General features: G+C 42.7%; 2 protein-coding genes across 2 annotated transcripts; both read right to left on the bottom strand.

The window, feature by feature from the left end:
* Positions 1–28,849: 28,849 nt before the first annotated feature.
* On the bottom strand, positions 28,850–30,053 carry LOC311136619 (transcription factor Sox-19a-like; the record flags this gene model as incomplete). The annotated part of the gene is made up of 2 exons (XM_084170809.1): positions 28,850–29,129; positions 29,398–30,053. The coding sequence occupies 2 exons, from the start codon at positions 30,051–30,053 to the stop codon at positions 28,850–28,852; spliced, it is 936 nt and encodes a 311-aa protein (XP_084026935.1).
* A 6,689-nt stretch (positions 30,054–36,742) lies between these two features.
* LOC311136665 (eukaryotic initiation factor 4A-I-like) lies at positions 36,743–62,252 on the bottom strand. Its single transcript, XM_084170879.1, has 11 exons — positions 62,186–62,252; positions 60,740–60,797; positions 60,351–60,483; positions 59,638–59,777; positions 55,197–55,365; positions 54,913–55,022; positions 43,809–43,952; positions 42,778–42,915; positions 38,629–38,718; positions 38,145–38,224; positions 36,743–37,803 (listed from the first exon to the last, which is right to left on the bottom strand). Exons 1-11 carry the CDS (start codon positions 62,206–62,208, stop codon positions 37,659–37,661), a joined length of 1,230 nt encoding a protein of 409 aa, XP_084027005.1. The 5' UTR covers positions 62,209–62,252; the 3' UTR covers positions 36,743–37,658.
* Between the last annotated feature and the right edge of the window lie 9,837 nt (positions 62,253–72,089).

Below are 72,089 nucleotides of genomic sequence, written 5' to 3'. Positions count from 1 at the left end.
ACCAAAAGGAAAGTTTTTGCTTCTGGTAAGAATTAGCTTTTTTCCACCTTTTCTTCTCCTGTGGTAGCTAGCTTCACTGCTTATCGGTCGAGAGACACACTTTTGTTCGTCGCAAGACTAACAAAGCACTAGCTTCCAACTGTGAACGTTGAAAGAAGGAGGGCGAAGCCTTCAACTTCTGCCTGCCCCATAGACCCGGGTACAATGGCTACCAGGCCAAGGCTCCTGCGCGAACCCCCCAGCAACGCAGCAGACACAATTTGGGGCCGACAGTGGGGAAAACGGTCCATCGCTGTCGCAGCATCTAGGTCCCGGCCAGCTGATTTCCCTACAGGAAAGAAGGGGTACGCCCCCTGCGGCAGAGCAGGGCAGCCAACAGTTGATCCAGTGTTCTGGCCTGCCACCTCTAAGGTGAAGAACAGACTTTTCCCCACCCCATCACAATGGGGAAGAAGCACATCTGTACTCCTAGAACCTTTCCGTTTGTTCAGCGACCCATTCCCATGTGTTCACACTCAAGGAAGACTGAGGGAATCCACTCTATCCCAGAGTGCCCTCTGTGCCACAGCTCTCCTCCCTGCTCTTGTTCAAGCAGTTGGGGTAGGAAGACAAATTGTCAGTCACCACCAAGCACTGTCCTCATGTTCCAGTGTGCCAACACTGCCCTTTTCAATAAAAACGTCTCTGCTGTATCCAGGCGAAATGCCAAGGACAGAGCAAAAATACAATGAAAGCGCAACTCGCTCCATCACCACCAGAGGATGCTCTGGCACCACTGGTGAGCGAGTCTAACGACCTGTGGGCTACTCAGCACAAGCGCAGGGAACAGGCGCACATGAGCAGTCAAGCCCTAGGTCTGGTCCACAGTCACAAAGGGGTACATACTGCAGTTCACTCTGATACCACCCGTTTTGGAGTCAGCAGCAACTGGTGACTCGGTATGCATACTAGAGCAGGAAATCTCCTCTATTAAGCAAGGGGGCTATCAGGACAATACCAGCGGTAGAGAGCCACCTCGGCTTCTACTCCCGGTACTTCCTGGTTCCCTAAAAAGGGGTAGGGGTACGCCCCATTCTGGACCTACCAGTCCTCAGCGGCTATCTGAAAAAGTTCACGTTCCGTATGCTTTTCAACGTCCTGTCTCGATCTATTCGTCAAAGCGACTGGTTCACATCAGTCGACCTACAGGATGCTAATTTTCACATAAGCATCCTGCCAGCACACAGGAGGTGTCTAAGGTTTGCTTTTCAAGGCACAGCCTATGAATAACTCACTGTCCCATTCGGGCTAGCACTAGCTCCCCGAACGTTCATCAAATATGTAGAGGCAGCTCTCACACCCCTGAAAAACAAAGGGCGTAATGCTGGATTCTCTCTCTTATCAGGCAACACTCTCGGACACCCGCATTGTGTCGTTCCGACAGTGCCTCTCCCTGTTCCACAGGGGGACCTCAGTCACATTCAGAACGTGTCTCCGAGTGCTGGGGTTGATGGTGTCCACCAACTCAGTAGTACCTCTTGGCCTACTGAGGATGAGAGACGTCTGCCCAACATCTGTGTACACGGCATCACCTCAATCATCAGATAAAGCTGACCTCCGCATGTCTCTTGGCTCTCCGTCACTGGAAGAGTCCCTCAATCTTTGTTCCTGTTACTCCCATAGGGGTAGTGGCAACGAGGAAGGTGGTGACGACAGACGTGTCACTCACGGGCTGTGGTTCACAAGGGTAAAGCAATAAACGGAGTGTGGACCCTACAACTTTGCATTGAGCACATAAATTACCTCGAATTGCTGATAGTGTTTCTTTCACTGAAACATTTTCTACCCTCCATTCGGAATTGTCACATCTTGATCAGAATGGACAATACAACTACGGTGGCATACATCAACTGCCAGGGTGGCACTCGCTCCCTGCACTTACACAGACTATACATCAGGATTATTCTGTTGAGCAGAGCACACCTACTTTCACTATGCGTAATTCATGTCCCGGGCGTACTAAATGTAGTAGCAGACTTATTGAATGGAGACTCCATCTCCAAGTGGTGAAACAGATCTGAGAGAGATATGGTCAAGCATCCATAGATCTCTTCACATGGCACGAAAACCTGCACTGCCTGTGGTTCTTCACACTAGCAGGAGACACACCGTTGGGGGTGGCTGAGGGTGCTGCTTTACGCTTTTCCTCCTCTAAGCCTCATACTCTCCACTCTAGTCAGATTGAGGGAAGGAGGCTCATCCCTCATCTTGGTAGCCCTCGATGGCCAGGCAAGCTCTGGGTAGCGGAGATCATTTTGCTGCTGTACAACGAGCCCTGTCAACTCCCGTTACGCAGGGATCTTCTGACCCAAACGAACAGAGAGATGTTCCATCTTCACCCGAACACCATGGCCCTCTGGGACTGGCCCTGAGAGGTTACATTTGGATGTAACAGGCTTGCCTCTCGGAGTCATTGAAACTATCCAGAGTGCCAGGGTCCCTTCTACACGCCCACTGTATGGAAAGAAGTGATGCGTTTTTGAGAAGTGGTGTGACCAAAAACAGATAATTCCTTACCAATGCTCTGTATTTGTGGTTTTATGTTTTTTTGCAGGACCTTATGGACAGAGGGAAGGTGTTCTCCACTGTTGTCTATCTATCCATTATCTCAGATCAAATCAAATCAAGTGTCTTTTGTCACATGCACAGAATACAACAGGTGTAGACCTTACCGTGAAATGCTTACTTACAAGCCCTTAACCAACAATGCAGTTCAAGAAATAGAGTTAAGAAAATATTTACTAAATAAACTAAAGTAAAAAATAACACAATAAAATGACATAACAGTAATGAGGCTATATACAGGAGGTACCGGTACCGAGTCAACGTGCGGGGGTACAGGTTAGTTGTGGTAATTTGTACACAGCAACTTTAGTTTTTCTTAAAAGGATTCTTTGGTATTTTGAAAATAAGGCCCTTTCTCTACTTCCCCGGAGTCAGCTGAACTTGTGGATACCATTTTTATGTCTCTATGTCCAGTGTGAAGGTAGTTTTGCGAGCCAATGCTATCTACTGTTAGTGCATACTGGACACAGAGACATAAAAATGGTTGTGGTCAGTAGTTGTGGTCAGTAGTTCGTGGTTGTGGTCAGTAATTGTGGTCAGTAGTTTTGTGGTCAGTACCAATGTTCCCACTAATATATTTAGTCACTGAGCAAATTTCAGGTCTGCCGAGCGCAAACTTGAAATTCTGAGCTACTTCTGGCGCGTGTTTACTGTGAACACCCTGTACCCGCTTTAAGTTACAGTTTTTACAGTGGCCAAGTAGCCTACTGTGGCTATTTGATCATAATGTAGGCCTACCGGAGTGGCCTACCATCAAAAACAATGGAGAAAAAATCATCCCATAACATTTTAACATGGAAATAGCTGTTCTATCATTCAGTCTACAGTAGCAGCAAATGTGTGGTGTTCAATGTAGGCCTACATTCCATGAGGCTATTTTAAAAAACATGCAGGGCTTGACATTAACCTGTTTATCCACTTGTCCTTTAGACAAGGAGGTGACTGAAAATGTTGTGTTCTTTGATGCAAGAAACCACTTTACAAAATAAAATGCATTATTATTCCCATACCATTATTACAGATTATTAGACAAATTATGCTACCCTCTGCCTATTGGCTACTCTTTACCTGACTCGCTTTTCAAAGATGGCTAGAAATTCACACATTTTGTGCTCTTGTAGGAAGTAACCACTCCCCAATTGTTGACAAGAAATTTGCTATAACTGTGCTAATAACTCACTAAGTAGCAAAGAATATGAACAAATGTACACACGTCTACATGCAGCTCTCACTTTGATCTCAAAACAAGTGCATCTACTCATGACCGCTCATGCTGTAAACACAGTCCAGTTCAAAGTGAATGGCACAGATCCATATATGGCAATGGCTATTTGCATATAGGCCTACTGCAGCTCTGATTGGTTATGCTGCACCGGTCTGTGTAGAGTACAGGTCTGTGTCGTGCCTCTCAATGCAATAGAATCCTACTCCAATGTGCTCTGCCTACAAGAAAATCTCTTGCACAGTTAGTTTTGCATAGTTAGTTAAAAGAGGAGAGAGAGTTAGCTTTAGCAGTGCAGAGAGCCTCCGTGACACAGAGAAGAGCAGTCTCAGTTGAATGACCAGTCTTGAAACCTGACTGGTTTGGATCAAGAAGGTCATTCTGAGAGAGATAGCAGGAGAGTTGGCTATAGACGGCACGCTCAAGAGTTTTGGAGAGAAAAGAAAGAAGGGATACTGGTCTGTAGTTGTTGACATCGGAGGGATCGAGTGTAGGTTTTTTTAGGAGGGGGTGCAACTCTCGCTTTCTTGAAGATGGAAGGGACATAGCCAGCGGACAAGGATGAGTTGATGAGCGAGGTGAGGTAAGGGAGAAGGTCTCCGGAAATGGTCTGGAGAAGAGAGGAGGGGATAGGGTCAAGTGGGCAGGTTGTTGGGCGGGCGGCCGTTTCAGTAGTTGTGTGGTCAGTAGTTGTGGTCAGTAGTTGTGTGGTTGTGGTCAGTAGTTGTGGTCAGTAGTTGTGTGGTTGTGTTGCTGGTTCTTTGGGCCCTACATTATGGACGTGGTGAGTAGTTGTGGTCAGTATTTGTGGTCAGTAGTTGAGGTCAATAATTGTGTGGCTGTGGTCAGTAGTTATGGTCAGTAGTTGTGTGGAAACCTTGTGAAGACTTACAGAAAACGTTTGACCTGTGTCATTGCCAACAAAGGGTATATAACAAATATTGAGAAACTTGTGTTATTGACCAAATACTTATTTTCCACCATAATTTGCAAATTAATTAATTAAAAATCCTACAATGTGATTTTCTGGAAAAAAAATCTCAATTTGTCTGTCATAGTTGACGTGTACCTATGATGAAAATTACAGGCCTCTCTCATCTTTTTAAGTGGGAGAACTTGCACAATTGGTGGCTGACTAAATACTTTTTTCCCCCACTGTACCTAGGGACACAAATTGATAGCAAGCTGAGTTTTACAGAGAATGCAGACTGTATTTTTTTAAAGCATGCCAGCACCTCTTTTTAATCAGGAAACTGAAGGGTTTGGGGTCAGCCAGGATGTTCTGGAGAGGGTGTACAGCAGTCTGGTAGAGAGCATCCTCACGTTCAATTTGACAGTCTGGTATGGCAATCTGAGCGTCAGCAGCAAAAGCAAACTGACCAGAATAGTAAACACTGCCAGCAAAGTAATTGGTCAACAACAGGCACAGTTGAACAGTCTGTTCCACAAGGCAACCAAAAATAAGTCACTGGCTGTCGTTGGCCACCCCTCCCACCCTTTACACCCTCAGTTCAAGAGGCTTCCCTCTGGCCGGCGCTTCAGAATGCCCATGGCCAAGAAAAAAGTGTGCAAACATTAATTTGTTCCTTGTGCTGTTGGACTACTAAATCCAACGTAAATTGTATCGGTATATGTACTTACAGTTGAAGTCGGAAGTTTACATAAACCTTAGCCAAATACATTTAAACTCAGTTTTTCACAATACCTCACATTTAATGCTAGTAAAAATTCCCTGTTTTAGGTCAGTTAGGATCACCACTTTATTTTAAGAATGTGAAATGTCAGAATAATAGTAGAGAGAATGATTTATTTCAGCTTTTATTTATTTCATCACATTCCCAGTGGGTCAGAAGTTTACATACACTCAATTAGTATTTGGTAACATTGCCTTTAAATTGTTTAACTTGGGTCAAACGTTTCGGGTAGCCTTCTGCAAGCTTCCCACAATAAGTTGGGTGAATTTTGGCCCATTCCTCCTGACAAAGCTGGTGTAACTGAGTCAGGTTTGTAAGCCTCCTTGCTCGCACACGCTTTTTCAGTTCTTCCCACAAATGTTCTATAGGATTGAGGTCAGGGCTTTGTGATGGCCACTCCAATACCTTGACTTTGTTGTCCTTAAGCCATTTTGCCACAACTTTGGAAGTATGCTTGGGGTCATTGTCCATTTGGAAGACCCATTTGTGACCAAGCTTTAACTTCCTGACTGATGTCTTGAGATGTTGCTTCAATATATCCAAATACTTTTCCTTCCTCATGATGCCATCTATTTTCTGCAGCAAAGCACCCCCACAGCTTGATGCTGCCAAACCCGTGCTTCACGGTTGGGATGGTGTTCTTCAGCGTGCAAGGACCCCGTTTTTCCTCCAAACGTAACGATGGTCATCATGGCCAAACAGTTATATTTTTGTTTCATCAGACCAGAGGACATTTGTGGTCCTCTGTAGCTCAGCTGGTAGAGCACGGCGCTTGTAACGCCAAGGTAGTGGGTTCGATCCCCGGGACCACCCATACACACAAATGTATGCACGCATGACTGTAAATCGCTTTGGATAAAAGCGTCTGCTAAATGGCATATTATTTCTCCAAAAAGTACGAACTTTGTGTCCATGTGCAAGTGCAAACCGTAGTCTGGCTTTTTCATGGTGGTTTTGGAGCAGTGGCTTCTTCCTTGCTGAGCGGCCTTTCAGGTTATGTCAATATAGAACTCGTTTTACTGTGGATATAGATACTTTTGTACCTGTTTCCTCCAGCATCTTCACAAGGTCCTTTGCTGTTGTTCTGGGATAGATTTGCACATTTCACACCAAAGTACATTAATCTCTAGGAGACAGAGCGCATCTCCCTCCTGAGCGGTATGGTCCCATGGTGTTTATACTTGCGCACTATTGTTTGTACAGATGAACGTGGTACCTTCAGGTGTTTGGAAATTGCTCCCAAGGATGAACCAGACTTGTGGAGGTCTAAAAAAAAAATTCTGAGGTCTTGGCTGATTTCTTTTGATTTTCCCTTGATGTCAAGCAGAGGCACTTAGTTTGAAGGTAGGCCTTGAAATACATCCACAGGTACACCTCCAATTGACTCAAATGATGTCAATTAGCCTATCAGAAGCTTCTAAAGCCATGACATAATTTTCTTGAATTTTCCAAGCTGTTTAAAGGCACATTCAACTTAGTGTATGTGAACTTCTGACCCACTGGAATTGTGATTCAGTGAATTATAAGTGAAATAATCTATCTGTAAACAATTGTTGGAAAAAGTACTTGTGTCATGCATAATGTAGATGTCCTAACCGACTTGCCAAAACGATAGTTTGTTAACAAGACATTTGTGGAGTGGTTGAAAAACGAGTTTTAATGACTCCAACCTAAGTGTATGTAAACTTCCGACTTCAACTGTATCTATCCAGTGCAGTTGGGACTACAGTCAGTTGTGAGTGAACGTATCAATGTCCTCTATGTTTTAAGTTTATGCAATATGATGGACTGACAAGTTTAAATGTGTATGATGTGAGAATGTATGTGTAGGTGATGCCAAAGAAAATTTTCAATCCTGGATGGATTTATTTAAATATTCTATTCTATTCTTTGGACCCTACAGTATGGATATGGTCAGTAGTTGTGGTCAGTATTTGTGGTTAGTAGTTGTGTGGTTGTGGTCAGTAGTTTTATGGTTCAGTAATTGTGTGGTCAGTAGTTGTGTGGTAGTGGTCAGTGGTTGTGGTCAATAGTTGTGGCCAGAAGATTTGGTCAGTAGTTGTGTGGTTGTGGTCAGTAGTTGTGGTCAGTACTTGTGGTCAGTAGTTATGTGGTTGTGGTCAGTAGTTGTGTGGTTAAGCAGTTGTTTGGTCAGTAGTAGTAGTCAGTAGTTGTGATGAGTACTTATAGTCGTTAGTAGTTGTGGGGTTGTGGTCAATAGTTGTGGTTAGTCATTGTAGTCAGTAGTGGTCAGTAGTTGTTGTCAGTAGTTGTGTGGTTCTGGTCTGTAGTTGTGGTCAGTAGATGTGGTCAATAGTTGTGTGGTCAGTAATTGTGTGGCTATGGTCAGTAGTTGTTGTCAGCAGTTGTGGTCAGTAGATGTGTGGTTGTGGTCAGTAGTTGAGTGGTTCAGTAGTTGTGGTCAGAACTTGTGTGGTTGTGGTCAGTAGTTGTGGTCAGTAGTTGTGTGGTTCTGTTGCTGGTTCTTTGGGCCTTTTAGTATGGACGTGGTCAGTAGTTGTTGTCAGTAGTTGTGGTCAGTAGTTGTAATCAATAGTTGTGTGGTCAGCAGTTGTGTGGCTGTGGTCAGTAGGTGTGTGGTTCAGCAGTTGTGTGGTTCAGCAGCTGTGTGGTCAGTAGTTGTGTGGTTCTGGTCAGCAGTTGTGGTCAATAGTTGTAATCAGTGGTGGTGATCAGTACTTATGGTCAATAGTAGTGGTCAGTAGTTCTGGTCAGTATTGGTCAGTAGTTGTGTGGTTGTGGTCAGTAGTTATGTGGTCAGTAATTATGGTCAGTCATTATCAGTAGTTGTGGTCAGTAGTTGCAGTCAACAGTTGTGTGGTTCAGCAGTTGTGTGATCAGTAGTTGTGGTCAGAAGTTGTGCTCAGTAGATGTGTGGTTGTGTTGCTTGTTCTTTAAGCCCTATAGTATGGATGTGGTCTGTAGTTGTGGTCAGCAGTTGTGGTCAGTAGTTGTGTTGTTATGGTGAATAGTTGTGGTCAGTAACTAAGCAGTTTTGGTCAGTAGTTGTGTTGTTCAGTGGATGTGTGGTCAATAGTTTTGGTCAGTAGTTTTGTGGTTGTGGTCAGTCATTCTTTTCAGGAGTTGTGGTCAGTACATGTGTGTTGAGTTGCTGGTTATTTGGGCTCTACAGCATGGATTGGTCAGCAGTTGTGATCAGTAGTTGTGTGGTTATTGTCAGTAGTTGTGTGGTTCAGAAGTTGTGTGGACAGTAGTTGTTGTCAGTAGCTGTGTGTTTGGGGTCAGAAATTGTGTGGTTCAGTAGTTGTGGTCAGTAGTTATGGTCAGCAGTTTAGTGGTTTTGGTTAGAAGTTGTGGTCAGTTATTGTGGTCATTAGTTGTGGTCAGTAGTTGTGTGGTTGTGTTTCTGGTTCTTTGTGCCCTACAGTATGGACGTGGTCAGTAGTTGTGTGGTTGTAGTCAGACATTGTGATTAGTAGTTGTGGTCAGTAGTTGTGTGATTGTGGCAAATAGTTGTGATCAGTACATGTGGTCAGTAGCTGTGTGGTTTTGGTCAGTTGTTGTGGTCAGCAGTTTTCTGGTTTTGGTCAGCAGTTGTGGCCAGTTATTGTGGTCATTAGTTGTTTGGTCAGTAGTTCTGTGATTAGTAGTTGTGTGGTTGTGCTCAGTAGTTGTGTGGTTGTTTTCATTAACTTTGGTCAGTATGTGTTTGTTTACAGTCAGTAGTCATGCTGTTAAGTAGTTGTGTGGTCAATAGTTGTGGTCAGTAGTGGTGGTCAGTACTTATGGTCAGTACTTATGAGGTTGTGTTGCTGTTCTTTGGGCCCTAAAGTATTGACGTGGTCAGGAGTTGTTGTCAGTAGTTAAGGTCAGTGGTTTTGTGGTTGTGATCAGTAGTTGGATGGTTCAGTAGTTGTGTGGTCAGTAGTTGTAGTCAGTAATTGTGGTCAATAGGGGTCAGAAATTGTGATCAGTAGCTGTGTGGTTATGCAGTTTTGTGGTCAATAGTTGTGTGGTCAGTCGTTTTGTGGTTGTGGTCAGTCGTGGTAAGCTATTGTGGTCAGTTGTTGTGTTGTTGTGGTCAGAAGTTGTGTGGTTCAGTAGTTGTGTGGTTGTGGTGAGTCGTTGTGGTCAGTAGTTGTGTGGTTGTGTTGCTGGTTCTTTGGGCCTTGCAATCTGGACGTGGTCAGTAGATTTGGAGAATTGTTGTGTTAATGTGGCCAGTTTGTGTGGTGAGTAGTTGTGGTCAGTAGTTGTGTGGTTGGGGTCAGTATTTGTTTGGTTCTGTAGATTTATGGTCAGCTGTTATGGTCAGTGGTTGTGTGGTTGTGGTCAGTAGCTGTGATGTGTATTTGTGTTCAGTAGTTGTGGTCAGTAGTTATGGTCAGCAGTTTAGTGGTTTTGGTTAGAAGTTGTGGTCAGTTATTGTGGTCATTAGTTGTGTGGTCAGCAGTTGTGTGGCTGTGGTCAGTAGGTGTGTGGTTCAGCAGTTGTGTGGTTCAGCAGCTGTGTGGTCAGTAGTTGTGTGGTTCTGGTCAGCAGTTGTGGTCAATAGTTGTAATCAGTGGTGGTGATCAGTACTTATGGTCAATAGTAGTGGTCAGTAGTTCTGGTCAGTATTGGTCAGTAGTTGTGTGGTTGTGGTCAGTAGTTATGTGGTCAGTAATTATGGTCAGTCATTATCAGTAGTTGTGGTCAGTAGTTGCAGTCAACAGTTGTGTGGTTCAGCAGTTGTGTGATCAGTAGTTGTGGTCAGAAGTTGTGCTCAGTAGATGTGTGGTTGTGTTGCTTGTTCTTTAAGCCCTATAGTATGGATGTGGTCTGTAGTTGTGGTCAGCAGTTGTGGTCAGTAGTTGTGTTGTTATGGTGAATAGTTGTGGTCAGTAACTAAGCAGTTTTGGTCAGTAGTTGTGTTGTTCAGTGGATGTGTGGTCAATAGTTTTGGTCAGTAGTTTTGTGGTTGTGGTCAGTCATTCTTTTCAGGAGTTGTGGTCAGTACATGTGTGTTGAGTTGCTGGTTATTTGGGCTCTACAGCATGGATTGGTCAGCAGTTGTGATCAGTAGTTGTGTGGTTATTGTCAGTAGTTGTGTGGTTCAGAAGTTGTGTGGACAGTAGTTGTTGTCAGTAGCTGTGTGTTTGGGGTCAGAAATTGTGTGGTTCAGTAGTTGTGGTCAGTAGTTATGGTCAGCAGTTTAGTGGTTTTGGTTAGAAGTTGTGGTCAGTTATTGTGGTCATTAGTTGTGGTCAGTAGTTGTGTGGTTGTGTTTCTGGTTCTTTGTGCCCTACAGTATGGACGTGGTCAGTAGTTGTGTGGTTGTAGTCAGACATTGTGATTAGTAGTTGTGGTCAGTAGTTGTGTGATTGTGGCAAATAGTTGTGATCAGTACATGTGGTCAGTAGCTGTGTGGTTTTGGTCAGTTGTTGTGGTCAGCAGTTTTCTGGTTTTGGTCAGCAGTTGTGGCCAGTTATTGTGGTCATTAGTTGTTTGGTCAGTAGTTCTGTGATTAGTAGTTGTGTGGTTGTGCTCAGTAGTTGTGTGGTTGTTTTCATTAACTTTGGTCAGTATGTGTTTGTTTACAGTCAGTAGTCATGCTGTTAAGTAGTTGTGTGGTCAATAGTTGTGGTCAGTAGTGGTGGTCAGTACTTATGGTCAGTACTTATGAGGTTGTGTTGCTGTTCTTTGGGCCCTAAAGTATTGACGTGGTCAGGAGTTGTTGTCAGTAGTTAAGGTCAGTGGTTTTGTGGTTGTGATCAGTAGTTGGATGGTTCAGTAGTTGTGTGGTCAGTAGTTGTAGTCAGTAATTGTGGTCAATAGGGGTCAGAAGTTGTGATCAGTAGCTGTGTGGTTATGCAGTTTTGTGGTCAATAGTTGTGTGGTCAGTCGTTTTGTGGTTGTGGTCAGTCGTGGTAAGCTATTGTGGTCAGTTGTTGTGTTGTTGTGGTCAGAAGTTGTGTGGTTCAGTAGTTGTGTGGTTGTGGTGAGTCGTTGTGGTCAGTAGTTGTGTGGTTGTGTTGCTGGTTCTTTGGGCCTTGCAATCTGGACGTGGTCAGTAGATTTGGAGAATTGTTGTGTTAATGTGGCCAGTTTGTGTGGTGAGTAGTTGTGGTCAGTAGTTGTGTGGTTGGGGTCAGTATTTGTTTGGTTCTGTAGATTTATGGTCAGCTGTTATGGTCAGTGGTTGTGTGGTTGTGGTCAGTAGCTGTGATGTGTATTTGTGTTCAGTAGTTGTGGTCAGTAGTTATGGTCAGCAGTTTAGTGGTTTTGGTTAGAAGTTGTGGTCAGTTATTGTGGTCATTAGTTGTGGTCAGTAGTTGTGTGGTTGTGTTTCTGGTTCTTTGTGCCCTACAGTATGGACGTGGTCAGTAGTTGTGTGGTTGTAGTCAGACATTGTGATTAGTAGTTGTGGTCAGTAGTTGTGTGATTGTGGCAAATAGTTGTGATCAGTACATGTGGTCAGTAGTTTTGTGGTTTTGGTCAGTTGTTGTGGTCAGTTGTTGTGGTCAGCAGTTTTCTGGTTTTGGTCGGCAGTTGTGGCCAGTTATTGTGGTCATTAGTTGTTTGGTCAGTAGTTGTGTGGTTGTGCTCAGTAGTTGTGTGGTTGTTTTCATTAACTTTGATCAGTACGTGTTTGTTTACGGTCAGTAGTCACGCTGTTAAGTAGTTGTGTGGTCAATAGTTGTGGTCAGTAGTGGTGGTCAGTACTTATGGTCAGTAGTTGTGTTGCTGTTCTTTGGGCCCTAAAGTATTGACGTGGTCAGGAGTTGTTGTCAGTAGTTAAGGTCAGTGGTTTTGTGGTTGTGATCAGTAGTTGGATGGTTCAGTAGTTGTGTGATCAGTAGTTGTAGTCAGTAATTGACATAATGACTGAATACAACGACACAACTACTCAACACACAACTACTGACCACACAACTACTGACCACAATCACTGAACACAACTCCTGACCAATACCACACAAATGCTGACTACAACTACTGACCAATACTATTGGCAACAACTACACAACTACTGACAACAACTACTGACCATACAAGAACTGAACCACACAGCTACTAACCACAACTACTGACCACAATGTCTGACCACAACAACACAACTATTGACCACGTCCATATGTTAGGGCCCAAATAACCAGCAACACAACCACAAAACTGCTGACTACAACTACTGACCATGACTGCTGACCACAACTACTGACCACAACTACTGACCACGTCCATACTGTAGGGCCCAAAGAACCAGCAACACAACCACAACACTACTGACCACAACTACTGACTACAACTTCTCACCAAAACCACTCAACTAATGACCATAACAATTGACCACAACCACACAAGTACTGAACCACACAACTTCTGGTCAGTAGTTGTGTGGTTCAGTAGGTTTGTGGTCAATTGTTATGGTCAGTAGTTGAGTGGTTTTGGTGAGAAGTTGTAGTCAGTAGTTGTGGTCAGTAGTGTTGTGGTTGTGTTGCTGGTTCTTTGGGCCCTACAGTATGGACGTGGTCAGTAGTTGTGGTCAGTAATTGGGATCAGTAGTTGAGATCAGTAGTTGTGTGGTTTTGGTAAGTAGTTGTGTGGTTCAGTATTTGTGTAGTCAGTAGTTGTGGGCAGTAGTTGTGTGGTTGTGGTCAGTAGTTGTGGTCAGTTGTTGGTTGGTTCTGTTGCTGGTTCTTTGGGTCTTTTAGTACGGACGTGGTAGGTAGTTGTTGTCGGTAGTTGAGGTCAGTAGTGATGTGGTTATGGTCAGTAGTTGCGGTGAGTTGTTGCGGTCAGTAGTTGTGTAGTTGAGGTCAGTAGTTAGGTGGTTCAGTGGTTGTGTGGTCAGTAGTTGTGATCAGTAGTTTTGTGGGTGTGGTCAATAGTTGTGGTCAGTAGTTCTGGCCAGTAGTTGTGGTCAGTATTGTGTGGTTGTGTTGCTGGTTCTCTGGGCACTACAGTATGGACTTGGTCAATAGTAATGGTCAGTAGTTTGGGTCCATAGTTGGTGGGTTGGTGTCAGTAGTTTTGTGGTTCAGTAGTTGTGGTCAGTCGTTTTGTGGTTGTGGTCAGTCATTTTGGTCAGTAGTTGTGGGGAGAAGTTGTGGTCAGTGGTTGTGTGGTTGTGGTCAGTAGTTATGTGGTTCAGTAGGTTTATGGACAATGGTTATGGTCAGTAGTTGAATGGTTTTGGTGAGAAGTTGTGGACAGAAATCATGGTCAGTAGTTGTGGTCAACAGTTTTGTGGTTATGTTGCTGGTTCTTTGGGCCCTACAGTATGGATGTGGTCAGTAGTTGTTGCCAGTAGTTGTGGTCACTAGTTGGTTGGTTCTGTTGCTGGTTCTTTGGGTATTTTAGTACGGATGTGGTCAGTAGTAGTTATGTGGTCAGTAGTGGGTACGCCCTCCCATCTCCATGAACTTTGAGGTGCCATTTGTTCCGTCCGGGCTCAAGGTGCGCTACCTGAAGGTGTTCGAGCCCAAGCTGAACTACAGTGACCACGACGTCATCTAATGGGTGCGCTACATCGGTCGCAGCGGCATCTACGAGACGCGCTGCTAACTGCCCCCTCGTGATCGGGTGGAAAGAGGGGCGCAACAGGGAGGAGGCTGGAACAAGGGAGGGAGCTAAAGACAACAACATGGGATCGCTACCTTCCCATCCCTTCTGTTTTTTCAGTCTTTTTTTCCAATGGGCTGACAAATGAAAACAAAACAAAAAACAGGACCATGCTTTCAAAAGTATTGAAAATTATGAAATGATTAAACGCATGTATGTATAAATAATGCAAACGTCCTGTGTACAAAAAATACCATCTGCATCTAAAGGGTCTTTTCCCTCTTTTAATCTAAACAAAAACGACATTCCACCCCCATGACATGTAGTTTCTTCATGTAGTCCTACTGAGCAGAGCCACATAGGGCTCTGGTCAAATTAAAGCCACAAGTTACATTACCATAGTAGTCTACTATTCCTCTACCCCATCTATTCCTCATGGCACTGAATTAGTGGACGACTGTCCCCCTTGCCCATAACCACAGATCTAGGATCAGATTGCGCACCATACCCTCAATCCTAATGTATTAGGAGGATAGAAAAAGTATCTGACCATGTGTCATTGGCTTAGGGGTAACTGCTACCCTCCCTCTCTTGATGCTGGCGTAGTAGTGTGTGTGTTGCTCTTCTGTTCTCCTGTTGCAACTAACACATCTCCTGTCCCACCTCTCTCTCCCCAGCCCTGCCCCTGTATCTGTATATTTAGCCTAGTGAGTAGTTTGCAGCAGTATGCAGTGTAGATGCATCCATTAAGTGTCATGCCATTTTATACGTTTTGATTTTATAACACCCCGCCTTCCCTGAGTATATTAGTCATGAATCGTCATGTTTTTGTATTTAGTGCTTTGTTGTGCTGCTCTAAAGCTCTCTGGCCCCCATTCCACCCAACAACCTGCCCGCTTGACCCTATCCACTCCTCTCTTCTCCAGACCATTTCCGGAGACCTTCTCCCTTACCTCACCTCGCTCATTAACTCATCCTTGACCGCTGGCCATGTCCCTTCCATCTTCAAGAGAGCGAGAGTTGCACCCCTCCTCAAAAAACCTACACTCGATCCCTCCGATGTCAACAACTACAGACCAGTATCCCTTCTTTCTTTTCTCTCCAAAACCCTTGAGTGTGCTGTCTCTAGCCAACTCTCCTGCTATCTCTCTCAGAATGACATTCTTGATCCAAACCAGTCTCAACTGAGACTGCTATTCTCTGTGTCACGGAGGCTCTACGCACTGCTAAAGCTAACTCTCTCTCCTCTGCTCTTATCCTTCTAGACCTATCCGCTGCCTTTGATACTGTGAACCATCAGATCCTCCTCTCCACCCTCTCCGAGTTGGGCATCTCCAGCGCTTCTCACTCTTGGATTGCGTCCTACCTGACAGGTCGCTCCTACCAGGTAGCGTGGCGAGAATCTGTCTCCGCACCACGTGCTCTCACCACTGCTGTCCCCCAGGGCTCAGTTCTAGGCCCTCTCCTATTCTCTCTATACACCAAGTCACTTGGCTCTGTCATATCCTCACATGGTCTCTCCTATCATTGCTACGCAGACGACACACAATTAATTTTCTCCTTTCCCCCTTCTGATAACCAGGTGGCGAATCGCATCTCTGCATGTCTGGCAGACATATCAGTGTGGATGTCGGATCACCACCTCAAGCTGAACCTCGGCAAGACGGAGCTGCTCTTCCTCCCGGGGAAGGACTGCCCGCTCCATGATCTCGCCATCACGGTTGACAACTCCATTGTGTCCACCTCCCAGAGTGCAAAGAACCTTGGCGTGACTCTGGACCCTGTCGTTCTCCGCTAACATCAAAGCGTTGACCCGATCCTGCAGGTTCATGCTCTACAACATTCGCAGAGTACGACCCTACCTTACACAGAAAGCGGCACAGATCCTAATCCAGGCACTTGTCATCTCCCGTCTGGATTACTGCAACTTGCTGTTGGCTGGGCTCCCTGCCTGTGCCATTAAACCCCTACAACTTATCCAGAACGCCGCAGCCCGTCTGGTGTTCGACCTTCCCAAGTTCTCTCATGTCACTCCGCTCCTCCGCACACTCCACTGGCTTCCAGTTGAGGCTCGCATCTACTACAAGACCATGGTGCTTGCCTACGGAGCTGTGAGGGGAACGGCACCTCCTTATCTTCAGGCTCTGATCAGACCCTACACCCAAACGAGGGCACTACGTTCATCCACCTCTGGCCTGCTGGCTCCCCTACCTCTACGGAAGCACAGTTCCCGCTCAGCCCAGTCAAAGCTATTTGCTGCTCTGGCACCCCAATGGTGGAACAAGCTCCCCCACGACACCAGGGCAGCGGAGTCACTGACCACCTTCCGGAGACACTTGAAACCCTACCTCTTTAAGGAATACCTGGAATAGTATAAAGTAATCATTCTACAGTAGTGTTGGTCAGTACTTATGGTCAGTAGTTGTGGACAAATGTTATGTGGTTGTGTTGCTGTTTCTTTGGGCCTTGCAATCTGGACATGGTCAGTAGATTTGGACAATTGTTTTGGACAGTACTTGTGTTGATGTGGTCAGTAGGTGTGGTGAGTAGTTGTGGTCAGTAGTTGTGTGGTTGTGGTCAGTAGTGGTGTGGTTGTGATCAATAGTTGTGTGGTTGTGATCAATAGTTGTGTGGTTCAGTAGTTGTGTGGTCAGTAGTTGTAGTCAGTAGTTGTGGTCAGTAGGGGTCAGAAGGTGTGGTCAGAAGTTGTGGTCAGTAGTTGTGTGGTTAAGCAGTTTTGTGGACAGTAGATGTGTGGTTGTGTTGCTAGTTCTTTGGGCCTTGCAATCTGGACATGGTCAGTAGAATTGGACAATTGTTTTGGACAGTACTTGTGTTGATGTGGTCAGTAGGTGTGGTGAGTAGTTGTGGTCAGTAGTTGTGTGGTTGTGGTCAGTAGTGGTGTGGTTGTGATCAATAGTTGTGTGGTTGTGGTCAATAGTTGTGTGGTTCAGTAGTTGTATGGTCAGTAATTAAGGTCAGTAGTTGAGTGGTTTTGACCAGAAGTTGTGGTCAGTATTTATGGTCAGTAGACATGGTCAGTAGTTGTGGTCAGTAGTTTTGTGGTTGTGGTCAGTTGTGGTCAGTTTTTGTGGTCAGTGGTTGTGTTGTTGTGGTGAGTAGTTGTGGTCAGCAGTTGTGTGGTTGTTGTCAGTAGCTGTGTGGTTGGGGTCAGAATTTGTTTGGTTCAGTAGTTGTGTGGTCAGTAGTTGTGGTTATGGTGAGTAGTTGTGGTCAGTACTTATGTGGTTGAGTTTCTGGTTCTTTGGGGCCTACAGTATGGATGTGGTCAGTAGTTTTGGTTCAGCAGTTGTGTGTCAGTTGTTGTGGTCAGTAGTGGTGTGGTTGTGATCAATAGTTTTGTGGTTCAGTAGTTGTGTGGTCAGTAGTTAAGGTCAGTAGTTGAGTGGTTTTGGTCAGAAGTTGTTGTCAGTAGTTATGGTCAGTAGACATGGTCAGTAGTTGTGGTCAGTAGTGGTGTGGTTGTGGTCAGTTGTTGTGTGGTTCAGTGGTTGTGTGGTCAGTAGTTCTGGTCAGTAGTTGTGATCAGTGCTTGTGTGGATGTGTTGCTGGTTCTTTTGGCACTACAGTATAGACGTGGTCATGAGTTGTTGTCAGTAGTTGTGGGCAGTATTTGTGGGCAGCAGGCTTTGAGGTTTGGCCAATAGTTGTTGTCATTACTTGTGGTTAGTAGTTGTGTGGATTTGGTCATTACTTGTGGTCAGTAGCTGTGTGGTTGTGGTCAGTAGTTGTGGTCAGTATTTGTGGTCAATAATTGTCAGTAGTTGTGTTCAGTAGTTGTAGTCAATAGTTGTGTGGTCAGTAGTTGTGTTGTTGTGGTCAGCAGTTGTGTTCAGTAGATTTGTGGTTGTGGCCAGTAGTTGTGGTCAGTAGTTATGTGTTTGTGGTCAGTTCTTGTGGTCAATTCTTGTGGTCAGTAGTTGTGTGGTAGTGGTCAGAAGTTGTGTGGTTCAGTAGTTGTGTGGTCAGTAGTTGTGGTTATGATGAGTAGTTGTGGTCAGTAGTTGAGTGGTTTTGGTCAGAGGTTGTTGTCGGTAGTTATGGTCAGTAGATATGGTCAGTAGTTGTGGTCAGTAGTGGTGTGGTTGTGGTCAGTTGTTGTGTGGTTCAGTGGTTGTGTGGTCAGTAGTTCTGGTCAGTAGTTGTGATCAGTGCTTGTGTGGATGTGTTGCTGGTTCTTTTGGCACTACATTATAGACGTGGTCATGAGTTGTTGTCAGTAGTTGTGGGCAGTAGTTGTGGGCAGCAGGCTTTGAGGTTTGGCCAATAGGGGTTGTCATTACTTGTGGTTAGTAGTTGTGTGGATTTGGTCATTACTTGTGGTCAATAGCTGTGTGGTTGTGGTCAGTAGTTGTGGTCAGTATTTGTGGTCAATAATTGTCAATAATTGTCAGTAGTTGTGTTCAGTAGTTGTAGTCAATAGTTGTGTGGTCAGTAGTTGTGTTGTTGTGGTCAGCAGTTGTGTTCAGTAGATTTGTGGTTGTGGCCAGTAGTTGTGGTCAGTAGTTATTTGGTTGTGTTTCTGTTTCTTTGGTTCCTACAATGTGGACGTGGTCAGTAGTTGTGGCCAGTAGTTGTGGTCAATAGTTATTTGGTTGTGTTTCTGTTTCTTTGGGCCCTACATTGTGGACGTAGTCAATAGTTGTGGTCAGTAGTTGTGTAGTTATGCGATTTTGTGGTCAGTAGTTATGTGTTTGTGGTCAGTTCTTGTGGTTCAGCAGTTGTGTGTCAGTAGTTGTGGTCAGTAGTGGTGTGGTTGTGATCAATAGTTTTGTGGTTCAGTAGTTGTGTGGTCAGTAGTTAAGGTCAGTCGTTGAGTGGTTTTGGTCTGAAGTTGTTGTCAGTAGTTATGGTCAGTAGACATGGTCAGTAGTTGTGGTCAGTAGTTTCGTGGTTGTGGTCAGTCATGGTCAGTTATTGCTGTCAGTTGTTGTGTGGTTGTTGTTAGAAGTTGTGTGGTTCAGTAGTTGTGTGGTTGTGGTGAGTAGTTATGGTCAGTAGTTGTGTGGTTGTTGTCAGTAGCTTTGTGGTGGGGTTAGAGGTCGGGCGGCAGGTAGCTTAGTGGTTAAGAGCGTTGTGCCAGTAACCGAAAGGTCGCTGGTTCTAATCCCCGAGCCAACTAGGTGAAAAATCTGTCTGTGCCCTTGAGTAAGGCACTTAACCCTAATTGCTCATGTAAGTCGCTCTGGATAAGAGCATCTGCTAAATGACTAAAATGTAAATGTTAGAATTATATTATTTCAGTAGTTGTGTGGTCAGTAGTAACTGTCAGTGGTTGTGATCAGTAGCTCTGTGGTTCAGTGTTTGTGTTTTCAGTACTTGGTTGTGGCCAATAGTTTTGGTCACTTGCGATCAGTAGTTGTGTTGTTTTTGGTCAGAAGTTGTGGTCAGTTGTGGTCAGAAGTTGTGGTCAGTAGTTGTGTGGTTGTGGTCACTAGTTGTGGTCAGTGATTGTGGTCAGTAATTGTGTGGTTAATAGTTGTCTGTTGAGTAGTTGTGTGGTTGTTTTCAGTACTGACGACTTTCATATTACAACTACTAACGACATCCATACCAAAAGGCCAGAAGAACCAGCAACAGAACCACACAACTACTAGTTGTGATCAGTACGTATGGTCAGTAGTTGTGGTCAGTAATTGTGGTCAGTAGTTGTGTGGTTCTTTTGCTGATTCTTTGGGCCTTTTAGTATTGAAGTCGTCAGTACTTGTTAACAGTAGTTGTGGTCAGTAGTAATATGGTTATGGTCAGTTGTTGCGGTGAGTAGTTGTGCTCAGTAGTTGTGTGGTTGTGGTCAGCAGTTGCATGGCCATTGGTTGTATGATCATGTTGTGTTTCTGTTTCTTTGGGCCCTAATGTATGGACGTGGTCAGTAGTTAAGGTCAGTAGTTGTATGGTTGTGATCAGTAGTTGTGTGGTTCAGTGGTTGTGTGGTCAGTGGTTGCAGTCAGTAGTTGTGGTCAGTAGGGGTCAGAAGTTGTGGTCAGTAGTTGTGGTCAGTAGTTGTGGTCAGTAGTTGTGTGGTTAAGCAGTTTTGTGGTCAGTATTTTTGTGGTTGTGGTGAGTAGTTGTGGTCAGTAGTTGTGTTGCTGTTTTTTTGGGCCCTGCAATCTGGACGTGGTCAGTAGATTTGGATAAGTGTTGTGGTCAGTAGTTATGTTGATGTGGTCAGTAGGTGTGTGGTTGTGGTCAGTAGCTGTGTGGTTGTGGTCGGTAGTTCTGTGGTTCAGTAGTTGTGTGGTGGGGTTAGAATTTGTTTGGTTCAGTAGATATGTGGTCAGTAGTTATGGTCAGTGGTTGTGGTCAGTATCTGTGAGGTTCAGTTCATGTGTGGTCAGTTCTTGTCTGGTTTGGTCAGTAGTTGTGGTAAGTATTTGTGTGGTTTTGGTAATCAGTTATGGTCAGAAGGTTTGGTCAGTATTTGTCAGTAGTTTTGGTCAGTAGTTTTAGTCAATCGCTAAGTGGTCAATAGTTGTGTGGTTGTTTTCAGTAACTTTGGTCAGTAATTGTGTGGTTATGGTCAGTAGTTGCGCTGTTAAGTAGTTGTGTGGTCAGTAGATTTGGTCAGTACTTATGGGCAGTAGTTGTGGGCAGTAGGCTGTGAGGTTGTGCTGCTGTTGCAGTGGGCCCTACAGTATCGACGTGTTCAGTAGTTGAGATCAGTGGTTGTATGGTTTTGGTCAGTAGTTGTCGTTTTGGTAAGTTGTTGTGGTCAGTGGTTGTGGTCAGTAGTTTCATGGTTGGAGTCAGTAATTGTGTGGTTCAGTAGTTGTGTTATCAGTAGTTTTGGTCAATAGTTGTGGTAAGTAGTTGTGGTTAGTAGTTTTGTGGATGTGGTCAGTAGTTGTGTTGTGTAGTAGTTGTGTGATCAATAGTTATTGTCAGTATTTGAGTGGTTTTGGTCAGAAAATGTGGTCAGTAGCTGTGGTCAGTATTTGTGGTCAGCAGATGTGTTTTTGTGTTGTTGGTTCTTTGGGCCCTACAGTAAGGACATGGTCAGTAGTTGTGTGGTTGTGGTCAGACATTGTAATCAGAAGTTGTGGTCAGTAGTTGTGTGATTGGTAGTTGTGTGGTTGTGCTCAGTAGTTGTGTGGCTGTTTTCAGTAACTTTGGACAGTACTTGTGTGGTTATGGTCAGGAGTTGCGTGGATATGTAGTTGTGTGGTCAGTAGTTGTGGTCAGTAGTGGTTGTCAGTACTTATGGTCAGCGGTTGTGGTCAATAGTTATGTGGTTGTGTTGCTGTTTCTTTGGGACCTAAAGTATGGACTTGGTCAGTAGTTGTGGTCCGTTGTTAAGGGCAGTAGTTGTACGGTTGTGATCAGTAGTTGTGTGGTTCAGTAGTTGTGTGGTCAGTAGTTGTGGTCAGTAGGGGTCAGAAGTTGTGGTCAGTAGTTGTATGGTTAAGCAGTTTTGTGGTAAGTAGTTGTGTGGTCAGTAGTTTTGTGGTTGTGGTCAGAAGTTATGTGGTTCATTAGATTTGTGGTTGTTGTGAGTAGTTGTGATCAGTAGTTGTGTGGTTGTCTTGCTGGTTCTTTGGGCCCTGTAATTTGGAAGTGGTCAGTAGATTTGGACAATTGTTGTGGTCAGTAGTTGTGTTGATGTGGTCAGTAGGTGTGGTGAGTAGCTGTGGTCAGTAGCTGTGTGGTTGTGGTCAGTAGCTTTGTTGTTGTGGTCAGTAGTTGTGTGGTTCAGTAGTTGTGTGGTCAGTAGTTTTGGTCAGTAGTTGTGTGGTGGGGTTAGTATTTGTTTGGTTCAGTATATGTGTGGTCAATAGTTATGGTCAGTGGTTGTGTGGTTGTGGTCGGAAGATGTTTGGTTCAGTTAATGTGTGGTCAGTTGTTGTCTGGTTTTGGTCAGTAGTTGTTGTCAGTAGTTGTGTGGTTGTGGTCATCAGTTGTTGTCAGAAGGTGTTGTCAATATTTGTCAGTAGTTGTGGTCAGTAGATTTAGTCAATAGCTATGTGGTCAATAGTTGTGTGGTCTTGGTCAGTAGTTGTGGTCAGCAGTTGTGGTCAGTAGATGTGTGGTCAGTAGTTGTGTGGTTGTGGTCAGTAGTTGGGGTCAGTGCTTGTGTGGATGTGTTGCTGGTTCTTTGGGCAATACAGTATGGACGTGGTCATTAGTTGTCTTTAGTTGTGTGGTTCAGTAGTTGTGTGGTCAGTAGTTTTGTGTTTGTGTTGCTGCTTCTTTAGGCCATATAGTTTGGACGTGGTGTGTAGTTGTTGTCAGTAGTTGTGGTCAGTAGTTGTGTTGTTGATGTCCGTACTTGTGGTCAGTGGTTGTGGTCAGTAGTTGTGCGTTTGTGGTCAGTCATTTTGGTCAGTAGTTGTTGTCAGTACTTGTGGTCAGTACTTGTGTGGTTGAGTTGCTGGTTCTTTGGGCCTTACAGTATGGACGTGGTCATTAGTTGTTGTCAGTAGTTGTGTGGTTCAGTAGTTGTCACTAGTTTTGGTCAGGATTTATGTTTTTGAGGTCAGTAATTGTGTGGTTCAGTAGTTGTGTGGTCAGTAATTGTGGTCAGTTGTTGTGTGGTTGTGGTCAGTAGTTGTGGTCAGCAGTGGTCTGTACTTGTGGTCAGAAGTTGTGTGGTTGTGGTCAGTATTTGTGTGGTTCAATAGATGTGTGGTTAGTAGTTATGGTCAGTATCTGAGTGGTTTTGGTCAGAAGTTGTGGTCAGAAGTTGTGGTCAGTACTCATGTTCAGTAGTTGTTGCCAGTAGTTGTGTGGTTGTGTTGCTGGTACTTTGGGCACTACAGTATGGGCGTGGTCAGTAGTTGTGTCCCCTGTAGCTCAGTTGGTAGAGCATGGCGCTTGCAATGCCAGGGTTGTGGGTTCGTTTCCCACGGGGGGCCAGTATGAAATGTATGCACTCACTAACTGTAAGTCGCTCTGGATAAGAGCGTCTGCTAAATGACTAAAATGTAAATGTTGTGTGGTTGTGGTCCGATGTTGTGGTCAGTAGTTGTGTGGGTGTGGTCAATAGTTGGGTGGTCATTAGTTGTGGTCAGTGGTGTGATCAGTATCAATCAAATGAATTTATAAAGCCCTTTTTACATTAGCAGATGTCACAAAGTGCTATACAGAAACCCAGCCTAAAACCCCAAACAGCAAGCAATGCAGATGTAGAAGCATGGTGGCTATGAAAAACTCCCTAGAAAGGCAGGAACCTAGGAAGAAACCTAGAGAGGAACCAGGCTCTGAGGGCTGGCCATTCCTCTTCTGGCTGTGCCAGGTGGAGATTATAAGAGTACATGGCCATTAAGGCCAGATTGTTCTTCAAAATGTTCAAACGTTCATAGATGACCAGCGGGGTCAAATAATAATCACAGTGGATGTAGAGGGTGCGACATGTCAGTACCTCAGGTGTAAATGTCAGATGGCTTTTCATAGACGAGCATTCAGAGGTGAGACAGCAGATGAGAGAGAGAGAGAGAGAGAGAGAGAGAGAGAGAGAGAGAGAGAGAGAGAGAGAGAGAGAGAGAGAGAGAGAGAGAGAGAGAGAGAGAGAAAGGGCAGCACGTCCGGTGAACTGGTCAGGGTTCCATAGCCGCAGGCAGAACAGTTGAAACTGGAGCAGCAGCACGACCAGGTGGACTGGGGACAGCCAGGAGTCATCAGGCCAGGTAGTCCTTAGGCATAATCCTAGTGCTCAGGTCCTCCGGGAGGGGAGGGAGAGAGAGAACATTACAGGGAGCATACTTAAATTTACACAGGACACCAGATAAGACAGGATAATTACACCAGATATAACAGACTGACCCTAGCCTTCCAGCACATAGACTATTGCAGCATAGATGCTGGAGGCTGAGACAGGGGTGGGTCGGGGGACACTGTGGCCACGTCCGACAATACCCCCGGACAGGGCCAACCAGGCAGGACTTATCGTCATTAGTTGTGGTCAGTAATTGTGGTCTGTAGTGGTCAGTAGTTGTTGTCAGTAGTTGCGTGGTTGTGGTCAGTCGTTGTGGTCAGTAGTTGTGGTCAGTAGATGTGTGGTTGTGTTGCTGGTTCTTTAAGCCCTATAGTATAGACGTGGTCTGTAGTTGTTGTAAGTAGTTATGACAGTAGTTGTGTTGTTGTGGTCAGTAGTTGTCGTAAAATGTTGTGGTCAGTAATTAAGTGGTTGTGGTCAGTATTGTGTTGTTCAGTGGTTATGTGGTCAGTACTTGTGTCTTCAGTGGTTTTGTGGTTGTGGTCAGTAGTTTTGTGGTTGTGGTCAGTAGTTGAGTTGTTCAGTAGTTATGGTCAGTAGTAATGGTCAGTAGTTGTGTGGTTGTGGTCAGTAGTTGTGGCCAGTAGTTGTGGTCAGTTGTGTAGTTTTAAGTAGTTGTGTGGTCAGTAGTTGTGGTCACTAGTTTTGTGGTTGTGGTCAGTAGTTGTGTGGTTCAGTAGTTGTGTGGTCAGTAGTTGTGGTCAGTAGTTGCGTGGTTTTGGTCAGTGGTTTTGGTCAGTAGTTGTGGTCAGTAGTTTTGATCAGTGGTTGTGGTCAGTAGTTGTGGTCGGTAGTTGTTTAGTTGTGGTCAGAAGTTGTGTGTTTCAGTAGTTGTATGGTTAAGTGTTTAGTTGTTGTGGTCAGTAGTTGTGTGGTTCAGTAGTTGTGTGATCAGTAGTTGTGGTCAGTGGTTGTGTGGTTGTGGTCAGTAGTTGTGTGGTTCAGTAGTTGTGTGGTCAGTAGTTGTGTGGTTTTGGTCAGTAGTTTTGGTTTGTGGTTGTGGTCAGTGGTTATGATCAGTAGCTGTGGTCAGTAGTTGTGTGGTTCTGTTGCTAGTTCTCTGGGCCCTACAGTCTGGACGTGGTCAGTAGTTGTGGTCAGTAGTATTGGTCAGTGGTTGTGGTCAGTAGTTGTGTGTTCAGTAGTTGTGTGGATGTGGTCAGTAGTTGTGTGGTTAAGTAGTTGTGTGGTCAATAGTTGTGGTCAGTAATTGTGGTCAGTAGTTGTGGTCAGTATTTGTGTGGTTCAGCAGTTGTGTGGTCAGTAGTTGTTTGGTCATTAGTTGCGTGGTTATTGTTACTATACAAGCACGCCATTCCAGACCGGTCTGCACGTTTTACAGTTTGAATTGCCTTTCTAGCTAAAATGGTTGAAGACTAGTAGTGATCGGAATTTTTCCCATTGGGATTTATGCAAACATGGTTGTAGTGTGAAAAGTATTAGTAGTATCAAAACATGTTTTTTTAAGCACACTGACCAGTGGTAGTCTGGAAATGTTCAAGTTGTTTTGGTGTTGGTAGCTTTTGCGGTTTTGGCGCTACGTGGCAGCAGAATAATAAGTATGAACAGTTTGTAAAATTATTTCAGGCCACTATTCAGCTGATTGGCATGGTGAGCAATCAACAAGCCCAAGCTGGAGATGTGCTGTCACAAGTCAGTAACAAAACTGGTGGCTGACTTGTTGGTGGCTCTTCTGCCGAGAGCTGTGCTGGCGAGCAGCAACCAGCCATGCAGCATAAGGAAATGTGTGCAAGGAGAAGCTGGATGATCACATTGTGGAGGCCATCATCGATAACATTTTCATTAATTTTACCTCATGTTACCAGTTTCATATACAGTGTCTATGTGCTTTCTCATTGTGCTGGAAGATTATTATTTATTGGAAAGTCTGGTAATAACTTTGTTTGAACAGATCCCTACTTATCAGCCACTATTACCCTGTCACGGATTCTGCCGAGGCTGCCCCTCCTCCTTGCCCGGGCAGGCTTCGGCGTTCGTCGTCACCGGAATACTAGCTACTGCCGATCTATGTTCTATGTTTCTATGTTCTACCTGTTGTTGTTGTCTGATTGTCACACACCTGTTTCCCATCATGTAATTACTCCTTCCCTATTTAACCCGGTGGCTCCCATTGTGTTTTGTGCGTGTTTGTTTTTCGTTTCGTGTGTCGTTTGGTGAGCGGGTTTGTTCCTCCTGAGTGGAGGTATTTTGTATTGGTTTCTTTACTTATCAGTAAAGTACGTTTTCATTGAGTTCTGTGTCCTGCGCCTGACTTCGACCCACCGCATTACACTGATACTCGTGACATACCCTAACGGTCAAAAACATATTTTTTTCTTATCTCTCTTCCCTTCACCCCTCCTTTCTTCTCTTTCATCTCTCTATCTCTAGCCTCTCATTTTATTTTATCCTTATATGTTCCCTTTTTTCTCACCATTTCTCTCTTTTCCCCTTGCTCTTTTCTGTCTTTCTTTATCCTCTCTCCTACTTTCTCTCCATCCATTTTCTCTTTCTATCCTTCTCTTTTCTCTTTCTCATCCTCCTTTCTTATTGTTTCTCCTCTCTTGTTCTTCCTTTCTCTCTATCCTTCTCTCTATTTTTTCCTCTCTCTTTCCCCCTTTCTCTCTATCCTCTTGTCTTTTATCCTTCCCTCTCCTCTCTCTTTCCCCTCTCCTCCATTCTCTTTATCCTATTTCTACCTTCCTCTATTCTCTCTCTCATTCTTTTTCTCCTTTTCTCCCCTCTCTCCCCATTCCTTCAGCAATTCCACACCTTTTTTCAGGGAATGTACCTTTTCCCTGGGTTTTTTTTCCATACGCAAGGCTGATTTTGATAGATGAATTAATTAAGTGTTTGGGGAATGTTTTGTGTGTGCACACGCTTGCTTAGGTGTGTGTGATTCTTGAGATTGTTGAAGATTGAGCTTTTTAGTGATCTAATTCAATGTTGCGTTATGTCAGTACCATAAAGCATTACTTTTTTTGGTCACTTTACCCAAAAAAGGCTGGGACAAAGACCATAGTATCATGGTAATACATTGTAAACAACTACTATGCTTTCATGTTTACATCCTGCTAGTACTAAACCATAGTATAGTCACTCCATCTGTGGTAGTACAATGAACAAAATGCCATGGTACTATCACTGCTTTTTGGTCACTACCATGGCAGGAACATACCATGGTATTTGCACCATGAAAGTACCATGGTATTTTCTTTCATTGAACTACCATGGTACATCTTTGTAAGGGCTGTCTAGTTCTTAGCCGTACATCCCACACACACATTATGGTGTGCTTTAGCATTATCAGTTTGAGAGACTCACAGATCAATGCTAAACTATCAATTGCCTATTATAAAATTGTTGAATTGTGCTGTGTAGGCTTTTATATTTTACATCTACAAAAGACTGTTGGGTGGGATAGAGGTGTTTTGTTGAAATGCAAGAGGACAGGAGTGTCTTTAGAGTGTTTTAGTTATTTAACTGGAGGGGGTAGTTAGTTTGGTGACAGGGGTATCCCTTGGCAACAACAACATGTGGAAGACTGCCTGTTGCTAAGAGATTTCTTCAACCAGAAAAGTGGACCCCCCTTCCTTTGGAGTCCCCCCCTCCCTTCCTCCAAAGGAGAGTATAGCTTACAAATGCAGGTACTCTCACTCTATCCATTAGTTTACATGTTTCCGAGTTGCCCTAATCAGAAAAGACAATCTTAAAAAATGCTTTACTAACTTTGTGAAATAGTTTAGGCACAAAAGTTTGTTGAGTTCCGTAAATATGCATCCATGGCCTGCCCTATGACATTCCCTAGCCTAGCTTGACTAGTCAGTCAGCGATGTGATAGCAGACCGTATTTCCATGAGAATGGCGAGGGGCAGGGAAAGGGTTAGGCCTGGACTGTGGGATAAGGAGAATGGGCATTCAATGCAACGCTAATTTTCTGCCCCGTGGGACACCCAGAGAAAAGAGGACAAAGCCCGGCATAAGACATGCTGAGAACTACGGTATACTGTGTGCACCTGCATGCTCTAAAGCAGTGAGGGAACAATGAGATTTACCGAAATGGGCAATTATGCTCTGGAGTCCACTCTCCTTTTTTGTTGGTCTGGAGAAAGTGAGATATTATCGGTGGATGTAGACCTATATAGGACTTTTACTTATGCCAGATTTACTCAAGCCACAAATAAAAACATTTGATATGAAAATCACACGTGAAGTAAATGTAGCCTGTATCAATGTTAATCCTTAAGTTTATCTACATTTTATGTAAATGGTGTTTGTTTAGGAATTTATCATAGACAAATAGTGACGGTAGAAAAAAATTATAAACAAAATCTTTATTACTTTTTTTTTTTTTACATTATTGTTGTCAAGTGACTTGAAATAACAATACCCTTACTATAAGGGCATTCATGAAAACATTATTCAATACATTTCACAACTCCAAATAAGGCCTGAGCCTCAGAAAAGCAGCATTGATTTAAACTAAACAATAACAAAATCCTCAAACATTTGTTCAGTTTTGTGTTTCAAAAAGTTGTGAAATAAAAACCAACTGCCATTAACTTGAATATAAATCAAAGTGTGTAGACCCATTTAGATATACATTCATTTTCTGAACTGACATAGAAATGGCAGTTGTCTGAGAGGAAAACTTGGGATTGTCAACGTCGAAGCCATTTTGTTCAGAATTCATGAAAATAAAATGTCATAAGTCCATTTCAACTTTTTGAGATCCCATTGCAGTCTTAAAAACTATATTCAGGTGGGTGGGTGGGTGGGGGGGGGGGGGGGGTAGAGAAAGGCCAGGATGGGACAATATCTGGGGTTTGAAATTACTCATAACCATTGAGGCATTCCAACTAAAATGTACACTGCTGAAACCATTCAACCAATCAATGACCAATGATGTCATCATCTTGTCACAAATTAGTGTCTATGTCAGTGACTGATCGCATCTTTGTATTAAAATTAAGTGTTTCTTTCTTCAGTCCCTACACATTTACTGACCACATTGGTCTGCCACCAGTCAATCCCAACAGATCAATTGAGATCAGGTTGTGGGTAAGAGAGAATTCAAAGGTGGGTGAGTGGAGCTGACCCTCCCAGGTAATGCTGCTGGATGTTAGCTGCGGAGACAGAGTACCCTCTCTGGGCATCTGAGGCATCTCCCCCGGGCATGTACATGCTGATCATGTCCCTGAGATGGTCCCCCTGGACCTGGATACCACGCTGGGCCTGGTGGTGGTTGTGGGTCCCCGTAGGGGAGGGGGACATGCTGTGGCCATCAGACTGCTGCTTCACCATAGACATCACTGGGCTGACCTGCTGGGGGCTGCTGCTGTAGGACATGGGGCTGGATGACAGAGATTGGAGCGTGAGTTACTAATCAATTGAGGCAAATAAATAACAGAAAACAAAACTAAAACCTATATTAACAAGATGGGAATAGGCTACCAGCATCCTTAAAACAACCTAGCCGTGGGTTTTGTTGTTCCAACATCTCAATGACTATTGATTAGCAACAGTTTAGGCCTATAACTCCAATTGGTATATTGGAAAGGAAATATAGCTGAATACACAGCAATTCCATTCACTGACAAAAGGTAACAATCTAAATTCACCTGTATGCGTTGGCACCATTCATGTAGGCCTGCGCCTGGGCCACGCTGGACTGATACTGAAGTGCTGACAGGTCATAGCGGTGAAGCTGCTGGCTGTAGCCGAGGGCCTCACTCTGCATCGTCGCGGTGTAGCCCCCGGTGTGGCCCCAGCCATAACTGTCGATTCTGGGGTTTCCACCTTGTCCCTGAGCTGCAGATGCACTCAGCAGGTGGTTACCGGCCGACATCTGATACTGCGCGGCTAGAGTATTGTTCTTCGGCATCAGTTTGGTTTTACGACGGGGTTTGTATTTATAGTCTGGATAATCCTTCATGTGCACCGCGCGGAGGCGCTTGGCCTCGTCAATGAAGGGCCTTTTCTCGGCGTCTGTCAGAGATTTCCACGCGACACCCAGCCGTTTGGATATCTCAGAATTGTGCATTTTGGGATTCTCCTGAGCCATTTTCCGTCGTTCACCGCGAGACCATACCATGAAGGCATTCATGGGCCGCTTAACTTTGTCCATTGGGTCAGGTTGGATTGCCGGTGGTTTGGAACCTGTGTGGCTGCCCCCGTGCCCCCCTCCTCCATTCGCAGGTGGCATCCCTGTTCCAAGATGATGCGAGGGAACAGAGGACTTGAGTTGGTGCTCCATAATGTTATACATATTTACCATAAACGAAATATACAACGTGTGAACAAAGTGTTAAAATTACACCTGCTGTCCTCGCAGTGGTTGACCAATCTTCCTTGGTAAAAAGTTGAAGAAAATGTCAACCAAGCATCCCAAGCATTCGTTGAAAACAATAAAAATTAAAATGTCAGAGATGTAAACAAAGTCGGAGCAAAAACATCCTGCTACCAACTCACTATTCAGATGCAGACCTTTAGGCTACTCTGAGAATAGAGATCTAGAGATACTGCTGTAGAGTTCCTTCTTGAAATCAAAACTCCCTCTCCCACTGGTAGCTTGGTGATTATAAAATGTATTCTCAAGCAGATCCGCTCTTAACTTCCCTCCCTTCCTCCACCCTACTAATTTACATCACTATAGAAGGGGTGCGGTGAATTTGGAATGCACTTGAGTGAATATGAAAAGAGGAACAATCGCTGAGGGAGGCAGGGGGGACCCCTCACCCCTCCCTTTCCAATAGAAAAGACAAACTTTCGTTTTTTAATGTATTATATAGTCCATGTTTATTTAATATAAATAATACTTTTGTTTCAGGCTTCTCTCCATAACATTGGCCACCACAGATACGTGTTTTAGGCGAGGGAGGGAGGAAGGAAGGATGCCGCAGCGGACACCTCACCCCATTCTCTCTCCAATAAAAACGTACAAACTATTTTAAATGTTCAGATTCATCAAGCTTATTTACTTAAGATATAGAATCATTTAGTTTCAGATTTTCTGGGCTAATATTGACCACCACACTAATGACACTTGTTGACAACAATCAAATTAAGTTTAGGCTTTTCAAATCAATGTCATATCAGAATTACATCTGTAGTAATAATATAATAATAATAATAATAATAATAATAATAATAATAATATAATATGTGTATTCCATTGTTGAATGCCTGGTAGACCTATGTTTTCAGAGAGAAAGGATGTCATCAAAACAGGATTCATTTCACAGTATAGCCCATGATCCATGCCCCCTCTATCCAGTAGCAGCTCCCTGCTGTTCTAAAATAAGGCTAGGTGTGAAATTACTAGTAGCTACCCATTGACACCTTTTTATAGTTTCTATGGTCATCACTATACACCTCCATTGTTGGTTTGGTGTTCACCCATAGCCATCCATCAGTACATAGCTCATTCATTACGCTTTGCAGGATCATGCTAAGAGTCAGCGCTTGAGTTGGGCCGGTGTCCCAAGGTGTACCGGCAACTCTTATAGAATACAGGCAATACAATATGATGAGTACCGACACCTAAATAATAAGACTACTGGGCCGGCACCCAAAATGAGTAATAACTGGCACCTATTCAATAACTGAGTAGAGTGATACAAGCAGAATGATAGAGTGATATCAGCAAATAGGTTGATTACAATAGCTAAAAATAGACCACAATGTGCACAGTAATCCCAGGCCCCCTCTGTTTCAGGGAGATTTGGTTGGTTGAGAGGTCAATCTGTTGATTTGAACTTGTCTAAAAGTCCACAATAATATACACATTATCCAATATATTTGGAATCGTTCCAATGGCCACAGTAATACCGCCATTATGCAACGTATTTGGACTGATTCCAATGACCAAGATAGTACAGCCATTATCCAATTTATTTGACTTTATTTGTACTTATGGAGTGAGTGTGTGTCTCCTATTGCGCCAGGGTCATTCTTATTGTGAGCAGAAGATAGGGGAAATAGAGGAAACACATTTATGTCTCCTGGTGTTGTGATGGTGACAATCAGTTCAGCGTTAAAGTGGACAAATAAAAGACAGACAGGACATAGCGGGTAGGTTTGAAAGCCTCAAGCATTATATACATAAGAAAAAACGGAGATCGGCAATGACAGATTTGAGGCAATGAGGCAAAGGAAAATGAAGTGAAGAGGTTGAGGAGAAGAAAGAGGGAAGAAAGAGAGGGAGGCAAAGAAACAGAGTGTTGCACAAAGAAAGGGTTGGTGATGGGGGGTTGGTGGTTAGGAGAGAAAGTCCTCAGAGACAAGCAGATTGAAAGTCGCTCTATTCATCGCCCTCTCCTCCGGCTCTTCTCATGTAAATAGCCCTGCGGTCTCCCAGCTATCCGTCACAGGGCAGAGGAACCCAGGCAGTGCCCTTTACGAGCCTCCCGTACACACAATTGCCCTGCCAACAATTGGTGCGCCAGTGGGGGGTGGGCGGTCACGGTTGGGAGGCCAATCCTGGTGAGAGAAATAGATGGATACCAGAGGGGGGAGAAATTAGAGGAATGGCCACCTACACTGAGCCAGAGAAGCATACATTGGTTTAGGTTGGTTGTGTTTAATAACATAAGGAAAAGCGATGAAATTACAACAGAAACAGTGTGTGAGAATAACAAGAGGCTGTTTGATGTCATTCCCAAGTGTAAAAAAGTTGAGGGTGAGGATTTGTTACTTCTTGATAGAATAGCATATCTGAAAAACATGAAAGAAAATCCTTGATTTAGATTACATGGGATTATTCACTTGATGACTCCCACAGTAACTAGTCCAGTAAAACAATGTATACTTTGTACAAAAATTGGTTGGTTTATCAATATGACACTTGAGTTCAAGACTTTGAGTTATCTTCTACCTTGGATCCATCTCTATCTTTTGTGGGTGCATTTAAACAAAAAGTGATCTATATTTCTTAAAATCTAAATGCCAGAAGTATAGGATTGCTGAGTCAAGCTGCACCACTGGATGGAAGGCACCCAAGATTGGACAGTATTTGTACTCTATCTGGTGGTAAATACTGGTATAACAACCCAGTCATTATGTAATACATTAGTTTATCCTCTGAGAGGAAATGTCAAGCTGTAACATTCTACACCTAAAACGGGACTGGACAAGCATAATGCATTTGCCAAACCTCAACAATACATGTTAAATCTACACAAAATTTGATTAAGTGGTACTTTGTGCTGTGCTCAACTCTAACTCCGATCAACTGCAGATATCCAAAGTTGTTTCTCCAAGAAGCAGTCAGACATTTTTATTAAATCAAAGACATCCCGAGTTACATAGAGCAGAATCCAATGTAGAAAAGCTTACATTGTTTATGTTAAAACAACGTTTAATTATGTTTGAGCAGCAGACAACTTGAACCGTTTGCATGATAAAGTTGCTCACAGTATACTGTGCATTGGCAAAGTATTCAGACCCCTTGACTTTTTCCACATTTTGTAATGTTACAGCCTTATTCTAAAATGGATTAAATGAAATGTTTTCCTCATCAATCTACACACAATACCCCATAAAGACAAAGGGAAAACAGGTTTTTAGAAATTTTTGCAAAATTCAGAATCACCTTTTTTACATAAGTATTCAGACCCTTTGCTATGAGACTCGAAATTGAGCTCAGGTGCATCCTGTTTCCATTGGTGATCCTTGAGATGTTTCTACAACTTGATAGGAGTCCAGCTGTGATAAATTCAATTGATTGGACATGATTTGGAAAGGCACACACCTGACAGTGCATGTCAGAGCAAAAACCAAGCCATGAGGTCGAAGGAATTGTCCGTAGAGCTCCGAGAGAGGATTGTGTCGCGGCACAGATCTGGGGAAGGGTACCAAAACATTTCTGAAGCATTGAAGGTCCCCATGAACACAGTGGCCTCCATCATTCTTAAATGGAAGAAGTTTGGAACCACCAAGACTCTTCCTAGAGCTGGCCGCCCGGCCAAACTGAGAAATCAGGGGAGAAGGGCCTTGTTCAGGGAGGTGACCAAGAACCCAATGGTCACCCTGACAGAGCTCCAGAGTTCCTCTGTGGAGATGGGAGAACCTTCAAGAAGAACAACCATCTCTGCAGCACTCAACCAATCAGGCCTTTATGGTAGTGGCCAGACGGAAGCCACTCCTCAGTAAAAGGCACATGACAGCCCGCTTGGAGTTTGCCAAAAGGCTCCTAAAGGACTCTCAGACCATGAGAAACAAGATTCTCTGTTATGATGAAACCAAGATTGAACTCTTTGGTCTGAGTGACAAGCATCAAGTCTGGAGGAAACCTGGCACCATCCCTACAGTGAAAACATGGTGGCAGCATCATGCTGTGGGGATGTTTTTCAGAAGCAGGGACTGGGAGACTAATCAGGATTGAGGGAAAGATTAATGGAGCAAAGTGCAGAGAGATCCTTCATGAAAACCTGCTCCAGAGTGCTCAGGATCTCAGACTGGGGTGAAGGTTCACCTTCCAACAGGACAAGAACCCTAAGCACACAGCCAAGACAACGCAGCAGTGGCTTCGGGACAAGCATCTGAATGTCCTTGAATGGCCCAGCCAGAGCCCGGACTTGAACCTGATCGAACCTCTCTGGGGACCTGAAAATAGCTGTGCAGTGACACTCCCCATCCAACCTGACAGAGCTTGAGAGGATCTGCAGAGAAGAATGGGAGAAACTCCCCAAATACAGGTGTGGCAAGCTTGTAGCGTCATACCCAAGAAGACTTGAGGATGTAATCACTGCCAAAGGTGCTTCCACAAAGTACTGAGTAAAGGGTCTGAATACTTATGTAAATGTGATTTCAGTTTATTTTTAATACATTTGCAGAAATTTCTAAAAAACAGTTTTTGCTTTGTCATTATGGGGTATTGTGTGTAGATTGATGAGGGAAAAAAACAATTTAACCCATTGTAGAAAAAGGCTGTAACATAACAAAATGAAGAAAAAGTCAAGGGGTCTGAATGCGTTCCGAACGCATGGTATACATTTGCCTAGTCCTAGAGACAATCCGAGAACTCCTATGAAAACTAAATACAGTGGGGAGAACAAGTATTTGATAAACTGCAGATTTTGCAGGTTTTCCTACTTATAAAGCATGTAGAGGTCTGTAATTTCTATCATAGGTACACTTCAACTGTGAGAGACAGAATCTAAAACAAAAATCCAGAAAATCACATTGTATGGTTTTTAAGTAATTAATTTGCATTTTATTGCATGACATAAGTATTTGATCACCTACCAACCAGTAAGAATTCCGGCTCTCACAGACCTGTTAGTTTTTCTTTAAGAAGCCCTCCTGTTCTCCACTCATTACCTGTATTAACTGCACCAGTTTGAACTCGTTACCTGTATAAGACACCTGTCCACACACTCAATCAAACAGACTCCAACCTCTCCACAATAGCCAAGACCAGAGAGCTGTGTAAGGACATCAGGGATAAAATTGTAGACCTGCACAAGGCTGGGATGGGCTACAGGACAATAGGCAAGCAGCTTGGTGAGAAGGCAACAACTGTTGGCGCAATTATTAGAAAATGGAAGAAGTTCAAGATGACGGTCAATCACCCTCGGTCTGGGGCTCCATGCAAGATCTCACCTCGTGGGGCATCAATGATCATGAGGAAGGTGAGGGATCAGCCCAGAACTACACGGCAGGACCTGGTCAATGACCTGAAGAGAGCTGGGACCACAGTCTCAAAGAAAACCATTAGTAACACACTACGCCGTCATGGATTAAAATCCTACAGCGCAATCAAGGTCCCCCTGCTCAAGCCAGCGCATGTCCAGGCCCGTCTGAAGTTTGCCAATGACCATCTGGATGATCCAGAGGAGGAATGGGAGAAGGTCATGTGGTTTGATGAGACAAAAATAGAGCTTTTTGGTCTAAATTCCACTCGCCGTGTTTGGAGGAAGAAGAAGGATGAGTACAACCCCAAGAACACCATCCCAACCGTGAAGCATGGAGGTGGAAACATCATTCTTTGGGGATGCTTTTCTGCAAAGGGGACAGGACGACTGCACCGTATTGAGGGGAGGATGGATTGGGCCATGTATCGCGAGATCTTGGCCAACAACCTCCTTCCCTCAGTAAGAGCATTGAAGATGGGTCATGGCTGGGTCTTCCAGCATGACAACGACCCGAAACACACAGCCAGGGCAACTAAGGAGTGGCTCCGTAAGAAGCATCTCAAGGTCCTGGAGTGGCCTAGCCAGTCTCCAGACCTGAACCCAATAGAAAATCTTTGGAGGGAGCTGAAAGTCCGTATTGCCCAGCGACAGCCCCGAAACCTGAAGGATCTGGAGAAGGTCTGTATGCTACTGTACTGCTGCAGTGTGTGCAAACCTGGTCAGGTCCTACAGGAAATGTATGATCTCTGTAATTGCAAACAAAGGTTTCTATACCAAATTTTAAGTTCTGCTTTTCTGATGTATCAAATACTTATGTCATGCAATAAAATGCAAATGAATTACTTAAAAATCATACAATGTGATTTTCTGGATTTTTGTTTTAGATTCCATCTCTCACAGTTGAAGTGTACCTATGATAAAAATTACAGACCTCTACATGCTTTGTAAGTAGGAAAACCTGCAAAATCGGCAGTGTATCAAATACTTGTTCTCCCCACTGTATATGGGCTAACAAGACAAGCATGCAATCCATTCAGTCACACAATGCAATGAATCCCCCTGCAGGACCACTGGGGTGTTCCAAAAAAACTGAATAATATCAATCTGGTTCATTTAGAAAGCTGAACTTGAATATTGGTTGTGGTTGTCAAGTAACCAATACCATGCACATTTCACACAATTATATTGCTCAAAAATTTGAATTCATTTCAGGGTCATCTGGCCAACTCAATGATCTTGCATTCTGGAACAGACAGACCACATACCAACTTAGCACTGATGAGAAACACTGATGAGTACAATAGGATAAATAACTGACAAAACAAATGCATGATTTTATTTGGTAACTTTATTGAAGTCATCCCCCTTCCCCAATTTGTAAAATGAAACCAAACTAATGAATAAAAGAGGGGTGGAAAATAAATAATGTTTATACTGGATTTTGATTTGCGTAAAGGGTTTAATGTCGAGTCCATCAAATATCTTTGCACCCAAAAAAAAAACTCCCAATACCCCCCTCTGTACACCGTTATGCTCTCCCCAAAAATGTCAATGAAATGTTTAGAACAAGGGGACAAATGCTAACCCTTGTGAAATGTTAATTATACACACTAGAAATGTCTACCAACATATTTGGAACACCACTACGAGTATTCAAATAATTGCTGTACTTCCAACAGGGAACATGGAGCAAAAAAAATTAAATAAAAAAAGAGAAACAACGTCATCCTTTGTTTCTGTTTAAAAACTCTCCTGCAGAAAATCTATGGCATATCAGCAATGGATAGTGATACAATATAACTGATGCAAATAACATAGACTGGAACTGAATGATGCAATCCCCATCCCCCAAGAAGTCACAATTTCCTATTGAAATGGAGTCGCAAGGGGTCCTAGCAGACCACATAAGGACATGAAGTCTGCTGCTAATACAAACACAGCAAATCTCATCTGTTGCCAATTAAAATACAATTCTTGAGTTTTATTATGCAAGGCGAGCCATAGAAAACCAAATGAGTGGGGCTGAGCTGAGGGACCGCAGAGGGCATGGAAGGAGGAGGAAAACAGGAGTTCCCCTACCCCATTTAAGAGCGCAAAATTGGGATACATGGGAGGCTTGGATAGGTGGGTGGTAGGTAGGAGACGGGAGATTTTAGAGAATGAGATTTGGGAGGGGGGGAATAGTGGGATGATGATGGTCCGTAGAGAGTTAAGGTACCACCAGCAGACAGGGCGCCAGGGGTACTCTAGATCAGGTCAGCCACATTCATGGGCATCTCCTCTACTGTGGTGTTGTAGAATGTCTCAATGTCCCGGAGTGTGCGCTTGTCCTCTTCAGTCACCATGTTGATGGCAACACCCTTCCTGCCGAAACGGCCTCCTCTCCCGATCCTGGCACACAACAAGCAAAGTCGAGATTAATATGAACCCTGCCAATCTGCAATTATAATCAAAACGGTAGAGAAATAAATATGATTTGAATGAACAAACCAGGAATGAGAGCAGGACATTATAGAACAATCTAGAAAAAGTATGATATTGGTTTGTGGTTAGCTAGGTACATTTCAATGATGTATGAAATGGAGGATGTCAGTAAAGCAGGAACTCCTGATTAATCAGGAAAATTCACACCCCAATATGAACCATGTTGATTGCCATAATCAAAACAGCAGTGAAATAAAAAGTGATTCCTATGGAGCTTTGTTTTTAATATAACTCAGGGTCCCTCCTACCTGTGAATGTAGTTCTCACGATTGGTCGGCAGGTCATAGTTGATAACCAGAGACACCTGCTGGACATCAATTCCACGGGCCTGAAAAGATAAACATGATCAGCACTCCTGCAATGCCTGACCTCTAGCGGCTTTAATACCCTGTACACCGATGCAAGATGGCTTGGTCCCGTGTGTATCAGTTGGTGGGAGTGTAGCACCAAAGGTTATGGGTTCGATTCCTACAGGGATAAAACATTTTTGCCACTTGACTAAAACTTTGGTATTACTGTTAATTGAGAATAGGCTAATTAAATATATAATATAGAGCCCACTTACACGTTTAATTTCACTGTAAAGGAAGTCGATTTGAATAAATGGGTTTGCCAAATTGATTAATATAATAAGAAATTATATTTATTACATTAAACAAATGAAAATATTCAAGGCACAGTGTGCTCTGCCCAGGTAGTAGGGTGCTGCTGCGTCTCCTGAACTCAACTCACCAGCAGATCTGTGGTGATGAGGACACGGCTGGAGCCAGAGCGGAACTCCCTCATGATCAGGTCCCTCTCCTTCTGGTCCATGTCACCGTGCTGGGGAAGGAGGAAGGCATCACATGTTACATTTAGCAGACTCTTACACAGACCCACTTATAGTCAAACAAGACAGTCAGTTAGCCTGGATCTGTGAACACCACAGGCACTTCATATAATTTCACATTATGGAAATCATAAAAACCAAGAAATGCTGATCTAACCAGATCGACAGGATGTTTACTGCAAAAATAGAGGCACTAAGAAGGAACTTGAGAGGATTCTGTAGATAATGTAAACGAATGCTGACACCTCAATCCAATAAAGGACACCACTTCAACCCTGTGCCCGTATTAGTGTTCAACTCGATGAATGTGCCCATACAGGGCTCTAGACTGACCACAGTCACGTTTCGTGACCCTTTGACTTCGCTGTGCGAGTTACATTTTTTTATTGGTTGCACTGGTGCGAGCTGTACATTCTACCTGGTCAGCTCAATCAAAACGTCCTATTTTTTGGGCGGATAAAACTATGATTTGGTCAAACAGTAAAATGCATTATCCTCACGATTTCTGTAATAAAAAGGTCTGCCCTGCCGCTGTTTGAAATATGGAGCTGCGCATTGGCCATTGCGAGTGCACTAGGCCTCATTGGGTAGTATTGAACTTGGTAGGAAATCAAATAAATGTATTGAACTCAGAAAATGCCCAAGTTTATAATAAGACATGAACAGAATGCATCAGTGATTCATATTTCCGGCAACTTTCTGAAGTGGCAACGACACGGAAATGCCCCAGTCTCATCTGTATGTGTGGGTGCGCGTATGTCTACGACTATAACCGTTAGCGACGCTAAGCATAACAGTCTTCTGGTTGATGGAGAAAGGCTTTCCCAAAAACCTCATTAACTAGAAAGAAGCTTATGCCTGCCTACCTGTAGGGTTGGGCGGTATCCAGATTTTCATACCATTTCTATACCATACGGGGGCATATGGTATTACCTTAAGTGCACAAAAGGGGTGCAATTTAGGCAACACGGATCTTGATCAAGGAGGGGATCGTCTCTACTGTAACCAAGAAGCTTGATCTTGATGTCTAGCCACATAGCTAGCAAGTTAGTAAACCAAATGCATATCTGGAGCCCTGAGCTGTATATAGTTGATTCGGAACATCTTAGATAGTTCACTTATAGTTATAAGCAGTGGCATAGCACACACCCCAGTAACTCAGTAAAATCTTTAAATTGTTGCATGTTGCATTTATATTTCTGTTCAGTATATAAGGGATGCAAATTTCGGTCAACTAACTGACCCTCATTAACCGTTCAACAAACCGTTATTTTTTCTAAACAGTAAAATGACGTGACCAACAGAAAATACTATCAGAGATCAGTATATAATGACGAGATGCTCATGTTTCCCCCCCTAACAAATGGGAGTCGTCCCAAGTCGGGAAGGCAGGCGACAAGCATAGGCCCAAAATAAGTCCATTGGCCTGATTTTGGTCAGAGTTTGGCGAGTGTGAAACCTCTCGCTTCGCCTCTTCCTCTGATACTATGCATGCATGCATACATACAATGACCCAACATTTTTCATTAAGAGCTTAAATGGAAACATGCAACAATAGCAAGCATATCATCTTACAGTCAAAAGGCTATAGTCTATTATTGAACATGCAATTCCTGTAATGAAGCAGCTAATAAAACATCATTTTCAAACATTTGCCCAAATGCAACTAGAAGAAAACAGTTCTAAACTGGGCACCTATTGCGAGCAGTTTCATATCTGACAGATGAAAATCTCTGTTAGAAACTTAGAAAGAGGGGGAATCTAATTGCAACTACTATGATGGGTTGCTAATATGACTAGGATTGTGCCTTTGGCTTCTGGACAACAAAATGTTGATATGAAAACCAATAGAACGATGAATGGATTTCTGCAAGGCTACTTTGAAGCAAAGTAAGACATGCCTCATTATTTGAAGTAAAGTAAAACGTTCAGATTTTAAACAATTATACTGCCTCAAGCTCACATTGCAAAGTGGTGGGTGACACACTGATGGTCAACAGTAGGCAGGCTATTGCCTATGCATCCGAGGTGTGCTTTACGAGATTGAGAAATAAAAATAGCTCCTTTTTAAATCGTGGCCACTAAAGTTAACACGTGATTGCATTTGGAATTGTTATTTGTTGCGCAATGACTGGGCTTACAAAAGCAGGTTTCACTCCAGTAGCCTAAAGGCTTTTTGAGGAGCTACTCTCGCGCTGTCTGACAGGTGGTAGGTGAGCTATGCCGCTTCTCAAACTAGGCTCTGTATGCTGTGCGCGTATGATAAATAAAATGCATGACGACTAATGAAAATACACGTGCCAATTGAATTCCACAAAGTTATGCAAATTCCATATATACACACCGATAAGCATGACCGGTCAAATGTATTTTCGGCGGCTAACCGATTAACATCCCTAATATACACTACCAGTCAAATGTTTGGACACACCTACTCATTTAAGGGTTTTTCTTTATTTTTTACAATTTTATACATTGTAGAATAATAGCGAAGACATCAAAACTATGAAATGACACATGGAATCATGTAGTAACCAAAGAAAAAGTGTTAAACGAAAACGTTTTATATTTGAGATTCTTCAAATAGCCACCCTTTGCCTTGATGACAGCTTGCACACTCTTGGCATTCTCTCAACCAGCTTCATGAGATAGTCACCTGGAATGCATTTCAATTAACAGGTGTGCCTTGTCAAAAGTTAATTTGTGGAATTGTTTTCCTTCTTAATGCATTTGAGCCAATCAGTTGTGTTGTGACAAGGTAGGGGGGAATACAGAATATAGACTTATTTGGTAAAAGACCAAGTCCATATTATGGCAAGAACAGCTCAAATAAGCAAAGAGAAACGACAGTCCATCATTACTTTAAGACATGAAGGTCAGTCAATACAGAACATTTCAAGAACTTTGAACGCATCTTAAAGTGCAGTCACAAGAACCATCAAGCGCTATGATGAAACTGGCTCTCATGAGGACCGCCACAGGAATGGAAGACCCAGAGTTACCTCTGCTGCAGAAGATAAGTTCATTAGAGTTACCAGCCTCAGAAATTGCAGCCCAAATGAATACGTCACAGAGTTCAAGTAACAGACACATCTCAACATTAACTGTTCAGAGGAGACTGTGTGAATCAGGCATTCATGGTCGAATTGCTGCAAAGAAACCACTAGTAAAGGACACCAATAAGAAGAAGAGACCTGCTTGGGCCAAGAAACACTAGCAATGGACATTAGACCGGTGGAAATGTGTCCTTTGGTCTGGAGTCCAAATTTGAGATTTTTGGTTCAAACCGCTGTGTCTTTGTGAGACGCAGTGTGGGTGAACGGATGATTTTCTGCATGTGTAGTTCCCACTGTAAAGCATGGAGGAGGAGGCGTTATGGTGTGGGGGTGCTTTGCTGGTGACACTGTCTGTGATTTAGTTAGAATTCAAGGCACACTTAACCAGCATGGCTACCACAGCATTCTGCAGCGATACGCCATCCCATCTGGTTTGGGTTTAGTGGGACCATCTTTTGTTTTTCAACAGGACAATGACCCAACACACCTCCAGGCTATGTAACGGCTATTTTACCAAGAAGGAGAATGCTGTGGTTGGGAATGCTGTGACCTGGCCTCCACAATCCCCCAACCTCAACCCAATTGAGATGGTTTGGGATTAGTTGGACCGCAGAGTGAAGGAAAAGCAGCCAAAAAGTGCTCAGCATATGTGGGAACTCCTTCAAGAATGTTGGAAAAGCCTTCCAGGTGAAGCTGGTTGAGAGAATGCCAAGTGTGCAAAGCTGTCATCAAGGCAAAGGGTGAATGTAAACGTAAATAAAATATATTTTGATTTGTTTAACACTTTGTTGGTTACTACATGATTCCATGTGTTATTCATAGTTTTGATGTCTTCACTAATTTTCTACAATGTAAAAATGTTTTTAAAATAAAGAAAACCCCTTGAATGCGTAGGTGTCCAAACTTTTGACTGGTACTGTATATACAGTACCTGGGTGTTAGGTATAACAAAACTGTGGAACATGGACACCAAGCTGGAAGTGCAGGAGCTCTTACCAGGGCAGAGACTGTGAAGTCCCTGGCGTGCATCTTCTCAGTCAGCCAGTCCACCTTTCGGCGGGTGTTGATGAAGATCACAGCTTGGGTGATGGTCAGGGTCTCGTACAGATCACACAGGGTGTCCAGCTTCCACTCCTAACAAAGGAAAGGGGGTTGAATTGAGTATGAAGAAAAGGGAAAACTTCAAGCCAAAGATCTGGTCAATAACACCCATTTCAAGCTATTGTGCCAACCCAAACTACACTATTCACACTAGGATATTTTGTTATTACCATTTTCAAATGTTCCTTATCCAGCACAGTTCCAGGCTAGTAAAGTAAATAATGTCTCAGCTCAGTAGTGTGAAAGGGGTATAATACACAAAAGGTTGATATTACAGTTAAATTATAAAGCGGATGAGGTTGCTTTTAAGTTAAAGTTGTAGAGGGACAAAGAGCCCAGCCACGGTGTAGAGCAGTCGACTTTCTCTGCCAAAGAACACTGTTACTCCAACAGCATGGGAGTGAGAGGTTTCACTCTAGCCTAAATCTGTCCAAAATAAGCCCAATGTGTTTCTATGGACTTATTTAGGACCTAAGCTTGTTGCCCGCCTTCGGGACAACTCCCAATGTTAGGGTGGAGAAATGAGCATCTCTTCATTATATACAGATCTCTGGAGACTCAGAGGGAACTTGGGACCCCAACAACGTTTCAAAAGTGCTCAAGAGGATATAGCTAAACTCATCATTAGAAGCACTGTAGCAAGCTATTTTCATACAAAATCAACCATCTTGATAATCAAATAATACAATTTTAAGGAAGGAAAGGCCATTTCTAAAAGTATCATTGATTAACATTCCATGTTAACAGGACAGTTACTGTGTTGTATTGACCAAATGGGGCTACTTCATGACTTAACTTATTCCTGTTAGTAGAGCAAAGGGCCTCACAAGATTGTAATAACGAGCATTTAAAAGAGCAATATATTCTCTTTATATACACACACTTGCTATAACTATAACTATAACATGCATCCATTACAGCAATACCTCTTTCTCCACGTTGATGTAGAACTGGCGGATACCCTCCAGGGTGAGCTCCTCCTTCTTCACCAAGATACGGATAGGCTCACGCATGAACTTCTTGGTGACCTCCAGGACATCCTGAGGCATGGTGGCAGACAGGAGCACCACCTGGATAACAGGGTTGAGAACAGTATTAGCTCTATAGAGCAATCACTTGACAAAGGAATACATGGGTCATTGAAAGATTACTATGGTGTGCTCAGCTGTTCATCTCCCTCCCTCTCGCTAGCGCTTTCTTTCTCTAGGAGCACTACCAGGAAGGAGGGTTGGGACAAGTACTAGCTAAGATTCAGAAAAGCACAGTACATTCCACTTGAAAAAAACATTCTATATTCCCCGATTTATGCTTAAATAGACCCTTTGCTAAGCCCCGCCCCAGAATGTGGGGAACCAATCGCAATGTTCCAATGGATAGCAACTGCCGTCGAGTCTGACACCTGGGACAAGATAACATTTAAGTCGCATGAAAGGCAGTGAGGGCTATGGCAAAAACAGAATTCTTCAAAAAATATTTTGTTTAAATGGCAAAATAATTGAACAGTGCAGCATTAGTACTCGCTACTGTGATTCCTGAAATGCAGAGCCTGTTGGGCGAGTAAGAGCGTTGGGCCAGTAACCAAAAGGTTGCTTGTTCGAATCCCCGAGCTGACAAAGTAAAGATCTGTCGTTCTACCCCTGAGCAAGGCAGTTAACTCACTGTTCCCCGGGCGTGGATAGCGATTAAGGCAGCCCCCCGCACCTCTCTGATTCAGAGTGGTTGGGTTAAATGCAGACGACAAATTGCAGTTGAATGCATTCAGTTGTACAACTGACTAGGTATCCCCCTTACCCTAATCCAAAATTAAACTTGATACATTATTTGCTACCTCAGCTGGCTAGACAGTGCTCAGTGTCATCGAACACCAAACGCTGCTAACACTAGATAGCCACGTAATACAACTTGTTCTCAAAATGTGTTGGCTAGCTAAGTTAGCAATGTTATGAATACAATTCATCTGCTGTTGACATCAGGATACGATTTGAAAGTACTAGTTTGCTCCAAAAGTGTTTATAGCTTTGACTGCAGGCTGACAGTGAATTCAGAGTCATTCAGTGGCTAGCTACACTACAAACAATTTTACCAGGTTCCCGTGAAGCAATTGCAATGACAGTTCACAACATACCCAAGAGTTTCCTGATTAGCAAGTGGTAGTCTGTAGGGATGTGCATCTTTCCCTTTCAAGGCGATTCGATACGTATCTATACTGAACAAAAATATAAACGCAACATGTGAAGTGTTAGTCTTATGTTTTATAAGCCAAAATAAAATCTCCCAGACATTTTCAATACGCACAAAAAGCTTGTTTCAAATTTTGTGCACAAATTTGTTTGCATCCCTGTTCGTGAGCATTTGTCCTTGCCAAGATAACCCATACACCTGAGAGGTGTGGCATATCAAATGTGCAGTTTCGTCACAAGACAATGCCAGAGAAGTCTCATGTTTTGAAGGAGTGTGCAATTGGCATGCTGACTGCAGGCCTGTCCACCAAAGCTGTTGCCAGAGAATTTAATGTTAACTTCTTTACCATAAGCCGCCTCCAACGTCGTTTTAGAGAATTTGGCAGTACGTCCAACCAGCCTCACAACCGCAGACCACGTTTAACCACGCCAGCCCAGGACCTCCACATCTGGCATCACCTGCAGGATCGTCTGAGACCAGCCACCTGGACAGCTGATGAAACTAAGAGTATTTCTGTCTGTAATAGAGTCCTTTGGTGGGGAAAAAAACTCATTGTGATTGGCTGGGCCCGGCTCCCCAGTGGGTGGGCCTGGCACCCAGGGGGTGGGCTTGCTGCGCCCCTGCCCAGTCATGTGAAAGCCAGAGATTCAGCCTAATGAATTTCTTTAAATTGCCTGAACTGTAAGTCAGTCAAATCATTTAAATTGTTGTTTATATATATATTTGTGTTCAGTATAGATACACGGGCTCCAATAGATTTTAATTTGAAACTATTCGGTTTGATTAGAGCAGGGATCTGGCAGCCACAGATCAATTTATCTTTTCTTTTTTTACTCAGGTCTGAACTTACTGTTGAGCGTTAGAATACACAATGTGAAAAGTAATTATTGATTGGCAAGTCAGTCTAATGGACAGTTATCTAAAAAAACATTGTTGAATTACCAACCGGTGGGCCCACGTCGATTTTGTTAGTCACCCTCAGTCAGATACCATATAAAAAAAGCGAACATTTTCCCACACCCTGTAGGTATACAGACCCGCGAGCCACTGCAGCCTCATGAGTTCAGATTGTGGCCCCCACCACCATCAAAGTTACCCGTCCCTGAATTAGAGGAATGAATCGATGCACTAACATTTGTTGTAGGGCTGACCCCATTTAGTCGAGTGGTCTGTCAATGGGATGTTGGTCGACCGAGATCTCTTTAGTCTCCTGTCCGAGTGGACTAATCCATTGCGAAGGCCGTGTGGATGGCACAGTCCATCACTTTAAGACATGTGCTACTGAAATTGTATATGGTTATATTACATGAGAACAAATGGTGCAACACTAATAAAAATACTATTTTATAACAAATTATCTTTCTCCCGCATTGGATAGTGGTCACTGTCCGCGGTTCTGAAACATCAGTGAACTGTTGAATTGGCGCCTTTTCCTAGACCATGTTGCTGTGCATAATAGCAAAGTTAACCAGCATATTGGTGTTGAGAACAATGCGGTGGTGGCAGCAGCGGAGTTAGGAGACGAGAAAACAGCTCGCCTTAATTGTCTAAGAAAAGTGAGAGAGGAAACCAACTTAATTAGGTCTATAATCAATAGCCTTACTGTTAAATTTGCCTGGCTTTATAAATCATCCATTTACACTACTAGTCAAAAGTTTGGACATACCTACTCATTCTAGGGTTTCTTTATTTTTCCTATTTTCTACATTGTAGAATAGTGAAGACATCAAAACTATGAATTAACACATGGAATCATGTAATAAGCAAATAAAGTGTTAAACAAATCAAAATATATTTTATATTTGAGATTCTTCAAATTAGCCACCCTCGACTAACCGGTACCCCCTGTATATAGCCTCCCTACTGTTATTTTATTTTACTGCTGCTCTTTAATTATTTGCTATTTTTTGTTTTATTTACCTATTTTTTACTTAACACTTCTTTCCGTAAAAACTGCATTGTTGGTTAAGGGCTTGTAAATAAGCATTTCACTGTAAGGTCTACACCGGTTGTATTCGGCGCATGTGGCAAATAACATTTGATTTGCTTAGATGACAGCTTTGTCCTATATCTGAGAGAAAAGAAACAGGAAACTTTATTTTACACATTGTTTTTTAGGCACAAAATGATTCCATATAAACAAATATTCCTTTTTTAAAACTGGTACCGGGCTACCTTCAAATGAGTCTTGAGGCTTTTGGCCCTAGAGCAAAACAAACATGTAGAGTTGAAGTCGGAAGTTTACATACACTTAGGTTGGAGTCATTAAAACTCGTTTTTCAACCACTCCACAAATTTCTTGTTAACAAACTATAGTTTTGGCAAGTCGGTTAGGACATCTACTTTGTGCATGACACAAGTAATTTTTCCAACAATTGTTTACAGACAGATTATTTCACTTATAATTCACTGGATCACAATTCCAGCAGGTCAGAAGTTTACATACACTAAGTTGACTGTACCTTTAAACAGCTTGGAAAATTCAAGAAAATGATGTCATGGCTTTAAAAGCTTCTGATAGGCTAATTGACATCATTTGAGTCAATTGGAGGTGTACCTGTGGATGTATTTCAAGGCCTACCTTCAAACGCAGTGCATCTTTGCTTGACATCATGGGAAAATCAAAAAAAATCAGCCAAGACCTCGGAAAAAAAATTGTAGACCTCCACAAGTCTGGTTCATCCTTGGGAGCAATTTCCAAATGCCTGAAGGTAGCACGTTCATCTGTACAAACAATAGTACGCAAGTATAAACACCATGGGACCATGCAGCCATCATACCGCTCAGGAAGGAGACACGTTCTATCTCCTAGAGATGAACGTAATTTGGTGCAAAAAGTGCAAATCAATCCCAGAACAACAGCAAAGGACCTTGTGAAGATGCTGGAGGAAACAGGTACAAACATATCTATATCCACAGTAAAACAAGTCCTATATCGACATAACCTGAAAAGCCGCTCAGCAAGGAAGAAGCCATTGCTCCAAATCCGCCATAAAAAAGCCAGATTACGGTTTGCAACTGCACATGGGGACAAAGATCGTACTTTTTGGAGAAATGTCCCCTGGTCGATGAAACAGAAATATAACTGTTTGGCCATAATGACCATCGTTATGTTTGGAGGAAAAAGGGGGAAGCTTGCAAGCTGAAGAACACCATCCCAACCGTGAAGGACGGGGGTGGCAGCATCATGATGTGGGGGTGCTTTGCTGCAGGAGGGACTGGTGCAATTCACAAAATAGATGGCATCATGAGGAAGGAAAATTATGTGGATATATTGAAGCAACATCTCAAGACATCAGTCAGGAAGTTAAAGCTTGGTCGCAAATGGGTCTTCCAAATGGACAATCACCCCAAGCATACTTCCAAAGTTGTGACAAAATGGCTTAAGGACAACAAAGTCAAGGTATTGGAGTGGCCATCACAAAGCCCTGACCTCAATCCTATAGAAAATGTGTGGGCAGAACTGAAAAATTGTGTGCGAGCAAGGAGGCTTACAAACCTGACTCAGTTACACCAGCTCTGTCAGGAGGAATGGGCCAAAATTCACCCAACTTATTGTGGGAAGCTTGTGGAAGGCTACCTGAAACGTTTGACCCAAGTGAAACAATTTTAAAGGCAATGCTACCAAATACTAATTGAGTGTATGTAAACTTCTGACCCACTGGGAATGTGATGAAAGAAATAAAAGCTGAAATAAAGCAATCATTCTCTCTACGATTATTCTGACATTTCACATTCTTAAAATAAAGTGGTGATCCTAATTGACCTAAGACAGGGAATTTTTTTACTAGGATTAAATGTCAGGAATTGTGAAAAACTGAGTTTAAATGTATTTGGCTAAGGTGTATGTAAACTTCTGACTTCAACTGTACGTGTTCGTGAAAGACACCTTTCCATAGAGAGGTCATATTAGTGTGTAGCCCAAACTGTTCGGACAATACAGACAAAAGATGACAAATCGGCGTCACAGACGTCAGACGAGTTCCGTGAAGCTTGAGGGCGTCGGGGAGTTTTGTCTTTCCACTGAGGGGCCATAATAGTTTTTAGACCAAATTATTCAGACGGTACAGATGTTTGTGAGAACACAAATTTTCGGGATGTCTCATGGTCTGACAAACACCGCTGTAGCTCCGACACCTTTCACCGCAGATGCGAAAGGCCGATATTGGCATATTGAGATGCAGCCCATGCAAAAACCCAGATGTCTCTAGCTTCAGACAGATTTTTATGGGAATTTTTTATTATGCTAATTAGATTGTCACGGGGCCGTGGAAATTGACTCAAGAGGGTCAACTCTGTTGCAGATAAACATGTGCCGTACAAAAGGCTAAGGATAAAATAAATCTAATCCTAGGTTCACACATGAATTGACAGAATTCGTAGGCGAGTGGGTAAATCGCCATTACCATCGGTTCTATTGGCCAACGTGCAATCACTGGAAAAACTATCTACGGTCGAGACTATCCTACCAACGGGACATTAAAAACTGTAATATCTTGTGTTTCACCGAGTCGTGGCTGAACGACGACACGGATATAAAGCTGGCTGGGTTTTCTGTGCATCGGCAGGACAGAGCACCTACGTCTGGTAAGACGAGTTGCGGGGGTGTGTCTATTTGTCAATAACAATAAGAGCAAAGTCAAATATTAAAGAAGCCTAGAGGTATTGTTCGCCTGAGGTAGAGTACCTCATGATAAGCTGTAGACCACACTATCTACCATGAGAGTTCTCATCTATATTATTCGTAGCCGTCTATTCACCACCACAAACCGATGCTGGTACTAAGACAGCACTTAACAAGCTGTATAAGGCCATAAGCAAACAATAAAATGCTCATCCAGAAGTAGCGCTCCTAGTGGCCAGACTTTAATGCAGGCAAACTTAAATCTGTTTTACTTCATTTCTACAAGCACGTCACATGTGCAACCAGAGAAAAAAATAAACTACTCTAGACCACCTTTCCTCCACACACAGAGACACATACAAAGCGCTCCCTCACCCTCCATTTGGCAAATCTGACCATAATTCTATCCTCCTGATTCCTGTTTACAAGCAAAAAATTAACGCAGGAAGTACCAGACTCGCTCAATACGGAAGTGGTCAGATGACGCAGATGCTACGCTACAGGACTGTTTCGCTAGCGCTGACTGGAATATGTTCCGTGATTCATCCAATGGCATTGAGGAGTATACCACCTCAGTCACCGGCTTCATCAATAAGTGCATTGACTACGTCCCCACAGTGACCTTACTAATCCGGACGCTTATAAGAAATCCCGCTATGCCCTCAGACGAACCATCAAACAGGCAAAGCGTCAATACAGGACTAAGATTGAATCGTACTACACCTGCTCTAACGCTCGTCGGATGTGGCAGGGCTTGCAAACTATTACGGACCACAAAGGGAAACCAGGCCGAGAGCTGCCCAGTGACGTGAGCCTACCAGACGAGCTAAATGCCATTTTTGCTCGCTTCGAGGCAAGCAACACTGAAGCATGCATGAAAGCACCAGATGTTCCGGACGACTGTGTGATCACGCTCTCCGTAGCAGATGTGAGCAAGAACTTAAAACAGGTCAACATTCACAAGGCCGCGGGGCCAGACGGATTACCAGGGCGTGTACTCAGAGCATGCGCGGACCAACTGGCAAGTGTCTTCCCCGACATTTTCAACCCTCTCCAATAATCTGTAATACCCACGTTTGAAGCAGACCACCATAGTCCCTGTGCACACAAATGCAAAGGTAACCTGCCTAAATGACTACCGCCCCGTAGCACCCACGTCGCTAGCCATGAAGTGCTTTGAAAGGCTGGTCATGGCTCACATCAACACCATCATCCCGGAAGGCACAGGAATGAAAACATGTATTGATCACATCTTTACTAATGCTGCAGAAATTTGATTTAAAGCAGTATCCAAATCCATCGGATGTAGTGATCACAATATAGTAGCCATATCTAGGAAAACCAAAGGCTGGGCCTAATATAGTGTATAAGAGGTCATACAATCCGTTTTGTAGCGATTCCTATGTTGATGTAAAGAATATTTGTTGGTGTATGGTGTGTAATGAGGAGCAACCAGACACTGCACTTGACACATTTATGAAATTGCTTATTCCAGTTACTAATAAGCATGCACCCATTAAGAAAATGAATGTATAAACTTAAATCCCCATGGATTGATGAGGAATTTTAAAAAAAATGGTGTATGGTTGAGAGGGAAGAGGCAAAAGGAATGGCAAATAAGTCTGGCTGCACAACCGATTGGCAAATGTACTGCAAATTGAGAAATCATGTGACTAAACTGAATAAAAAAGAAGAAGAAACTATACTATAAAACAAAGTTAAATGAAATAAAGACTGATAGTAAAAAGCTTTGGAGCACCTTAAATAAAAAATTTGGGCATAAAGGCAAACTCCGCTCCATCATTCATTGAATCAGATGGCTCATTCATCACAAAACTCACTGATATTGTTAATTACTTTAATGATCTTTTCATTGGCAATATTAGCAAACTTAGACACAACGTGCCAGCAACAAACGCTGACACTACACATCCAAGTATATCTGATCAAATTATGAATTTTGAATTCCGTAAAGTGAGTGTGGAAGGTGTGACAAGATTATTGTTGTCTAGCAACAATGACAAGCCACCAGGGTCTGACAACTTGGATGGAAAATTACTGAGGATAATAGCAGACAATATTGCCACTCCTTTTGACATATCTTCAATCTAAGCCTACTAGAAAGCGTGTGCACTCAGGCCTGGAGGTAAGCAAAAGTAATGCCGCTAATCAAGAATAGAAAAGCCCCCTTTACTGGCTCAAATAGCCGACCAATCAGCCTGTTACCAACCCTGAGTAAACTATTGGAAAAAATTGTGTTTGACCAGATACAATGCTATTTTACTGTAAACAAATTGACAAACTTTCAGCAAACTTATAGGGAAGGACATTCTACAAGGATGGCACTTACACAAATGACTGATGACTGGCTGAGAGAAATTGATAATAAAGAAATTGAAGGCTGTTTGGTTAGACTTCAGTGCGTTTTTTGACCTTATCGATCATAGTCTGCTGCTGGAAAAACTTGTGTTATGGCTTCACACCCCCTGCTATATTGTGGATGAAGAGTTACCTGTCTAACAGAACACAGAGGGTGTTCTTTAATGGAAGCCTCTCCAACATAATCCAGGTAGAATCGGGAATTCCCGAGGGCTGCGATCTAGGTCCCTTACTTTTTTCAATCTTTACTAACGACATGCCACTGGCTTTGAGTAATGCCAGTGTGTCTATGTATGCAGATGATGCAAGACTACACACATCAGCTACTACAGCGAGTGAAATCCCACCCACACTTAACAAAGAGCTGCAGTTAGCTTCAGAATGGGTGGCAAGGAATAAGTTAGTCCTAAATATTTCCTTTTTAACACTATAAACAAGGCAGGTCCTACAGGCCCTAGTGTTGTCGCACCTGGACTACTGTTAAATCGTGTGGTCAGCTGCCACAAAGAGGTACCTCTGACAATTACACTTGGCTCAGAACAGGGCAGCACGGCTGGCTCTTAAATGTACACAGAGAGCTAACAATAATATGCATGCAAATCTCTCATGGCTCAAAGTGGAGGAGACATCGTCTTCATTACTACTTGTTTTTGTATTGTAGATATGTGGTAGTTGAGTATTGGCCTGAGGGAACACACTTAATGTGTTGTGAATAGTGTTATGAAATGTAATGTAATATCTTGAATTGTATATAACTACCTTAATGTTGCTGGACCCCAGGAAGAGTATATTGAATAGGGATCCTTAATACAATACAAAAGTGACTGGGGAACTACGTAAGCTTCATAACATAAAATAATGTGACAGGTGAAATGAAGAACACAATCTGCTTTATCTCCTAACGCATTGCACAAGTTAACTGCAGGTATTTCCTTAAAAAGTAGCTACAAATTGTATTGAAAAACTTCAAAGAAAGTTTCAATGATATTGACGAAACCATCCCGTGTCTATTTCCAAATACCCCGGTACATCCAGTATGCCGCCCAAGCCTAGTGGTAAGCCTAGCTAACTTCTGGAAAGTGGTTAAGTCTTTGAAACAAAACAGACATTTGTAGTGCTTTTAATAACCATTTTGCTTCAGCTAGCCACCTGTTTGAAAGGATAGTCTCTGAAAATTCATCTCATTCCACTGGAGGGAGTCCTTTAGTCACCTCAGAACAGATTGTAGAGAATGATGCACGCACATACTTTATTTTCATTTCAACCATTTGATGTCTACGATGTATTAAGTGCCTTGCTAAAGATCAGGGGCTGATTCACTTGACCCCTTCTTACTACAGCTCTCTGCCCCACTCATTGTTGAACGTTTAACATGTATTTTTAACTTCACAATTGCTTCCGGTGTTATCCCTAAGGTTTGGAAAGTTGCACATGTCCTCCCCTTACACAAAGGCGGAGATCTTTCTGACTTAGATAATTACCACCCAATCTCCGAGTTAAAGTATGTTGCCTATCCAAGGTTTTAGAATCCTTGACCAACTCCCAGCTAAGGTTTTCAACTTCTCACTAATCTAAAATATGCACCAGTTTGATTTTTAGATCTGGACATCGCACTGTTTCAGCCACTATTGTTGTTTTAGAAGTGCTACTCATTTAAAAACAGTCTGAAATGGGCCTGGACAAGGAGCCTTGCAAATGGTTTAAGAGCCATCTGACCTCCAGGACACAATGTGTGCTTTCTGATGCTGTCAAGTCTAGTTTCCTCAATATTACGAAAGATATACTGCAGGGGTCGGTATTGAGACATGCATAAATAATATTGGACTATGTATTAAATCCTGTAATATTCATCTGTATGCAGACGATACGGTTATGTATGCCATTGCACCGACAGTTAACCGAGCTATGTTAGAGCTGCAATCTGATTTTGTTGCATTACAAAAAGCCCTTCATTTAAAACTTGTACTTAATGCGGGCAAAACTAAATACATGTTCTCTAATTCAATGAAAGATCTCTCAGATGGGCTACTTATTCACTCATTGATGGTTCTCTCATCGAGCGGGTTCCCGCCTATAAATATCTGTCCGTTTGGATTGATAAAGATCTAACGTTTGACAAAATATACTGATGACCTAGTTAAAAAGCTAAAATTTAAAGTGGGCTTCTTTTTTAGAAATAGATCTTGCCTCTCCATGAACAGCAGGAAGCAGATTGTGCAGTCAGCTTTCCTGACAGTTCTTGACTATGGTGACACCATTTACCAGAATGCCGCAGCCACTACTCTTAAACCATTGGATGCAGTCTACCATAGCGCCCTTCGCTTTATTACAGGTGACAGTTTTAATACTCATCACTGCATCTTGTATCAGAAGGTCAGCTGGACCTCACTAAAGTCCCGTAGATCACTTCATTACTCCCTTCTTGTTTGCAAAGCTCTGCTCCACAAGCTTCCAACATACCTCACTTCACTGTTGAAACATAGAAATACCATACCCATTCACAGGGTTGGTTAACTCTTTGAGGTCCCACTTGTCTCCACAAAGTAAATCCGCCTTTAGTTTTAACACGCCAGTTATGGAATACCTTACAAAACAACTTACACCTGGATTCCCTGGTGCCGATAGGGTAGTTTAAAACAGTTGTTAAATGAGTTTAATGAAGTGTGCAATTGTTTCAACTGACATAATATATTTATAGCTGTCTTGTAGTTTTATTTTTGTTGCAAATGAGACACTGGTCTGAATTGGGCTACACTGAATAAATAAAAGTAAATAAAAAAAAATTGCAGAGGCTTCAGGTAGAGCATAGCTTCCTAAGGACTGTTTGACACAATTTGTCCTCATACCTGTGTACTAGTGCCAAGCTTCTGGAAAATCTCGTAGATCTGGTCCTTGAAACCCCGGCTCAACATCTCATCAGCTTCGTCCAGGACAAACATCTTGATGTACTTAGAAGCTGAGGGGGAAGATGAGCACTTGGTTTAGACAAAACTTGAACACAAAGTGAAATGTCAATACTCTTCAGTAAACAAAAACATACAGATGTAAACATAACATTGCGAAATGTTTGACAAACCTATGTTATCTGTACAAATCTGGTCACAAAAAGAAAGGCCCTGACATCACTCACAGAGGAACTTGCGGTTCAACATGTCGAACACGCGGCCTGGAGTTCCAACCACTATATTGGGAGCCTCAGCCTGGAGTTTTGTCACCTCGTTGCGGACGTTGGTTCCGCCGATACAGGCATGGCAGGAGGCTCCCATGTAGTCGCCGAGGGCCAGGATCACCTTCTGGATCTATTGAAGAGGAGAGGGAGTCGATAAAACTTAAATCCAGCAGTCAGCAGTTGTCACAAAGTGCTTTAACAGTAACACAGCCTAGACTAGGGCGCAAGCAGCAGCACAGTGGCCAAGGAAAGCTCCCTCTGGCACATATTTGACTAAGTTTACATGTCCATTTTGGTGATTTCTGGTATATTATCAAAATCAAATCACAGCATGTTTTTGGACTCATTCAGCATTTATTACATGATTAAGTGCAATACAATTGGAAACTAATGTTGAAAGTTCAATTTATATTTCTAAAACTTATGCTGAAAATGATGCTGTCGCTGCTTCCTGATGACAAGACATTCATAAAATAGCCCAATGTCAAAACACAGTTTGAAAGTGTCCAAATCAATAACCAATATGTGGAAACAGTTTGTGATAGATTTGTATTTATTATGGATCCCCATTAGCTGCTGCCAAGGCAGCATCTACTCTTCCTGGGGTCCAGCAAAATTAAGGCAGTTATGTATTGTAATGTTTGTTTTTTTAAATTGTACTTCACAACACATTAAGTGTTCTCCCGAGTGGCGCAGTGGTCTAAGGCATTGCATCGCAGTGCTAGCTGTGCCACTAGAGATCCTGGTTCGAATCCAGGCTCTGTCGTAGCTGGCCGTGACCGGGAGACCCATGGGGCGGCGCACAATTGGCCCAGCGTCGTCCAAGGTAGGGGAGGGAATGGCCGGCAGGGATGTAGCTCAGTTGGTAGAGTATGGCGTTTGCAACGCCAGGGTTGTGGGTTCGATTCCCACGGTGGGCCAGTATGAAATTTTTTTTTTTTATAATGTATGCACTCACTAACTTTAAGTCGCTCTGGATAAGAGCGTCTGCTAAATGACTAAAATGTCAAATGTAAGTGTGTGCCCTCAGGTCACTACACACTACTACCACACAAAATAGAGCATGTTTCCATGCGTGTGTGTATTCATGTGTATGTGCCTCTTCACAGTCCCCACTGATCCATAAGGTGTGAAAACAAACAAAATGTACTATCTACACGCAATAAATAACTAATCGATTAGGGAGGAATATGCGCCGTTGAAACCATCACAAAAATATAAATTGGGGGTATTTTCACGTCACTGGTTAGAGGACAACCTGCAGAACACAGCCGGCTACATTTTGATACGGGGGTCACCAAAACAGAACGAGAAAAGCAACACTTCTGTCAATCACCAACTCGATTATCATGTGTTGTCCGGGTTGGGCCGGTGTAGGCCTTCATTGTAAATAAGAATTTGTTCTTAACTGACTTGCCTAGTTAAATAAAGGTAAAATAAAAATTACAAAAATAATAGTGTTGAAATGAATTGCGCGAAGGGGGGGGGGGGGGTTGGGGGAGATGAGGTTGCACATCCTGTTAAAACAAACAGCTCAAAAACCAGAGGAATCTGGGAATAATGTTTACACCACTGGTTAGAGAACAATTGGTAGAAGACCGCTAGCTACATTTTCATTCATGTTGGTCACCACTGCAGTAAGTGTAACGCAACACTTTTTTTGTTAATCACTTCCATCGATATCATGCTGAAATCAATAGAACAGGTGCAAACATTTGGGGTGAAGACCGATTTAAACTACCGTAATACCATTCAAAGGGCACACGGAAACCAGGAATAACCTATACATGGTTGGTTAGATGAGAACTTGTAGAAGGCTTAAATCAATGTTTTGGAATGTCAGATGTTGATTTCTGGAGGCTGCCATCATGGAAAAAGTGAACAAACCACTTTTTCCTGTCAACGTCAACTAATCATGATGTGGCATAGGATATCAACAGTGACAACTGTTGGCTGCTACAGTGAGGCAAAAAAGTATTTGATCCCCTGCTGATTTTGTATGTTTGCCCACTGACAAAGAAATGACCAGTCTATAATTTTAATGGTATGTTTATTTGAACAGTGAGACAGAACAACAAAAAAATCCAGAAAAACGAATGTCAAATTTTATTATAATTTGATTTGCATTTTAATGAGGGAAATAAGTATTTAACCCCCCCTCAATCAGAAAGATTTCTGGCTCCCAGGTGTCTTTTATACAGGTATCGAGCTGAGATTAGGAGCACAATCTTAAACGGAGTGCTCCTAATCTCAGCTTGTTACCTGTATAAAAGACACCTGTCCACAGAAGCAATCAATCAATCCGATTCCAAACTCTCCACCATGGCCAAGACCAAAGAGCTCTCCAAGGATGTCAGGGACAAGATTGTAGACCTACACAAGGCTGGAATGGGCTACAAGACCATCGCCAAGCAGCTTTGTGAGAAGGTGACAACAGTTGGTGCAATTATTCGCAAATGGAAGAAACACAAAAGAACTGTCAATCTCCCTCGGCCCGGGGCTCCATGCAAGATCTCACCTCGTGGAGTTGCAATGATCATGACCACGGTGAGGAATCAGCCCAGAACTACACGGGAGGATCTTGTCAATGATCTCAAGGCAGCTGGAACCATAGTCACCAAGAAAACAATTGGTAACACATTACGCCGTGAAGGACTGAAATCCTGCAGCGCCCGCAAGGTCCCCCTTCTCAAGAAAGCACATATACAGGCCCGTCTGAAGTTTGCCAGTGAACATCTGAATGATTCAGAGGAGAACTGGGTGAAAGTGTTGTGGTCAGATGAGACCAAAATGGAGCTCTTTGGCATCAACTCAACTCGCCGTGTTTGGAGGAGGAGGAATGCTGCCTATGACCCCAAGAACACCATCCCCACCGTCAAACATGGAGGTGGAAACATTATGCTTTGGGGGTGTTTTTCTGCTAAGGGGACAGGACAACTTCACCGCATCAAAGGGACGATGGACGGGGCCATGTACCGTCAAATCTTGGGTGAGAACCTCCTTCCCCTGAGCCAGGGCATTGAAAATGGGTCGTGGATGGGTATTCCAGCATGACAATGACCCAAAACACACGGCCAAGGCAACAAAGAAGAAGCACATTAAGATCCTGTAGTGGCCTAGCCAGTTTCCAGACCTTAATCCCATAGAAAATCTGTGGAGGGAGCTGAAGGTTCGAGTTGCCAAACGTCAGGCTCGAAACCTTAATGACTTGGAGAAGATCTGCAAAGAGGAGTGGGACAAAATCCCTCCTGAGATGTGTGCAAACCTGGTGGCCAACTACAAGAAACATCTGACCTCTGATTGCCAACAAGGGTTTTGCCACCAAGTACTAAGTCATATTTTGCAGAGGGGTCAAATACTTATTCACCTCATTAAAAATGCAAATCAATTTATAAAAATTTTGACATGCGTTTTTCTGGATTTTTGTTGTTATTCTGTCTCTCACTGTTCAAATAAACCTACTATTAAAACGATAGACTGATCATGTCTTTGTCAGTGGGCAAACGTACAACAGCAGCAGGGGATCAAATACTTTTTTCCCCCTCACTGTATTTAAATGCCGGGTGTACAATACATGACTTTCAAAATCCTAACACCGCTGAGCCTCACATTAAACAACCGTCTTTCCTGTAGTTTTTTGTGTGTTGCCAACGTAGTGGTGTGCACACTAAACGACGTAGCATAGACGGGGGTCTCACACACAAGATTCTTCACTTGGTTGTGAGGATTCTCGATACCACGCTGTCTCACAAAAACAATTATGTGATTCGATTTAACATAGCTACAACGAGCTGTGGCTCAAAGCAGCCTCAAACGTTTTCAGTTAGTCATTCACGCTTGCCATACAGAGTTGAAATATCTAGCCAACATTTTGAATTTAATAACATTGCTTGTGAACTTCAGACTAGAGCTTCCATAGTCTGTGCAGTAGCCTGAACATTTGACGTCCCTAATCTACTTCCATGTTCAAGACAATTTTAGCGTAAATGTTCATTACTTTTAGTCATCATCTGACAAGCAACATTATTCATAAGGATCAGATTTGTGTAACTCATGAGTTCGTGCCCATAGCATGAACCAGCCTGTTGCTCACTCCACAGAGTCGGCTGGGATGAATATCCCTCTCTCACCCTGACAGATATAAGACTTAGTGCCACTCAAAGACACTGCCTTGCCTGTGACAGGGGTGGCACATTACATCATCAGCCTACATGGTTTAATTCACACTAGAGAGCAGAATCAAGCCAAGCTGTACTGTGCTGGCAATTCATCCACCATAGTTGCTACAACAGTGCTGGAAAGGCCCATGTGATATTAAAATATCAGAGCCAGCATGGTACGTTTGAGTCGGCACGACAGTGTACAGGGTACAGGAGTTGCAAATTAAATGTGTGTAACCTGCCTGCTGAGCCAACTCTCGGGTGGGAGCGAGGACTAGGGCCTGGGTGCCCTTTAGCTCGATATCAATCTGCTGTAGGATGGAGATGGCGAAAGTGGCAGTCTTCCCTGTGCCGGACTGGGCCTGTGCAATGACATCAAAACCTGGTGGGGAATGAAGGGTCATATTCATTAGTAGACACCATAGCAAAACACTTTGCAACAGAAAAATAAAGTATTTCTTATTGGACAAATTCAGACAGGTCCCTCCCAGTTGGTTCCTAGTGAATATGACCAAGGATATGCTTTATAGGCATTTGGTTCACTGTTTAGATGCAGAGGCTTAGGAAATCTGCAAGCTTAATATTTACAATTAAAATAATAAAACATTTAAGGCATGATTGAGAAAGTCTCCAAACCTGACATGTAGGATAGTCTGGAATAAATAAAAGCCAGTGTCGTATGATCTCTCAAGGAAACCTAATGTTCCACATAGGAATGAAGAGGATGAATAGAAGTATAGAAGCTCAGGCAACTTCAGTCAGCGACAACTTAGGCTAGAGATTGACGCAAAAAGAACACTATAAAAATCAACACATATAATTGGTATTGAAGTCATTCCCATGTCTGAAGCTTATACCCATCTTGATACATATTGATGAAAAAAAAAAAAAAAAAAAAAGGTCTCCCACACACAATATCCTGTGTGTGGGAGTTTATTTTAGGAAACTAACTTACCCTTGATACAAGGGAGGATGGCCCTCTGCTGAATGGCAGAGGGTTTCTCAAAACCATAGGCATAGATTCCTCTCAGGAGAGTCTCACGCAGGGCCATCTCATCGAAGCTGTCCACAATCTCATTCCAGTTACTCTGTGGAGAGAGAAAGATAACAGACCACGGTTTGTGTATATGGTACCCAGAGACTGTACTTCTTACACAAACTCCCAGTACTGCTTTACTGCCAGTGGAGAGATGGAAAACCATGCAAGACCCTGATTGTGGGTGTTAGATGTATGCATCTTCTCCTCCATCCCATTGCCAGTAATGATATTCAACAATTTTTAACCGGGTCCTTCATCCAACTTTTGACAAACTTGCCTGACACACACAAAACACTTAACTTTACCTCAATGATGCCATCTGGCTCCATGCCCTCAGGGCCATTGTCTCTGTTGGAGAGGTCTCTGGAGGAAAACGTCCACATGTCAATACTAGATGATACATATATTTCATAACTCATTAGCCAATTCTAATGATATCATGAACAAAAACATTTCTAATCAGAAATGTATAAGGGGTCTAATGCCAGGGTGTGATTGCAATGGGCATGACATGCCCGAATTCGGCCCATGAAGTGCCAATGATTGAATCGAGGCACCGATGTTCAATAAACTCGCATAAGATGGTCGTTTTGGTACCCCACCATCGGTGCTGGCGACCAGCGAGGCAGAATTTGGGGCACACACACAACCAAACTTGTGACGCCACTCAATTTCCAAAAACACATATTTCAGAAAGTCTTCCCAATGCAGACGAATCGAACACGCCCATGCAAAATTACTTGTATTCAGAGATTTTGAATAGAATAATGGTCATGGTAGATAAATTGGTATGGGTTCGCTGGCTGTCTAGGCCCAGTAGTCATGGTGGATAACAAATTGGTGGGGGTTCGCTGGCTGGCTAGGCCGGAGTGGAAATGTAAACCCCGTGATGAAACTGCTAACGTTAGCTCGCTAACAAGCAAAACAACATATTCAGCAGGGATAGCTAACCATACTAGCTGGAAGTAGCAATCACTCAACCGAAAGTCCTATCCGATTGCAAATAATTCCATAATAAATACAAAATAAAGCACCGCCACCAGGCCTAGCGACCCCTAATTTACCCGAAAAACCATGTGCTCGTAGCGCAGAAAGTTAGCTAACGTTAGCTGAAAGGGTGGCTCCATTAAAAGAACAAGCGATCCAGCAAGCTCGTAAACATAATATTTCGGATAAGAACTGTAGCCAGTGAGACACTAGCTAGCCGGAGTTTTGAGGTTATTAGTGAACACCCGTTACTAGCTAACGTAGTTAAACGTGACCAACGACACTGGGCAGAAAATCATTTGTGCACCATGGCGGGGCTCGCTGGTGAGACAGGCCACCATTTTCCCGCAACCGGTCTGGTGGTGTTCGCCTGCGAAATTATAACTAGCTAGCCATCTTCACCGATGTTAGCAGTTCGACTTCACCATGCATTACTCAATTAACATTTGTGGGCTGGCCAGCAAATCAGTGTTTACAATAATACAAGGCACAATTTGAGTCAACTACCTAGCTAACATGTCATAACGTGAAACATTTTTACAAAGGGCTTGCCTTTAGACCTGACCAGTTAGCGGCTCCAACCCGACTACCGCTAGCTACTTTACAGTTGCTAACGTTAGTTAGCACTAAAACGACAGCACAAGGAAACCGCTAATATTAAGGTTGCATTTTATAACGGAATTGCGGGGCCGACCGGGTTATTTTATCTAGCCATGTGTAACTGGTTATAATAAAACAGTGAAACAATTTGCTGGATTCTTTACCTCTCTTCATAATCTGCCGACATTATCACAAAGGGCGAATACGCCGCAAAAATGTTTTATATACCACAACGTGGTTTGGAAAACTCAAGATTTGATTGCTGAAGAGGACTATCATTCAATGTTGGCAACACCCAGAGTCATATATTTAGACCCATTGTGACATATTATTGGCTATCTAAGAAGTCACTAAAAGTGTGGTTGCCGCCTTTATTTGACCATAATAGGAGCGAAAAGGAGGACTCGATATTTGGTTCCTCCCCAGCAACAAAACCATTGGAAGCATAGACCCTATTAAATTACAAATTCTATGATTGGAAGAAACATAACGAACAATGCTTTCATTGGATTTGTTGATTATGACGCATAATCCAAAAAGCACTAGATATATATATCTGATGCTGTAGCTACGGAGAGGAATTACATTCCAAAGAACGCAATATGACTTTTGATACATTTTTTTATTTTATTTATTTTTTAGTCATTAAGCAGACGCTCTTATCCAGAGTTACTTACAGACAGTATTTTTTTTTAATACTGGCCCCCCGTGGGAATCAAACCCACAACCTTAGCGTTGCAAACGCCATGCTCTACCAACTGAGCTACATCCCTGCCGGCCATTCCCTCCCCTACCCTGGACGACGCTGGGCCAATTGTGCGCCACCACATGGGTCTCCCGGTCGCGTCCGGCTACGACAGAGCCTGGATTCGAACCAGGATCTCTAGCGGCACAGCTAGCACTGCGCCACTCGGGAGTACATGTGTTTACAAAGTCTCCTATGACAACAAAAACGGAAAGAACAAGTCATAGGTCTTTAGTTTTTTGTTATGATCATGTAAGTCAGAATTCAAAACTTTTAAATCATATTCTTCAAAATTAATATTTATTTGTTCAAGATAATATAAAACAAAGACAATGGCTTCAAATCCAATGGGTGTTGTCAGTTTCTCTTTTTTTATAGTGACTTGCCACAACAAATATAAAACAGTACAGTTGAGTTTACAACCCTTTGAACTCCACTAGCTATTACCTTATCACAAGATAGACAATTAGAAACCATGTTTAAAAATGTATACAAATAAACTGAACATAAGGTTGTGGCCATCAAGACTTTCCAACACCATAACCCTGGCTATCCCCCAACCCTCAATGACACCAGGGACAAACAAATAATCTCTCACAACAGCACAAGTGCAACAACCATTAAGTTGTTTAGTGTCCTCATTGGATCTCATATGAGAGTACACTACAGTTGGCCTAAATCAACGAAAGGGACAAATAATTAGACATGAACGTGAGTGGGTGTGAGGCAAAAAAAAAAGCAACAATGTCCATCTTACATATTTTAGTCATTTAGCAGACGCTCTTATCCAGAGCAACTTACAGTTAGTGAGTGCATACATTTTCCCCGTGGGAAACGAACCCACAACTCTGGCGTTGCAAGCGCCATGTTCTACCAACTGAGTTACACGGGGCCCTTGTAAAAATTGTGCTGCCAAGAGAGCTGGGGGAAGGGAAGGGTGAATAGTCTTCATCTTTTTCGTTATGTGATAGCTACAGTACCTTGCAAAAGTATTCATCCCCCTTGGCGTTTTCCTATTTTGTTGCATTACAACCTGTAATTTAAATAGATTTTTATTTGGATTTCATGTAATGGACATACACAAAATAGTCCAAATTGGTGAAGTGAAATGAAAAAAATAACTTGTTTCAAAAATTTAAAAAATAAAATAACAGAAAAGTGGTGCGTGCATATGTATTCACCCCCTTTGCTATGAAGCCCCTAAATAAGATCTGCTGCAACCAATTGCCTTCAGAAGTCACATAATTAGTTAAATAAAGTCCACCTGTGTGCAATTTAAGTGTCACATGATCTGTCACATGATCTCAGTATATATACACCTGTTCTGAAAGGCCCCAGAGTCTGCAACACCACTAAGCAAGGGGTACCACCAAGCAAGCGGCACCATGAAGAACAAGGAGCTCTCCAAACAGGTCAGGGACAAAGTTGTGGAGAAGTACAGATCATGGTTGGGTTATAAAAAAATATCAGAAACTTTGAACATCCCACGGAGCACCATTATATCCATTATTAAAAAATTGAAAGAATATGGCACCACAACAAACCTGCCAAGAGAGGGCTGCTCACCAAAACTCACGGACCAGGCAAGGAGGGCATTAATCAGAGAGGCAACAAAGAGACCAAACATAACCCTGAAGGAGCTAAAAAGCTCCACAGCGGAGATTGGAGTATCTGTCCATAGGACCACTTTAAGCTGTACACTCCACAGACCTGGGCTTTACGGAAGAGTGGCCAGAAAAAAGCCATTGCTTAAAGAAAAAAATAAGCAAACACGCTTGGAGTTCGCCAAAAGCCATGTGGGAGACTCCCCAAACATATGGCAGAAGGTACTCTGGTCAGATGAGACTAAAATTGTGCTTTTTGGCCATCAAGGAAAACGCTATGTCTGGCGCAAACCCAACACCTCTCATCACCTCTCCCCACAGTGAAGCATGATGGTGGCACCATCATGCTGTGGGAATGTTTTTCTTGGGAAACTGGTCAAAGTTGAAGGAATGATGGATGGCGCTAAATACTGGGAAATTCTTAAGGGAAACCTGTTTCAGTCTCCCAGAGATTTGAGACTGGGACGGAGGTTTACCTTCCAGCAGGACAATGACTCTAAGCATACTGCTAAAGCAACACTCGAGTGGTTTAGGGGGAAACATGTAAATGTCTTGGAATGGCCTAGTCAAAGCCCAGACCTCAATCCAATTGAGAATCTGTGGTATGACTTAAAGATTGCTGTACACCAGCAGAACCCATCCAACTTGAAGGAGCTGGAGCAGTTTTGCCTTGAAGAATGGACAAAAATCCCAGTGGCTAGATATGCCAAGCTTATAGAGACATACCCCAAGAGACTTGCAGCTGTAATTGCTGCAAAAGGTGGCTCTACAAAGTATTGACTTTGGGGGGGTGAATAGTTATGCACGCTCAAATTCTGTTTTTTTGTCTTATTTCTTGTTTGTTTCACCCCCAAAAAACGTTTGTATCTTCAAAGTGATGTTGTGTAAATCAAATGATACAAACCACCCAAAAAATCAATTTTAATTCCAGGTTGTAAGGCAACAAAATAGGAAAAATGCGAAGGGGGGTGAATACTTTCGCAAGCCACTGTAGTTGTTTCATTTAAACTCACATTGAGACCTTGCAATGACACAACTGTTTGTACATTATTCTCCTCAGCATTGACATGTCCAGCTGGCCAAAACTGAAATGCTGCTCCAAGGATAGGCCCTTACAGTACTGTGGGGGGAACAGTGTGAACAAAAGCTCATGTCAATATCAAGAGCAAATGCAATGATGTAGTAGAGTACTGTTTTTATGACAGATACCAAAGCAAATTACTTTGCTACTGTTATGTGTGTAGCAAAAGATAAAGTGTCTTGGAAACAACGTTTTCGAACAACATGACTGGATAGATAGATGGTGCTAAAGGTTCTGTTAATATTGAAATAGGAATAATGATATTAAAGTTAACCCACCTGCAGGACAAATGCACCGCAGTCGCTGTCATTGTTCTACCTGCCCACGTTCTGGGAAACACATATAAACATGGGATCAACAACAACAATCACAAAAACATGGTATCAACTCACAAATAAACCACAACAAACAAACATTGCCAACCAAAAATCTAAAAGCCCTCTTACCATTTTGAGGAAACACTTCCACCCTGTGATAAAAAATATTTTGCTCTTTCTTGATTGCCTCAGCTTGTAAATAATTTTTGCGATGTGCTGAAAATCAAGAGAAAGACATGGGTGAATATGAATGCACTGAGGGATTTAAAAAAATACATACAGTGGGGGAAAAAGGTATTTAGTCAGCCAGCAATTGTGCAAGTTCTCCCACTTAAAAAGATGAGAGAGGCCTGTAATTTTCATCATAGGTACACGTCAACTATGACAGACAAAATGAGAAGAAAAAAAATCCAGAAAATCACATTGTAGGATTTTTAATGAATTTATTTGCAAATTATGGTGGAAAATATGTATTTGGTCAATAACAAACGTTTCTCAATACTTTGTTATATACCCTTTGTTGGCAATGACACAGGTCAAACGTTTTCTGTAAGTCTTCACAAGGTTTTCACACACTGTTGCTGGTATTTTGGCCCATTCCTCCATGCAGATCTCCTCTAGAGCAGTGATGTTTTGGGGCTGTCGCTGGGCAACACGGACTTTCAACTCCCTCCAAAGATTTTCTATGCGGTTGAGATCTGGAGACTGGCTAGGCCACTCCAGGACCTTGAAATGCTTCTTACGAAGTTGTCATGCTGAAAGACCCAGCCACGTTTCATCTTCAATGCCCTTGCTGATGGAAGGAGGTTTTCACTCAAAATCTCACGATACATGGCCCCATTCATTCTTTCCTTTACACGGATCAGTCGTCCTGGTCAATTTGCAGAAAAACAGCCCCAAAGCATGATGTTTCCACCCCCATGCTCCACAGTAGGTATGGTGTTCTCTGGATGCAACTCAGCATTCTTTGTCCTCCAAACACGACGAGTTGAGTTTTTACCAAAAAGTTCTATTTTGGTTTCATCTGACCATATGACATTCTCCCAATCCTCTTCTGGACTATCCAAATGCACTCTAGCAAACTTCAGACGGGCCTGGACATGTACTGGCTTAAGCAGGGGGACACGTCTCGCACTGCATGATTTGAGTCCCTGGCGGCGTAGTGTGTTACTGATAGTAGGCTTTGTTACTTTGGTCCCAGCTCTCTGCAGGTTCACTAGGTCCCCCCGTGTGGTTCTGGGATTTTTGCTCACCGTTCTTGTGATCATTTTGACCCCACGGGGTGAGATCTTGCGTGGAGCCCCAGATCGAGGGAGATTATCAGTGGTCTTGTATGTCTTCCATTTCCTAATAATTGCTCCCACAGTTGATTTCTTCAAACCAAGCTGCTTACCTATTGCAGATTCAGTCTTCCCAGCCTGGTGCAGGTCTACAATTTTGTTTCTGGTGTCCTTTGACAGCTCTTTGGTCTTGGCCATAGTGGAGTTTGGAGTGTGACTGTTTGAGGTTGTGGACAGGTGTCTTTTATACTGAAAACAAGTTCAAACAGGTGCCATTAATACAGGTAACGAGTGGAGGACAGAGGAGGCTCTTAAAGAAGATGTTACAGGTCTGTGAGAGCCAGAAATCTTGCTTGTTTGTAGGTGACCAAATACTTATTTTCCACCATAATTTGCAAATAAATTCATTACAAATCCTACAATGTGATTTTCTGGATTTTTTTCTTCTCAATTTGTCTGTCATAGTTGACGTGTACCTATGATGAAAATTACAGGCCTCTCTCGTCTTTTTAAGTGGGAGAACTTGCACAATTGGTGGCTGACTAAATACTTTTTTCCCCACTGTATCTCTTAACACCATCCATATTGTATTTCTATTTGTCATATATTTTTCAACTGTACTGTGATGTTTTACAAAAGTTCTGAACCTTTCTATTCTCATTGTTTCTACAGATTGTACATTGAAAATAAACATTTTTGCTAGAAGTATTTTTATATTATTGATCGATTGACTATGACTTTTTAGATCACCCAGTAATGCTATCTGCAGGGTTAGCTCCTGTAAATATTGCAATCCTTTAGCCAATCCTGGACCTGTGTCCAAAAACAAGCTACAAATGGACAGTACCAAAACAAATGATGTAATGATTCTGTCTCTTCGCAGCAAAATCTGCAGAGCTGGGAAGATTGTATCCCCCATATAAATAACATTCTATTGGTAGCAAGAATTGTATATAGTAATTTAAATTGAAAAATTATAAATGTTGAATCCGGCGTCGTTTTGCGTATCAGTTCATAAACACAATGCCATGGAATCGGTACGTCAAAAATCTCTTCCCAACTATTTTGCAATCTAAATGGGACGGCTGTCAATCCTTTGGTCCTTAAATGAAACTTGTATACTTTTTTATTTATCACAGTTTTCTTTAACCAATTATGTTCTTTAATGCAAGGCCGACAGACAAGTTCCTTACTTTTCCCCCCTTCCACTTTCTTCTTCCATTTTTGCGGTAATGCTGCAATTATTTGGTTATAATTTTGGGTAGAGCAGACATTTCCATATGTTTTTGTTAGCTGCATGTCCGACATAACTCCACCAGTCCCACCGATGATATCATTTACGAAGATTATACCTTTTTTAAACATTTTGTTAATTTATTTTTATTTTTATCAATTAGTATATTTGAGTTTAACCACAATATTTGTTGCATTATTTGTTCTGTAGTTTCTGGAGGATTAAATTGAAATTGCAACCAACTTTCTATGGCTTGTTTTAGAAATAGTGATATTTGGGAGATTATTTCCTTTTCAAATAACTGAAAATGAGAGGTTGTAATCTGAATAAAGGGGAAAAGGCCATTATTGAACATTGGGTGAGACAATCTTACTAATTTGCTAGAGAAACAGTTCGGATTTAAGTATAACTTTTGTATGACTGAGGCTTTTAGTGATAGGTCTAATGCTTTAATATTTAATAATTTCTGTCCTCCGAATTCATATTCATTATATAAATAGGCCTGTTTAATTTTGTCTGGCTTGCCGTTCCAAATAAAATGGAATATTTTTTTCTCATATAATTTAAAAAACTGTTCGCTAGGCGTAGGCAAAACCGTAAGCAAATAGGTAAACTGGGATAATACTAAAGAGTTAATCAGGGTGATTTTTCCACAAATTGACAGGTATTTACCTTTCCATGGTAGCAAGATCTTATCTATTTTTGCTAACTTTCTATTAAAATGTATTGGAGTGAGATCATTTATTTCATTTGGGATATGTATTCCGAGTATATCCACATCACCATCAGACCATTTTATTGGTAAACTACATGGTAATGTAACATATTTATTTTTTAGTGATCCAATACGTAATATAGTACATTTATCATAATTTGGTTGTAATCCAGAGAGGTTAGAAAATGTATCTAGATCCTCTATGAGGCTGTGGAGGGATTCAAGTTGTGGATTTAAAAGAAACACGAATCATCAGTGTACAATGACACCTTTGTTTTTAAACCCTGGATTTCTAATCCCTTGATATTATTGTTGGATCCGATTTTAATAGCTAACATCTCGATGGCCATAATAAATAGATATGCCGATAGTGGACAACATTGTTTCACTCCTCTTGACAGTTTAAAACTTTCAGAGAAATAGCCATTATTTACTATTTTTTATGCCTAGGGTTACTATACATGATTTTAACCCAATTTATAAGAGATTCTCCAAAATTGAAATGCTCCAGGCATTTATATATATTAATTAATGCAGAGATATTAGCTGATGTAAGAAGGGCTATATAAAATAAAATTGATTGATTGAAATTGATATATACAGTGGGGAGAACAAGTATTTGATACACTGCCGATTTTGCAGGTTTTCCTACTTATAAAGCATGTAGAGGTCTTTAATTTGTACCATAGGTACACTTCAACTGTGAGAGACGGAATCTAAAACAAAAATCTAGAAAATCACATTGTATGATTTTTAAGTAATTAATTTGCATTTTATTGCATGACATAAGCATTTGATCACCTACCAACCAGTAAGAATTCCGGCTCTCACAGACCTGTTGTCACGGTTTCGGCCGAGGCGGCTCCTCCTCCTTGTTCGGGCAGGTTTCGCTGGTCGTCGTCTCCGGAGTTCTAGCTGCCACCGCTCGATGTTTCTTGTTTGTTTGGTTTTGTCTGTTAGTCACACCTGTTTTGTGTTAGGTCTCATTTAGCACCCTATTTAGTTTCCTTGTTGTTAGGTTTGTGTTGTGTGTGATTGTTCGTGTCGTGGTTGCGCTACCCGTGTCGGTACGCTATTTCTCCTGAGCTTCCTCCTCGTTGTGTGAGGAGAGATTTACGCACCTGTGTGTGCACTTGTATTTTACGCCTGTGTGCGTCTTTTGCCTCCGGGCTGTTTTGGATTAATTTTCGTGCTCAGTAAAGTCTTGTTGGACTTACCCTCTGCTGCCTGCGCCTGATTCTACACCACACCCATACACAGCACTGTGACACCTGTTAGTTTCTCTTTAAGAAGCCCTCCTGTTCTCCACTCATTACCTGTATTAACTGCACCTGTTTGAACTCGTTACCTGTATAAAATACCTGTCCACACACTCAATCAAACAGACTCCAGCCTCTCCACAATGGCCAAGACCAGAGAGCTGTGTAAGGACATCAGGGATAAAATTGTAGACCTGCACAAGGGTGGGATGGGCTACCGGACAATAGGCAAGCAGCTTGGTGAGAAGGCAACAACTGTTGGCGCAATTATTAGAAAATGGAAGAAGTTCAAGATGACGGTCAATCACCCTCCGTCTGGGGCTCCATGCAAGATCTCACCTCCTGGGGCACCAATGATCATGAGGAAGGTGAGGGATCAGCCCAGAACTACACGGCAGGACCTGGTCAATGACCTGAAGAGAGCTGGGACCACAGTCTCAAAGAAAGCCATTAATAACACACTACGCCGTCATGGATTAAAATCCTGCAGCGCACGCAAAGTCCCCCTGCTCAAGTCAGCGCATGTCCAGGCCCGTCTGAAGTTTGCCAATGACTATCTGGATGATCCAGAGGAGGAATGGGAGAAGGTCATGTGGTCTGATGAGACAAAAATTGAGCTTTTTGGTCTAAACTCCACTCGCCGTGTTTGGAGGAAGAAGAAGGATGAGTACAACCCAAGAACACCATCCCAACCGTGAAGCATGGCGGTGGAAACATCATTCTTTGTGGATGCTTTTCTGCAAAGGGGACAGGACGACTGCACCGTATTGAGGGGAGGATGGATGGGGCCATGTATTGCGAGATCTTGGCCAACAACCTCCTTCCCTCAGTAAGAGCATTGAAGATGGGTCGTGGCTGGCTCTTCCAGCCACGACCCATCTTCAAACATCTCAAGGTCCTGGAGTGGCCTAGCCAGTCTCCAGACCTGAACCCAATAGAACATCTTTGGAGGGAGCTGAAAGTCCGTATTGCCCAGCGACAGCCCTGAAACCTGAAGGATCTGGAGAAGGTCTGTATGGAGGAGTGGGCCAAAATCCCTGCTGCAGTGTGTTTAAACCTGGTCAGGTCCTACAGGAAACGTATGATCTCTGTAATTGCAAACAAAGGTTTCTGTACCAAATATTAAGTTCTGCTTTTCTGATGTATCAAATACTTATGTCATGCAAAAAAATGCAAATTAATTACTTAAAAATCATACAATGTGATTTTCTGGATTTTTGTTTTAGATTCCATCTCTCACAGTTGAAGTGTACCTATGATAAAAATTACAGACCTCTACATGCTTTGTAAGTAGGAAAACCTGCAAAATCGGCAGTGTATCAAATACTTGTTCTCCCCACTGCATATATATGTTTTTATAGTATACTTATTTTAATAGGCTGCATATAGCCTACCATTTCATAGTTATACCTTTGCCTATTTGATCTGGTCACTAACATAGGTCTACAGCATTGCATCAAATTCTTGCATCAAAACATCTCATCTGTGCTTCAGAACTAAAACGTTGCACGTCATGCATTGGCGCGCAAAGGCAGGTGCACATATCCAGATTAGTGACCAGAAAGCATTTTTTTCATTCTCTCCAGTTTTGCAAAAATAGAGTGGCATTTGTTCATATTATCCATATGAAATCCAGTTTAGCTATCTGATATGGATGCATCTTTGCCAGAACAATTGCCTCATTATCATATTTCAGTTCCAATGTAGCAGTTTTTATCTCAATATCAAATCATTTCTGGGTAACAATTAAGCACCATACTGTGATTTGTTTCTAATAAAAAAGAAACACAAATAGTTTCTTAGCAAAGAGCAATTTCTCAAGCAAGAATTTTG

The sequence above is a fragment of the Coregonus lavaretus genome (genome assembly GCF_964263955.1).
Source record: "Coregonus lavaretus genome assembly, chromosome: 10".
NCBI lineage: Eukaryota > Metazoa > Chordata > Actinopteri > Salmoniformes > Salmonidae > Coregonus > Coregonus lavaretus.
This window is presented reverse-complemented; position numbering and strand designations above follow the sequence as displayed.

What these genes read in the sequence shown, in the direction of transcription:
- LOC311136665 (XM_084170879.1), bottom strand. Translation starts at nt 62,208, where the DNA reads ATGTCGGCAGATTATGAAGAGAG. An exon ending in AGCTTGGCACTAGTACACAG is followed by an intron (nt 43,953 to 54,912) that starts GTATGAGGACAA and finishes CCTGTTATCCAG; the next exon opens with GTGGTGCTCCTGTCTGCCAC. An exon ending in ACTTCACAGTCTCTGCCCTG is followed by an intron (nt 38,719 to 42,777) that starts GTAAGAGCTCCT and finishes CTCCTTCCCCAG; the next exon opens with CACGGTGACATGGACCAGAA.